The sequence below is a fragment of the Leucopleurus acutus genome (assembly GCF_964270905.1).
Source record: "Leucopleurus acutus genome assembly, chromosome: 1".
In the NCBI taxonomy this organism is placed as follows: domain Eukaryota; kingdom Metazoa; phylum Chordata; class Mammalia; order Artiodactyla; family Delphinidae; genus Leucopleurus; species Leucopleurus acutus.
In genome coordinates this window covers 10,279,747-10,350,478 of record NC_139142.1, presented here as the reverse complement: position 1 = coordinate 10,350,478, position 70,732 = coordinate 10,279,747, and the positions used below count along the sequence as shown (strand labels likewise).

Sequence of the window (70,732 nt, the reverse complement as noted above, 5' to 3'; positions counted from 1 at the left end):
CCTACTGTATGCAGATATACATGGAGGACAACCTTCCTTTCTAGCCTTTTCCTGCCCCACTCCCTGTGGCAACCTCTCCTCTCCATTGCACTAAACTTCTCACTGTCTTCATTCTCCAGCACGCCTAACACCCCAGTCTCAGTTTGGTGAACTCAACTGATGAACTCTGGCCTGGGAAGTGCGAGCACTTGAGTCCTCGGGGAGTCGCTTCCCTTCTCTGGGGCCCTGATCCCTTGATGAAAACCCCAGAGGTTGGGTTACCAGAATGTCAAGCTTCATACCCCTAGCTTTGCATCCTTTGATATCAGACAGGATTCAGGGACACCTAGCCCATCTCTATCCAGGCCCACAGAAGACACCACTAGCCAATCAGGGCATTCAAACTGCTGAGCCCTGCGGGGCCCTCAGAATCTTTCCAGGGGGCACCTGCCAGCCATTACCAATCAAATCCGAGTTGGCAGTTGAGATTAAACAGACTTTCATTCCTGGCTGGTGCCCTGGATGGGGTGAAGAGACACATCAGAAAGGCACCAGATACAGTCAAGGTGACGGGCAAGTGGAGGGTGGCAGGGATCAGTACGGGGCAGTGGCGAGAATGTGGGGGCAGCAGTCCATTGGGGGCACCCAACAGGGGTACTAAGACACTACTTCTGTGTCATTCCTGTCACTTCAGCCCCTTTATGGGTGAGACATGCCCAAGGTGGGCTTCACCTGCCAGGTTTGGACCCAGCTCAGAGGGGAGGAAAAAGTGAGGGAAGGGCATTAACTATGAGCCAGGCACCATGTTAGTCTTTTTCAAAGATGATCTTTCCTATTTCCCATCATCCACCCTGCCTGGGAACTACTGTTAGCTCCATTTAAAGATGAAGGACCTGAGTCTCAGAGCTTCTTGAACATGATGATCAACCATAAAACCATAATAATCTGCTGGGGTTGGACTCCAGCTTCACCTCTTCTGGCTGTGGGGTCTTAGGCAAGTCTCCTAGTCAGCCTGTGCCTCAGTCTCCTCATCTGTAGAGTGGGGATAATAGCAACAGCCAGCTCATTATGAAGGAGTTAATATAGATGACGTTTTGGGAACATCCTCTAGCATAGAGTAAGAGGTCTATTTGCTAGGCTGTTTGCACGGGTGTCTTATTTATTTTGATATCTCCAGCACCTCACAGAATGCCTTGCACATAGTAGGTGCTCATTAAATGCTTTGGAACTGAGCCATTGAGCTCTGACTATCCTTAGAAGAGTCTCGCATAGCTCTCCTTGTCCCCGTTTCACAGAGAGAAAAACTGAAGCTTGGTGTGATAAGGTGACCTGCCCGAAGTCCCAAAGCTAAGAAATGGTGGAGCGAACTTCCACTCCAGGTGTGTGTGATCCCAGAGTGCTTCCCTTGCCCCTGCCTCCCTCAGGGGCTTCACCCTTCACTTTTTCCTTAAAATGTTCCAAAGACTCACCTGCTGTTGAGCCCCTGAATAGAGGATATGTAACCACGTGTCATAGGAGGATGTGAGTGGACAGTGATTCTGACCAGAAGGAATTAATTAACCAATGAAGTCTGAAAGCTAGATCTATAAAGTAACTGAGATATGTGATAAGTGTGTTCCGAGCTAACCTTGATTCGAGGCAGTGGAAGGTGAAGAATGAACATGATATAAAGTGAATTAAGAGAGTTCAAGGTGCCCATAAGCTGGGTAGGGATTGACCATGGGTTTTATCTTATTTGGTGGAGGCTGCTGAAAGGTACAGAGCCACTGCAGGGGTCAGCAGGAAAGGGTGCTGACCTGCTGTGACGTCTGCCCGGGGATGGATGTGAACAGTTGGCATCTGTGAAGGAAATGATAAAAGGCTGGTTCTTTGGCTGGGAACTGGCCCCAGGAATGGTGGCGAAGGGATCCTGAGCCTTTCCCCAATCTCCTGATGCTCACTCAGTGACTCAGGTGTTTTGTGAATGGCCAGCCTCTAGAACAATTGGGAGCATTGACTTCTAGAGAAACTGAGCATGGGCTAAGAGCAGAGCCCTCCTTGGTGAGATGGCCATGTGTCTGTCTCATTCCTCCTAACTTCATCCACAGGTTTCCTTCACTGTACTAAGTGACTTCTAGCCTTGGAATTATAGTGAAGTTTCAGACCTGGACATGTTTCCAGGCTTTGTGAGAACCTACACCTGCCCAATTTATCTGTCCTGGAAGGAGTCTCAGAGAGCATCCAGGCAGTGAACTTCCATCTTGGCTGCACATTAGAATCACCTGGGGGGCTTTTAAAAATACCGGGGCCGGCCTCACCTTCCCCCCCACTGCCCCAGTAAAAAAGATTCTGGATTTGTTGGTCTCAGGAGGAGCCTGGCATTGGGTAGAGAAGCACTGATTTAGGACAACAGTAAAATGATGGCAACGTGTTGAAACTAATAGACTGTAACAGTTATGTATGTACACTGAAATACGTAGAGCAACCACTAATAAAACTATGCAGAGAGATCTATCCAAAGAAACAGAAAACAAATGACCAAATGGCAGACTTAAGCCCTAACGTATCAACAGTTAATGTAACATAAATGGTATACAAATTAAAAGAGCTTGGCAGAGTGGATTAAAAAGTGACCCAATCACATATTGTCTACAAGAGATTCACTTCAAATATAAATATATAGGCAGGTTGAAAGTTAAAAGATGAATAAAGATATATCATGCAAACATTAATTTTTAAAAGCAGGAGTGGCTATATTAATATCAAGTAAGGTAGATTTTAGAGCAAAGAGAATTACCAGGGATAAAGAGAAGCATTACATAATGCTAAAAGCGTCAACCAACCAGGAAAACATAGCAATCTTAAATGTTTGCACATCAAACCATAGAACTGCAGAGTATATGAAGCAAAACCTGATAAAACTGAAAGGAGAAGTAGACAAATCCACAATTATAGTTGAATACTTAGACACCCCTCTCTCGGCAACTGACGGAACTACCAGACAGAAAAGCAGCAAAGATGTAGAAGAACTGAACAGTACCATCAGCCAGCAAGATCTAATTGACATTTATAGAACCCTCAAGCGGACAACAACAGACCATACATTCTTTTCAAGTGCTTGTGGAATATTTGCTAGGATAGACCATACCCTGAGTGATTAAACAAACTTCAACAAATATAAAAGAATTCAAGTTATACTGTGTATGTTCTCTGACCATAATGAAGTCAAAGTAGAAATCAATAGCAGAAACATTACTCCCCAAATCTCTAGGCACCGGAAATTAAACAACATACCGCTCATGCTTCTCAGTAATCAGTGGGTCTGTAATCATCTGTAATTAGTCAGAGTTCTCCAGAGAAACTATATCTATCTATCCGTCTATCTAATCTATACACACACACACACATATATATATATGGGAGAGAGAGATTTATTATGAGGAATTGACTCATGTGATTATGGAGGCTAAGAAGTCCTATGATCTGCCATATGCAAGCTAGAGACCTAGGAAGGCTGGTGGGTGTACTTCCAGTCTGAGTCCAAAGGTCTGAGAACCAAGTGAACTGAATATGTAAATCCCAGTTCAGTTCAAGGGCAGGAGAAGACCGATGTCCCAGCTCAAGCAGGGAGGCAGGGAGAGAAGAAATCTTCCCTTCCTCTGTTTTTTGTTTTATTTAGACCCTCAGCAGATTGGATGATGCCCGCCCACACTGGGAAGGGCAATGCCTTCTTCTCAGTCCACTATTTCAAATGCTTATCTCTTCCAGAAACACCCTCACAGACACACCCAGAACTAATGACTAACCAGACATCTGGGCACCTCATAATCCAGTCAAGTTGACACATAAAATTAACCATCGCAGGGTCAAAGAGGATATATCAAGAGAAATACCAAGGACGCACTGAACCCATGGAAATTTAAGATAAATGATGTCAAAATTTGTGAGATGCAGCTAAAACAGCACTGAGAGGAACTTTTATAGCACTAACTTCTTACATTAGAAAAGAAAATCTCAATTATCTAAGTTCATGAAAGTAGAAAAAGAAAAGTAAAACAAACCCAAAGAAGGGGGAAGAAAAGAAATAATAAAAAGTAGAAATCAATGAAATTGAAAACAGAAAGACAATACAGAAAATCAATAAAATGCTTGTTCTTTGAAAAGATCAATGAAACTGCTAAACCTCTAGCAAGGCTGACCAAAAAAGGAGACACAAATCACCAGTATCAGGCATGAAATGAGATAGCACTACAGATAACATCAGACATCAAGATGATAATAAAGGAATACTATGAACAACTCTGTGCACATAAATTCAACAACTTAGATGAAATGGATCAATTCCTCAAACACTACGAACTACCCCCAGGCCCAGATGTTTTCATGGGAGAATCCTACCAAACATTTGAAGAATTAGCACCAATTTTATACTCTTCTAGGAAAAAAAAATTGGAAACACTGCCAAATTCATTTTCTGAGGCCATTGTTACCATGAAGCCAAAACCAGACAAAAACAGTACAAAAAACAAAACTATAGACTAATACACACAATGAACATAGAGAAGAGAAAAAAAAATCCTCAACAAAATATTAGCAAATTAAATTCAGCAATATATGAAAAGAATTATACACCCTAGCTGAGTGGAGTGTTTTTCCCAGGAATGCAAGGCTGGTTCAATATCTGAAAATCTACCAGTATAATTCACCATATCTACAGGCTAAACAAGAAAAACCACATGATCATATAAATTGATGAAAAAAATCATTTGACAATATTCAACACTGATTCATGATTAAAAAAAACTCTCTGCATATTAGGAATAGAGGAGAACTTTCTCAACCAGATAAAGGGCCTCTACAAAAATCCTATAGCTAACATCATACTTAATGGTAAAAGACTGAATGCTTTCCCCCTAAGACCAAGAACAAGGCACGGATGTCTGTTCTCACCTCATTTAACATAAAATTCTTTCTCTGAACCCTGCCCTTCCTGAGAACCCATGTGATGAATGAAAATTTGAGGCTCTAGCCTCTCTTCCTGGAGAGTTGGGTCCTCAGACTCACCTGCTCATTCATATAACTTTCCAAAAAGCACAAGAGAATGCAAAGGAGTTCACCTAACTTTATTATGCTGAATCTGCTCTAATTTATGTTAGGAAAAAGCACACTTTCTAAGTTTGGAACGTTTGTAACTAACACTGACTTGTGACACACCAGCCCCACACCAATTTCCATGTGTGCAACATGGAGGCTGAGAGCTGCTAATGTAATCCAGCCAGGAAACTGAGGCCCAGAGAGGGTGAGTGACTGGCCCAAGATCACACAGCCAGGTATGGGCGGAGTTCAGAGGTCTTATCTCCAAAGCCAGTCTCCCTTCTGGCTTCATAATAATGCAGTGAAATCACTTCCAATATGGGACTTGATCACACTGACATTTGTCTCTGTCACTGCAGTCGAGCTGTGGCCCAGGACACAGGGACTGTCTGAGCTGGGCTGTGACCTCTCCAGGTCATCGTGAGGTCTCTAGCTGCTCTGAGGGCACAGCCAGACTAATGTTGAGCCTCAGTTGTGAGGCAAGGTCGCCAAGGCCAGAAGCCCTCCGCCCAGCAGCCAAATTTCAACCCGACGCCTCCCATTACAAGGAAACAGGAAGCCCGTCTGCTCTAATTACAGTTGACAGCAAGCCTCAGGCTGGTCTTTCATAGAAATACTCCCATTATGTAAGGAGGTTACATAAATCATCTTGTGATGTCCGCGTCATACATCCACAGAGGTGCTGGCTGGACCACTGTGCCTTTGCCCCCAGTGTAGCCTCTGTACGTTTCCTGAGCGGGGGTTGCTGGACAGTACAGCTGATGTCAGAATGTAATCTACAGGCCCTTATTTCCACATTCCCTGTCATCAAAACAGACTCCTTGCTCTAATCCACTATTTGCAAAATAAGTAGAAAGTATGCATTTGTGTGTGCAAAATCAATCTGTACTCACCACACACTGCTGTCACTGTTTTACATGTTGGACTCCCACGCACTATTTCTTAATGGGCTTCTCTGCATAAAAGCAGTTTGAAAGAGCACTGCCCCAGGTCACCTCCCTAGGTTCCCTCTGGCTGGGCTGGCACAAGGCCTGGCCCACTGCCTCCTTTAGCTTTTCAGTTTCAGGCTGCACCGGTGTCAGCTAATTCTAGAAGAGGACCACGTCAGATGACATCCAGAGATTCTGGATGGGTGGTCCCTAGTAGTTTGTTTGGGAAGCCAAGGAAAGTTAGGGTGTCGTTCGTTTCACCGCTGGATGGACCCGAAGATGGATGCTTAATCATCAAGACAAAGTTGATCTCTCCCCGCCAGTAAGTTGCCTTGGGAACAGAGAAGCAAGCGAAATGCGCCCACCCTTGCACCCTCTGGTCCTGGCACACAGTAGGTACCGAATGGAGTCCCCCGTGATGAATAGCGTGGATAAACTTGAGGCAGGGTTAACACGACTGGGACGTAGGAGATGCATGGCAATGACAGCAGATGGTTGGGACGGGCCCCTCAAGTTCAATTCAGCACAGCTCACTTGCTTTCAACAGAGCTTTCTAGAGCCCCTGCTGTGGCGCAGGAGGATGAAATTGTGAAAAAGAGCTTCCTGCTTTCAAGGCACACACAGTCGAGAAGGAACACACAGTCAAGAAGGAACACACAATTTCTCATCGAGTGCAACCATGGCAGCCACAAGGGTCAGTCATGAAGGCCTGCTCTGTGCCAAGGCTATTCTAGGCACCAGAGATACAGAAATGAACCAGCAGACAGAACTCCAGAACTCCAGAACCTGGAGCTTGCCCAGGCAAGGCTGGGAGGGTAGGGCAAGCAATGAACAATAACACTAGACAGGAAGCAGTTGCTTCCAGTCCGAAGGATACATTCTATTCGGCAGGATGGCCCAAGTATTTAATTCATGAACCACTTAATGAGAAGCTACTCCGTGCTGGGCCCCAGGAGGGGTCAGATTCCAAAGGGCCTTTTGTGTCAAGCCAAGGAGGTTAGACTTCATCTTTGAATCTGTAAATGGAGGGATGGGAGACGGTGTCGCATACAGTGCGGGCAGGTGGAAGTCTTCCTGGTTGTTTGAGCTGGGCCTTGAAGAATGCTGAGGGGACAGGGCTGCCTGAGTTGGGCCCAAGAAGCAGAAGCCTGAGGCTTGTCTTTGGATGTGTCACCAACTGTAAACAGGGAGAACAATTCACTCCCTGCACAGGACCAGGACCGCAATGAGAGAATGACCGTGGAAGGACTCTCTAGAGGGAAGCATGGTTATCATTAGTGATGTTATTCCACCTGTCTATACGGCCCGTTGGAAAATCACGGAGAAGCCTTCCCCCGGCAGGGGTCACCGGCAGCACCAGAGGCCTGGCCTGAGGCCTGGGGTGCGGCCGCGTCCATGTGGGGCCGTGGATCAGGTTCTCAGGCCACAGTTCAAGCCACAGCTGGCCCCGCTCCCCTCGCCTGGTCACCGATAGCCACGGCTCCCATGTTCCTGAGTCGGAAGTTGAAAGTCACATTCCAACGAAAGGACGCAAGAGCTGAACCCAGGACTTGATGTAGAAAATCTGGTCTGCGAGGCCTCCTGACAGCTCAGGGAATCAGCGAGGGCTGGTGGGACTGACACGGGTTTTGTACACAGACAGTCCTGGCTTCAAGTTCAAGTTCTGCCGGTTAGTAGCTGCGGGACCTTGGGAAAGTAACTGCACCTCGTGCTCCTCCTCTGTGACGGCCACACTCACACCCTCGGAGCTGTCTCAGGGCCACGTGAGACGGTCCACGTGCATGCGTCTCAGCGCAAACCAGATGCCCTACAAGTATCGATTGTCTTCACCCCATGTTTTTCTCCCTCCCTCCCTTCCTTCCCTCTTTCCTCAAAAAAGCATTTGGTGGAAGAACAGCCAGTGTTAAGAGCTCTGGAGAGTTTTAAAGATGCAGACTCAACTCCCACGCAGCTCAGGGACCTGTTGGGGACGAGGGTCCATTACTGGCTGAAAAGCAACGGGATGTTGTCACAGGCAGGCAGCATCAGGTGGGTTGGAGTGACCGCAGGTGCCCTGGAGTCTAAAAGGAAGCTGAGATCTGAGCAGAGTGGCCCGAGAGCATCTCGATGCTCTTAGAAGGGAGAAGGCGTTCCAGAGAGAGGGGCAGGCAGGAGCAGACACGGAGTGTGCAGGAGGCCAGGCAGGAATGGGGCCAGTGTCCCAGCAGAGAGTAATGGAGAAGGTGTCTCCTGGGCCGGCGCTGGCTTATGGAGGGCCCGGAACGCACATCAGACTGGCTGACCCAGCCTCCATCGGGCAGCAGGCAGCGGGGAACCGTGATGAGAGCAGTTCCAGAGCCTAACCTGGTGACCTCAGGCATTAGAGTGTTTTCTCCAGCCGTGTGTGTGCAGGGCATTTTGGAGCAGAAAGGATGTTTCTTGCTTCTACCAGTCAGGGTGGGCTGGGTTATGCTGCAGAAACAAGTAACCCCTAAATCTCAGGGGTTTACAGTGACAGCGGTGTAGCCCTCAGCCACACAGATGCTGCTGCAGATACGGGCCAATAAGCCAGGATGCTCCGGTCCAAGATCACCTTCATCTCAGCAGCAGGGGAAGAGGGCACAGAGAACAGGGCACTGGCTCGTAAATGCCTAAACTGAGTTCTCCTCCGAACCCGTCATTCTGCCTGTAGAGACTCTCAGGCCAGAGAGGAGGCGGCTTGGAGCCCAGTGCTGTGGGCAGGCGCCTCGTGCTGGCGGTGGCTGCCTATTGGCCAGCAGGAGGGGGTGGGACCACCACTCCTGGGTGAGTCCTCCTGCCCTGCCAGTGCTCCCAGTCTGGGGGAGTGGGAGCCTTGGAGAGGAGTCCTTGGCATTATAGGTTGTATGTCAAGGTGTGGGTTGGTGTCAGCTGGCTAGGGACAGGAGGAGAAGGTGGCAGAGGAAAGGGGGAAAAGAAAGGAAGAGGAAGGAAAGGAGGAGGGGAGAGAAGAGGCAGAACGTGGGATGGTGGGGGCCCACCCAGCTGGCTGGCATGGAGGCCTCGCCCATCAGCATTTCCCAGGCAGCTTCCCTCCGCCTGCGGCCTCACCTTCCCTCTGGGCCGTCAGTGGGCAGGGCCAGGGGCTGGCTCTAGGCTCCCTTACTTGCTCAGAGCGGCCCTGCTTGCGGGCCCCGCCAGCGTTGGCACGGTGACAGTAGCCAAGTGTGCAAACTTGTGCCATTGTCCCCAGGCCAGGGGGAGCCATGGAGACTGGCTAATATGACACAGGAAAATGTTTGCTGATGGCAATTCTATGGGCTTTGTCCACCTCTTTCTCCATCATGACGACTCGATTTAAGTCCCTAACTGTTTGACTACAAATGCTAGGGGACCGTGCAACGCCAACCTTTTGTCCGGCCGCGCTGAATGGGCAATTCAGGCTTTGTGCAGCTCAATTGAGGAAGCAAACATAAAGACAAGATTCCTGAGAGCTCCAGTTCCCTTCCCATGGATATCCCAGCACCTCGTTAGAGAGTCCTGCCCTGGCTACCTCTCCAACATCAGTGTGCTGCCCGCCCTCGCAGGCCTGCCAGCGCCCGATGCCTTGGGAAGGGGGTGGGGAGAGAGAGAGGACAGAGGAGAGAGGGAAAGAGGGAGACAGAGAGCAGAGAGAGCCACTCAACACTCAGGGACAGCGGGGAAAGCAGCCCGCCCCGGCTCACCCCATCCGATTGTCTGTCTGCACTGGAGCATGGCAGCTGTAGGCCTGGAGTCTGGGGGAGCTTTGCCAGCCCATCTCTTCTGGGCCCAGCCCCTCCTCAATCTTGGACTTTTTAAACGTACGCGCGCGTGCGCGCGCACACACACACACATACATACCCGCGCTTGTGCGCGCACGCGCGCGCGCGCGCACACACACACACACACACACACACACCCCGCCCCCTCGAGAAATCAGGGAACCGAGGTCAAGGGGAGGAGGGGCGTGGGGGCCGAGAAGGAGAGTGGGCTGAAGGGTAGAAATTTACCGGGAAATGATTGCATTTGGGAGCTGTCTTTTTTGTGATGGTCCCCATGGTGACAATTTGTGACGGCAAAGAATGTGGGAACGGGGCGCTGCCGCCTGATTGGGATGCTTTGTATCTGGAGAGGCGCTGCTGATTGGCCTGAGGGGCCCCCCAGCTCCGGGGACTCGTCCTCCATTCAGCCCGCTCGAGGGCTGCACAACTGCCTCCAGCCGGACCACGGAGCTCGCCGGCCGCGCCGGGCCTGGCCCAGGTCTGCGGCGGGGAACCTGCCGGGCCACCTTGGCGGGGCCCAGGGCCCCGCACCCTCGGTCAGTGTGGAGGTCCAGGCGTCTCAGGCCCCACTGGGTGGGGACGTGGGGCAGGCTGGGGCCTGGGGGAGGGGCGAGGTGCTGCGGGTGGTGGCCGAGGAGGCATGAAATTGCTGCAGATGCTTCTACGGGGGAGTCCCTGCTGCCCACAGCCTGAGATCAGCCCGCCAGGCAGGCCTCGGCTTGAGTGCCAGACAGGGGTCCTGCCTGTCCTGCGTGAGAACTGTGGGTGGAGCGTGGGGACTGAGGAGGGGGGTGGATGCTAGCAGGGCTGGGGGCGGGGGTGGGAGGAGGAGGGCACCGTCGGGGAGACAGGGGGCTTGGCCTTGCCTTAAAGTGGAGCGGTTGCCTCGGCTCAGAAAATGAAAACCTTGCTGGCAGGTTGTGGATGCCGGCGGCATGGTATGTGGGGGACACAGTGGGCTCCAGCCCCAGCAATGCCACTTGTGGCTGGGTCGCCTTGGGCAAGTCGCCCGACCTCTCTGAGCCTCGGCTGCGTGTGCAGGGCAACAGACCCAAGAAGACGAAATGTGTTTGTGCGTCACAGTTGCGCTGGGAATGCTTAGAGGCTCGAAGGAGCGTCCCACGACCCAGGACTCTGTCTAGGGCTGAGGGGTGTTGCGGTGAGCACCACTGTCTGCAACCATGTGCCCTCTGGGGACGGCTGAGTGTGGTTGCTCAAAGAGACTCCAACGGCTGCTGTGTCCCTCCAGGTCAGCTCCGTGCCCTTCCCTGGAGCCGCCAGCCGCCTGCAGAGCCGCCCTCTTCATGGAAAGCCCCGTGCAGCGGTCCCCTGGTGATGGCATCCGACAGCGACGTGAAGATGCTGCTGAACTTCGTGAACCTGGCATCCAGTGACATCAAGGCGGCCCTGGACAAGTCTGCACCCTGCCGCCGCTCAGTGGACCACCGCAAGTACCTGCAGAAGCAGCTCAAACGCTTCTCCCAGAAGTATTCCCGGCTCCCGCGGGGCCTCCCTGGCAGAGGGGCCGAGCCTCACCTGAAAAGGGGGTCCGAGGACCGGCCTGGGAGGCTGCCCCTCGATTCTGGCCACAGTTCCAGCCCCGGCGGGGGTGGGTGCTGCAAGGAGAAGGCGTTGGGGAACCCCTACAGGGAGGAATGTCTCTCTAAGGAGCAGACCTTACACGGGCCGGATCCAGAAGCTGCCAGGCCTGGCCAGGTGCCCATGAGGAAAAGACAGCTGCCGGCTTCCTTCTGGGAAGAGCCACGGCCCACCCAAAGCTACCCCGTGGGGTTGGAGGGGGGACTGGGCCCCAGGGAGGGACCTCCTTATGAGGGTAAGAGACACTGCAAGGGCTTGGAGCCCCTGGGGCCCGAGACAGCCCCAGTGCCCGCATCCCCAAGGGCACCCGCTGAAAAGGAGCCACTCAAGATGCCTGGGGTCTCCCTGGTGGGCCGTGTCAATGCCTGGAGCTGCTGCCCCTTCCAGTACCATGGACAGCCCATCTACCCAGGCCCTCCAGGGGCCTTGCCTCAGAGCCCGCTCCCCAGCCTGGGCCTCTGGCGGAAAAGCTCGGCTTCCCCCGGTGAGCTGGCCCACTTCTGCAAGGATGTGGAAGGCCCCGGGCAGAAAGTGTACAGACCCGTGGTTCTGAAGCCTATTCCCACCAAGCCGGCCATGCCCCCGCCCATCTTCAACGTCTTTGGCTACCTCTAGCCGGGCTGGGAGGGCCTTGGTCCCCACCGCTGGCCTGCAGGGGTGTTGGAGGCCCCGGGAGCTCTCCTGGTGCGCAGTGGGCTGGGCAGTGGTGCAGCCTCTTAAGAGCCTTCCCTTTGTGTGTGGGGGGGAGGGGGAGGGCAGGATCGGGGCAGGGGCTTCTCAGGCAGTTGCCCAGCCAGCCCTTGCAGCCTTGGGAGCGGTGGAGCCGGGCTCGGCCGGCCCCTCTCCACCCGGGCCAGAGCCCGACAGATGACCCGCAGGCCTGTGCAGACCTCAGTCGGCGGGGCGTTGCTCTGGCCTGCCAGCCGTTCCAAAAGCCAGAGCTACGCACCTGTGCATCTGCCACCCACTGTGTAAGCCAATCTCAGTTCTGTTCGTCTTGTTCTTTGTAAATATTTAGAAGGCTACAAGAATAAAGACATTTCTTTTGCAGTTTTCACATCTTGGGTCCATGAAGTTGAATGGTCCCCAGGCCTAGGACATGCTAGCTGGCCCAGATGGAGGGCCACCTACAGAGGCTGTGGGGGAAGGCTGGAGTGGCCCAGAGACCTCTGTGATGTCTGGGGATGGGCACTGGGGCCCAACCGCTCAATTCCAAGGAAGGAGGGTGGAGACAGTTCACGGGAAAGGATGCTCTGATTCCCCACGCCAGAGAACAGAGCGGGGAAGGTGTGGCTACCCAGAGGGTTCAAACTGCTCTAGAGAATAGGGAGGCTGGGACCAGGGCAGGGGGACCTGTGCTCCTGGCTCTGCCGTGGGATTTGGGGCTGGAGCCTTCCTCTTGGGGTCTCTCTGCCCCACCTGCAGGATGAGGGGTGGGATGAGAATGGTTCCCTCTGCAGTACCTTCCACTCCAATCACAGCCTCAGGGCAGAGACTGGGCCAAGACCAAGCAGGAGCAGAGCCCCTTGTGGACAAAACAACTGGTTGTTTGACCAAATTGCTCCTTTTTTCAACACAGTCTTTGGTTCTATGTCCATGGGCAAAATCATCATCTTCATCATCATCATGTCTAGCTCATTCAGATTCCTAGGTTACCTGCCAACGGCTCTCTTCCCGGGCCTGATGCAGTCCCTGGCACACCCTAGGTGTCCTGCCAATGGAATGATGAGGGCCTCTGCCTGTGACAATGCACAGAGGGGGGCACTGGTGGCGGGGAGTGGCCCTTGGTTTGGCCCCAATAGTGCCCAAACCAGCAGCCTTGGGAGGTGGGGGGCCGGCAGAGCCAGAGCCCGAGGGATCACCCGCATGGCTGTGCAGACCTCAGTCGGTGGGGCATTGCTCTGGCCCGCACCGCACACTGGCCCAGGATCTGCGCTGCTGTGTGTGGCATGGCTCCGTGGCTGAGAGCGTAGGGGCTGCCATGGGCGCTAAGCGGCTCATTTCATCAAAACACAGTTCTCACGACCGGGACAGGTGCAGGGGACCAGCCTGGTTGGGGACTATGGCTCCCAAATCAAGCATACTGTTGAACAAATTAATGCCCGCTCTGTGCCTCAGTTTCCTCCTCTGTAAAGCAGGGACTAGATCAAAGATAGCAAACAGATGCACCCACCACTTCTGAGTCCAAGGCAAGTACCATCAACTGGTCACACACTCTCTCTGTTGGGGCCCGGATATGGCCTCAGAATCCTTCCTAACACAAGGTCCCAGGATTAGTGATTGCTAAGGACCCTTGCTACCCTGCCTGTTTTTACTCCAGCATTCCCCTGGAGAGGGGCATCCACATGGAGGGGCAGCTTCACTGGGAAGCCGGTGGGTTTCTGGTGGTTTCTGCCTGATGGTCTCAGAGGACTTCAGAGCCCTGAGGCCACATGATGCAGGCAGGGTTGTCCTGAGTTATTAACTGGCTCATGCGGTAGGGAGTCCTCAGCCAGAGCCCTTGCCTCAGGCTGCTCTGGTTTTAAAGAACAGAGAGGGGGCCTGGAGGAGGCATGTCCCCTTCTCTCCCCACCTGCACGTCATTACAAAGGCCCTGCAGGACCCACTGTGATGAGGCTCGGCCCCTCCACATTGTACAGCAGGGTGTTAAAAGCTCTAATCTGGGCCCTGCCACCAGCTAGCTGTGTGACCTTGGGCAAGTTACTTGCCCTCTCTGTGCCAGAACGTCCTCATCCAAAAACTGTGATTGAAAATAGACCTGCCACGTGGGTAGCCATGGGGATGCTGTGAGTGCCGGGCACTCTAGTACTTCACAAAGGATGGAAAGTTGCACCAACCCAGAGTCACCCCTCCTAGTTATCGGACGGTGTCTGTAGGTCCTTCCACACCGACATCTCAGTGTCGTTTATAGAGTGGGCAACCCACGAGAACGGGTGTCCGGGTCATCCAGCCACCCGCACTCCTTCAGAGAAGGAGCCCAGCTCTGGGAGGCATGTTTTCTTGGGGTGCTGCTCGAGTACACCGGGCCTGGGTCCCCACAGCTCCTCTGGGGCTCAACCTTTCCCAGGGGATACCTGGCAGTGCCTTAATTCAAATTCTGAGAGCCTTGTCTGGAAGCAGAAACCTTTACTAAGGTGCCACTCAACAGAAGCACCCGACACCGTGATTTTCCACGTCGAAGCAAGTTGGGGAAAAACACAACTTGGAGAACTTCAGTATTAAAAACAAAGAAACAAAAGACAGCCGCAGTAGCAGGAGCAGCTGCTTCCCTAACCAAGAAGCGAATGGTGTTGTCTCAACATGAAACCCAGGAACTCATCTCCCGCTCACAGGCTCAGATCTCCAGCACTGGGTCAAATGTGCCCCTGCTCACGAAATGAAGACACTTTCAGGGCGTTTACTGTTTGGTGATGCTGTCTAGACACCTCTGTGGCTGAAGTCTTCCCAGGGGCTGGGTAAGCGCAGGAGTGGTGTCTGTACAGTCCTCTTGACAGCAGAGATGGTCAAAACACGGAACCACTGGCACAGTGTGAGCACTGACCACTCAGAACCGACGCCCCAGGGGGAAGCAGGGCATTTATGCTTCAGCTGCTGGGTGATTCGGAGGTGGGGGGCTGGGCAAGGCACTGGAGTGGAGGGGCTCTGACCAGTGGCTGCGACTGACTGGTATGGACGTACATCAATATTCTAAGAACCCAAGGTGACTCCTGTGCCTCCCAAGCCGGGCCCCACATCCTACAAATAAACGGTGCTGACGCTGAATCCCGGGGCTGAGCTCTCCCTTCCCACATCTCCCACCACCTCCTCAAGACTCACCTCCTCCAGGGGAGACCTCCCTCAGACCAGCGTCCCCATCCTGCCCAATGCCTGTGGCCGCTGCCTGTTAGGACCCTCTAGGACATAAGGCGACCTGAGAAGTGCTGTAGGTTTAAGAGTTTTGCCTGATACCCAGCCCCACCCCAAATGCCCCCAAACAACATCTTTCTGCTCTGTCCCATCATTGACTGCCACCCCCTCTGGCTCCCAGGTCAGCAAAGGCATTCTTCAGTCAGGGCTTTCCTCTGGCTATGCACTGAGCCCGCCTTGGCCCCTTCCCCTGGGACCCTGGGGTTGAACATCCCCAGTCTGGGAGGACGCAGGTTTCCTTTGATATTTCCTCAGGATCTCTGAAGCAAGACAGCATGGGATTCTAGCCAAGCACTGATGGGCTGGAATCCCGGGGCTTTGCTGTGTGTACCCAGGCAAGTCCCTTCCCCTCTCTGGACCTGTTTTCCCTCCTGTACCGGGAGGGAGTGGGCAAGATGTGGCCTGGTCCCCTCTGACCCTTGGCTGGGAGATGTCATTTGTCAGACTCATCCTCTTCAGGAAGACACTGGGACTTACTGGTTCCATGGCAAGCCAGCGTGTCAGAGCCAGCAAGGCCACCAGGGGCCACAAGGATGGCAACCTGAGGCCCCAGAGGAGTGAGCCGACAGCAAAGCCAGCCTGGGACCAGTGCTCCCAGAACCTGCCCAGCTGCTTGTTTGCCAAAAGCCAGAAACTCCGTCTGACCTCGCTGAAGCCTCTCCTGGGGCGGGGCCGGAGCAGACTCTGAGGAAGGTCACCTGCTCTGGTGTCACCTGAGTGGCTTTAACCAGTGAGGGAAGGCAGCGCCTATGAGTCACCGGGACTTCCATGGAAACAAGGCAATCTCGGCGGGCCGAGCGGGACTCAGACGGTAGAGCCGGGCCAGACCTCAGCTCTCTCACCTGCACCACCCCAAATGGGCTCGCAGCTCCTGCCGGACTCCTCCCGCACCCACGTGAGGACGGAAGGATGCAATGGGGGGCACGAGGCTTCCTGTCTCTCAAGTGTGGTGCCTTTGCAAGGTCTGACGATGTCCATCGCTCCGGCGTTTGCTCACAGGAGCCGGTATTTGAATGGTTTTTTCCCAGTATCTCAGCTTTTGTAGCAAAACGGGTAAGACGTGAAGACAGCGCCAGGGGACACGTGTATAGGACAAGCCCAGGTGTCAGGAGACTTGTAGGATCTGAGATCCTGTTTGTGATGAAGCTCCAGTTTCCATGACAACTGAACCAGGAGAGAAAAGCCAACCGTGGCTACTCCAACCACAGGGCAGGAAGCTGTCCCCTCTCCTGGGGCTGTCAGGTCTCTTCTGGTGAATGAAGGACACATTCCCTTGGGCCTTTCAGAAGCCCAAACCAAAGTGACACTATCAGGGGTCCATGTGCCCTGTCCCAGCACCTGCTCCTCCCCCACTCCTGCCAGGAGCTGGGCTAAGGACCTGAGGCCCCGGAGGGGTCTGGCGAAAGGGACTTCACCGGGCAGGGCACCATCTGTGCAACATTTATTGTACCTAAGGAAGCCCTCTGGGACCGAGGTCTCCCCACCCCACTCCCCTGGGCCACACCTTTGGGGAGAGAGCTCGGAGTCAAGTGGAGAGTTTCCCAGAGCAAAGGGGGAGGGGCACAGGGACACACTGCAGCAAGGCTGTCTGGGAAAGACAGACTCACCCCCAAAAGTTCTCCAGCCACAGCCCAGAGGTGGCGCCAGGGCTTCCCTGCTGGCCCCTGCCTTCCCCAGACCACCCCAAGTTCTGCCCTGGTCCCATCTCCTGGCCCCAGGAATGGAGCCTTCTGCCATCCCTGATGGCAGAGAAGGTCGGGGATCTCCTTGTCCATTTGAAAACAAACATGGTTCTACTTGACACATTCTGTCCTCTGCTCTGGGCAAAGCTCTGGCCCAGAGACCGGTGAGATCACGGCGCTACCCCAGCTGAGACGGAGGCAGCCCACAGCCTCATCTGTCACCAGGTCCTCTTGGATTTGGGGCCACTGCTGTCCTGACACTCAGTGAAACAGTCTGAGGAACCACTCCTTCTCCACGTGCCCCGGTTACTGGGTGTTCTCATATTTCAGGTATCTAATCAGCCTGCCTGGGAGTGGCAACGTGTCCAAGAGTTTTATACGGTATTTCCCAATGGCTTTTCGAACTTGCAGCCGGCAAAGGTGAGCCAGGGGTCTTGGAGGTTCTGGAAAAAGGAGAGAGAGATGCTGATTCGCCGCTTGCAACTGGCAGAGGGTTTTTATCTATGACCCCTGGCTTGTGGGAAGTTGCCAACCCACGTAGCTGGCTAAGAGAGCGGGTGCCTGGACTACCCCCACGCTCCATAACCCCGGCCCCTGCCAACTGAAAAGACGTCACCCCTCATTCGTCTGCACAGCCCAGGGAAGTAGTAGGGCAGGTACCAAACCCATTTTACAGGTGAGGGCTTAGTGGGGGTCACACCTGGGACTAGAACTGGCATTTCCTTTGTCCTGTGCCCCCTCCTCTACACACCAGCCCAGAGCCCGCCCTTCCCCACAGCCTTAGCAAGTATGACCTCTTAAGTGCCCCCATGCATGGAATTCAGCTCTGGGCTCTGGGGGGTGCAGAGAAGTCAGGGTCAAGGGGCAGGGACTGGGCAGCTTCCAGCAGGTCCCAGAATCCTACCGGGCTGCCTCCTCCAGGAGGCCCCCGGGATACCTCATTCAGTGGAGTTTTCTCAGCTGGGGGGCGGGGGGAGGGGGAGAGAGAGGTAAGAGCAGGGCCTGATGCATCTAGTGATTCATTTCAGCCCTGGGAACAGGGTAGGTATTTGCTGAATCAAAGAATGCCATTCATTCATTCAACAAACACATGCTGACGCCTTCACTGTGGCTGGCCCCGTGCTCGGGCCAGAGATGCAGGGGTACCCACTCAGGAACTTTGGGGAAAGGCTTCCACACCAGATGGCGCATCTGAGCAGGGTCCCCATGGGTGGGTAGGAATCTGCCGGGGGAGGGAGGAAGGGAGGCAGGGCATTCCAGGCAGGGGAAGTAGCAGTGCCAAGCCAAAGAGGCCACCGCCACTCAGGGAAGATCAGGGTGCAGTAGGAATGTGGGGGGAGGGGGGAGCCCAGCCAGCTGCGGGCTGTCTCACTAGCTGCCCCATCACGGCCCTGCCGACACTTCCGCTGCCCTCTGGGATGCTCAGCCCCGCTCTCTGCTGAGTGAAGTCTGAGCTTGTGGGAAGGCAAAAGGCCACTGCGTAGGCAAAGGACACAGGGCCACAGGGCTGGTATCCTGGCTGGCTTTGGAGTCTCTGATGTCAACGTCACAGCATTAAATGAAAACGGACGTGGGAAAGTGTTTCGCAGATGGAGGGCGGGCTTTAAAGTAACCAGAAGAGGTATTGGTTAAGAACTATTTGTTCTTCCTGTTAATAAATGTTTGTAGCACACTAAAGGGTTCAGCATATTTTTTTCCATGGACACAGTTTAGTCGGAAATTACCCTTCCCAGGCAGGGCTTGAGGAGGGGACAGTGAGAGGTGGGTCGACATCTAAGCAAGGACCGCTCTATTCTCTAGTGGCCTCTAGTGGCCAGTCACGGTGATGGCAACCAATTATTCATTAATTCAAGGAACGTTTGTTTATTGAGCATCTAGAGTTCCCAGTGAGTGGTCAAGTCCATCCCACCCTCCCCCGTCCTCCGCCCCCTCCTCCTCCCCACTATCGCCAGCCCAGTAATTTTATTAAGGGCCTCAATTCAAGAGTTCCCAGGCATTTGTGCAAATGGAAAATCCTACGGCAAGTGTGGGTTCAAAGGGGCACAGGGATCAAGGAGAACCTGGCAAGTCAGAGTTGGGGCACTGGGCTGTGGGACAACTGGACAGGTAATGAGGCAGCGTCTTCACCTGGGGACAGCAGCAGCAATGGTGGGATAATAATAACTTTCTGTGGGTCAGCCTCTGTGCTACGTGATTGACAAGCACTTGGGTCAGAGACAGGACTGTGCCCCCTAGCGCCAGAGAAAACCCTGGGGCAGCTGGATTGCCTCGGGGCAGGCATCTCCTCAGTATCGGCTGCAGCACCCAGTTCAACTGGTTCTGACGCCTCACCTGCCCATAATTTCTTACAGGAATTCTTGGCCTGACTCAGCTAGGCTGCCCCATCTACACTGCACACAGCTGCTGGACCGCGGCCAAAGCCCCCTCACTGTGCCAGGTACACACCCGGCCCTGCAAACACCCCAAGCTCACAGAGCTGGGTGGGGCTGGACACTGAGCCTGCCAACCTGCTCTGTTCAGACAGGGATACTGAGGTCCAGAGGGGAGTCCTGCCCACGGTCGCCCAGCAAGCCCCTGGTTCCAGAGCTCCGGGGGCCTGGCCCCTAGACCAGTGACCTGACAGCACCGGCACCACCCGGGAGCATGTTGAAATGCAGACTTTTAGGCCCCACCCCAGACCTGCTGAGTCAGACTCTGCATTTTTAAACAAGATGCTCAGGTGCTTCGTGTGCACTTTGCAGTTCGAGATGCCCTAGCCCATAACTCCCTCCTCCACCCCACCACACTGCTTCCCAGCGGCCCATAATCCTGGGCGACTTACTCTAAAGGTCCTGATACCCCGCGGGGAGCCGGAGTTTTTGTTTAAAGCATCCTAGAGAGATTTAGTGGCGGGATGTTGGGGTCGATCAAACCTGGGTTTGAAGCCTAGCTCTGCCACTAACTAGTGGTGAGACGCTCGCCAAGTGACAGTCTGAGGGTCAGGCTCCTCACTTACAAAACGAGGAGTCACGGAGCCACTGGATGTGACACGCAGCACAGAGCCTGGCACGAGAAGGTGCTCATCAAACGTCAGTAACAGTCACAGGCCCCGAGTCCCGGCCTGAGTCAGGCAGGGTGAGCTGCCAGCCGCAGCAGTGACAGCCCCTACCTGCTTTCTCCTTGATGACAGCCCAGTCCTCGAAGCTGTCAATGTGCTCCTTCAGCCGGGAGCAGAGCTGCACGTTGCCCACGTAGTCCAGGAGGACGTCGATGATGGGCCCTGCCCAGCGGCTCACCTCCGGGGCAGACAGGATCTCGCAGAACTGAAAGGGAGCACACACCAGTGCTGGGACACCCAGGACCAAGGGCACTGCCTCGACAAGCTCATCCTACAGGTGGGAACCTGCGGCCAGTGAGGGCAGGGGACACGTCTGAGGACAGACACTGGGCATGCCCAGGGTAGAATCCAGTTCTCCACATCCACACCCCTCTCTCATCAACACAGGCCTACTGCTGCCAAAAGCGGGAGGGGGGCAACTTGGGCAAGTCACGGCACCTCCCTAGACCCTGCCCTGCCTCAACGTCCTTGTCTAGAAAATGGGTATATGACACCAACTTCAAGGTTTTTTTTTTTTTAATGAGAATTAAGGTAATATAAACATAAACTTCTCTGCACACAGAGGATAGCCCATAAGTGATGGCCATTAGCCATTGTTAATATCTCCAAGAGGAGGGTGTTTCTAATTTCCTTTTCATTTTACATTCTGGCTTATTTAAGTCATCACCATGGACAGGTCTTGCCGCTGGGGTCACTGACTTTCTGCACCTCACCTGACCTTGTACCAGCCTGCTCTCACCTCCACCCGGATCCTGGTCAATCAATCTCATATTCCAGGTGTAGGTTTGCTGGGGGTGATGAACCCCTCAGTTTTGCAGAGTTCCTCACCAATCCCCTGCTCCACTGTTCCTTCCCCCAAAACAGCAGACCAAAGAAAGGACTTAATCGCTCACGTGAACCACTAAGTTCTGCTGCCTCTAAAGCATGCTAACACCGGGTTCTGCTGCCTCCGAAGAGCGCTAAATACTAGCTTACGCTCCCTCCAAAGTGCACTGACCATGAGTCCACACTGCCTCCAAATCCTGCTAACCATCATCTTCTGCTGCCTCCCTAGTGTATTCCACCCCGCCTCCGGTGCACACAGCCTCGGGAGGGAGTGAACCACTAGTTCCCCCAGCCTCCGGAGCGCACTGGCCCTGGCCGCACTCCCCCAGACGCGCCTTCCTACCTGGACGACGCCTGGCGCCTTGTTCGAGCCGGGCGCGTTGTTGAACCTGTTGGAGGACGACGGGGCGGGCGGGTGCGGGCCGTTGCCGTACAGGCACGAGAAGCAGGGCTCGCCGTTGCAGCCGAGGTCCATGAGGAACTTGAGCAGCGACAGGCACTTCATGGAGAACATGATGGTGGCGGGGAAGGCGGTGGGGTGCGTGGCGATGTAGGCGTCGATGTTGGCGCCGTGGTCCAGCAGCAGCTGCATGGTGCGCAGGCAGCCGTGGCGGATGGCCACCAGCAGGGGGTTGATGACGTCGCGGTTGGGGTCGGCGCCGGCGAGCAGCAGCAGCTCGGTGGCGTACACGTTGTTGTTGACCACCGCGAAGTACAGCGCCGAGCTGCGCCGGTCCTCGTAGAGGCGCGCGCGCTCGGGCGCCAGAGGCGCGTTCACGTCGAAGCGCGCGCTCAGCAGAGCCTCGAGCACCTCGTCGTTGTTGCGCTCGGCGGCCAGGTGCAGCGGGCTGATGCCGCTACGGCGCACGCGCGTGCGGCTGGTCACCGGCAGCAACATCTGCACGATCCTGCGGGCGGGGCGGGCACGCGCGGGTCACGGGGCGGCCCGCACCTCTGGGCCGGACCCGCGCCCGGGTGAAGCGGAGGGGCCAGGCTCGGCCGCTCGCAACCACTGAGTGAGGAGGCACGGACCCACCAGCAGGTGTCGCCGCGGAGACAGTCGTTCTCACAATTACCACTTGGGGGAGAATGGGTCTGCTTTACAGATAAGGAAACTTGAGGCTCAGAGAGCTCCCACCACCTTATCAAAATCACAGAGCCAGTAATGAGTGGAGCTGGGCTTCAGACTCACAACCCTTAGCCTCCAAAGTCTGAGTCCTTAAAAACTCAGCCAGACTGGCCCGTGGTTTCAAGAATCTCTTGCCGACTTATTTCAGGCTAAGGAGTGTTGCCCATTCCCAGCTCAGTTATCTGAAGGAATCGATTAGAAGGCCCCAAACCTAATGACTGTCTGGGCTACTATCTTCAGGAGGCAGTAGAGCCACATCGTGAAGCATGGAGCTAGACCCTGCCCTGCCTGGGTAGGCTGGGGGTGCGGGTAGGCGTGGGCGGGCAGGGACAGCCGTATCCAAGGGCTCACCATGTGCCAGGAGACATCCAAAAGCTTTACAAACACTATTCGGTTTAATCTTTACAACACCCCAGAAAGTATGTCTCGTCATTCCCTTTTATCCAGATGAGAAAACTCAATGGTCAGAGTGGTTAGGGGGCTTGCCCAGGCCATACATCGGGAGACACAAACCAGGATTTGTACCCTCCTCTGGCTCCAGGGCTGAGCTGTCCTGCATCTCTGTCTTGCTGCCCTGAGGCCTTGGTGGATCCACCAGGTCCTGGGGGACAGGAGGGGACAAATCTGTCTGGCCCCAGCCACTCCTGCCCCAGACCCCAGTTAGCCCTCAGTGACCGTGAGGTCGCCTCCCCGGCCCTGGGAGTCTCAAAGCCTCTTCCCCTGAAGGCTGACTCTAGCCTCTCCCAGGCCCTCTGCCCTGCCTGTGGCTCCGAGAGGGTTGATCAGCTGCGGCTGAGGCTGGAGATTGCAGCCAGCCCTGACTCTGCTCTCTTCTGATGAATCAGGCACTATTCTCAGCCCTTAACCTACGCTAATCTGTTATATCCTCCCAACAGCCCTATGAGATGTGTACTAGCATTAACCTCATTTACAGATGAGGAAAGAGAAGCCCAGGGACACACAGCCAGTAGGTGGTGGAGCCAGGATTGGAACCCAGCTAGTCTGATTCCCCCTGGAGTGAGAAGCACACACTTAACCACTCCTCTGCTTCTTGTGTGGCAGTCAGGAGGCAGCTGCTATGTCACAGGGTTTTACATTCTTCACAACACATTACTTTCCTGCCCCATTTTATCTTCACTGCAGGCTGTGGAGGTAGCCAGAGTGGGTCTGTGGCCTTTGTAACAGGCGGGGCTCAGAGGGATGAAGTGACTGATCGAGGGCCATAAAGCAGTTCTGGGGCTTGACCCCAGGAATCCTGACCCCTTGTATTTGCTGTCTTCCCCTAGACCCCTGCCACCTGCCAAGCTCTTGCCACTGACGTGATTACAGACCCTAACCCACACATTCCCGGCTGACAGGTGACCTTGTGTGGGCTCCAAGGAAGTGGCCATGGCAGGGCAAGCAGGCGCCACCAGGCCCATTCCCACACCTTTTTGCCTCCTGGCACTTGGGCTCCTGGGGCTTCTGGCTTCTTAGAAATGTGATGCCAGGGACCTCCCCTTAGGATCTCAGTGGAAAGTATTATTATGGTTAGTGACGCTGTGTTTGCTTAAAATCTGCCTCTCAAACCTCAAAAGGAAATTCACACACCCAGGGGGGCTAATTGCCTCCTAATTTCTATTTGTGCAGGCTCAGGAGGCCTGACCTCGCTCTGTTGAGGTGCTGGTCAAAGGCGGGGGCCGGGGCCTCAGCCTGGACCACAGCCATTGCCAACAAATGCTCCCTAACAGCCGTAACATGCCCAAGCACGGGAAAAACAGCGAAAGGGGCTGCCTGGGGCCACTGGCCAGATGGGCTGGTATCTCTGGCAGGTCACAGCTGGTCTCCACTGGTCCTTTGCCGAACCAAGGGAAAATGGCAGAAATGTGGGAACGTGACTGGACGTTGCCTAGAGTCCCAGAAAATAACACAGTGAAATTATCTAATTGTTGTACGCTTCTGGAGGACTTGGCCAAGCTGAGAGTAATTGTAATGCTGGGCGGGGTCTGGAGATCAGTGTGTCCAGCCTCCCATTTTACGGAGGGTGAAACTGAGGCCTGGGTGTGGGGTGGGAGGTGGAGGTTGGACTGGAGGTGGATGGCAAAGCCAGGGCAGAATGCAGGCGTCAGAATGCCCAAGACCAGGCCTTTCCATGATGCCCCAGTCCCCCTAGGCCTGGGGAGTGTTGGTCGCCCCACTGCATGTCATCACTTCTCTCCCACAGACCAGTTGGTGGGAGGAGGGCAGGAGGACGATGGGGAGACCCCACAAGACAGACTGGGACATTCCCATTTCTCCCATGGGCAGGTCCTGGGACCACAGGTGCTCAAAATGCACCTTAAGAAGAGAACAAACGTACTCATTGCCTGGCAGAAACTTTGGTGTCGGAGGCCTAGTTCCCTGTCCCTCTCTTCTCCTTTCCCCAGCATGGAAGCCGCACCCACCAGCTGAGCCTCCTGGGTCACCGGGTCACGGTGGTGTGACCTCTGCCAGCATTCAGTATAAATTTGACCATGGACTTGACTTTCACAAGGGAACCAGCTGCCCACAAATGGCTCTGCTCCCAATACCACTGGTAGCACTGTGTCAACCTGGCAGTGTGTGTGTGCGTGCGTGTGTGTGTGTGTGTGTGTGTGTGTGTGTGTGTGTGTGTGTGTGTTGAGGGAGGATTACCTCTTTTCTGAGCCCTTACAGAGCCAGCAAAGGCTCCACCAGTGAAGAATCTGCCTGAGGGTGTTCCCGAGGGCACAGTGGGATTCCTGCCCACGAGGGATCCCTCTGGGGGAAAGTCTGCAGCTCTTCCCCTGGGAGCTGGAGCGGAGGAGCAGGTCCTCCACGAAGGAGGAAAAACAGGCCCACTGCCACTCTGTGCCACCTGCTGGATGAACAAGCAAGCCTAGGGGTCTCTGGGTCCCCGGAGAGACAGTGGAGCCTGCTGAGGATACAAACTGCGTGCTCTCAATCCCTGTGCAACTCAGAATCCCTGAGGGAATGCCGAAAATGCAGATTCCTGGGCCCTGACATTCAGGGCCCAATTCAGCAGGTCTGGGGAGGGGCCCCGGAATCTGAGGTGGGTGATCTATGCATCACGCCTTGAGAAACTTTGCTGCAAACCTCCATTTTCCTCCAGAAGGTACAAGCAGTAAACCAGTTTCCTGGAGTGGATGGGGTTAGAGAAAAGGGCCTGTCCTCTTATTTTCTGGGAGGCCTTGAGCTCTGAGCCTCAGTTTCCCTTTTAATTAACGGGCATGCTAACTTGCTTATGAATGTGTTGAAAAATGCATTTTAATTTAATGTATTAAACATTCTCTATTCTGCCTTTCCCAGAAAGAGTTTTAAGTGGCTTGCAAAGGTAATATAAATTAGAAGTAAAAGGAAAGGATATTTAAAAGTTAGGGAAGGCCCAAAATACAAGTCAGTATTATATGTCAGCCACAAACTACACATTGCTTCTCCCCTGGGATGCCTGGCAAAATCAGCTGAGGGCCTTTAGAAATCCTGCAGCCCTAGCCCCAACCCAGATTGCTTACAGCGATATCTCTAAGGGCGGCGCCCAAGCCTCAGGGGTTTAAGAGTTCCCCAGGGTTCCAGTGTGTAGCCAAGGCTGAGAACCAGTGGTTTCAGTGCTATTCTAAATTCAGTTTAAAGGGATCCTGCACCATCTGCTCTTGTCTAATACTACTTCTTAATAAGTCTATCTTTGGTGCTGAGTTTTAATCTCATAAGGTGTCTTTGCTAAACTGGAAATGAAAAATAAGAAAAAGTGTGTCTTGGGGCTTCCCTGGTGGCGCAGTGGTTAAGAATCTGCCTGCCAATGCAGGGGACACAGGTTCGAGTCCTGGCCCGGGAAGATCGCACATGCGGCGGAGCAGCTAAGCCCGTGCGCCACAACTACTGAGCCTGTGTGCCACAACTACTGACCCCGTGCGCCTCGAGCCCGTGCTCCGCAACAAGAGAAGCCACCGCAACAAAGAGTAGCCCCCGCTCGCCACAACTAGAGAAAGCCCATGTGCAGCAATGAAGACCCAACGCAGCCAAAAATAAACAAAGATGAATAAATTTATAAAAAAAAGAAAGAAAGAAAGAAGAAGTGTGTCTTGGAGGTGCCTAAGACTTTGGGGTCTTGGGGGCTCCTTTCTCAGCCACGCCCAAATGTCACGCCCTCCAGTTAAAAGTGCTGAAGGCACCATCTGGTGAGCACTGAGCCCAGATGCTGGAACCACCTTCCATGCTACGGACAGGCGGGTCATCCTGGCAGGTGGTGAGTGCGGAAGGCCTAGGGAAATTCACATCAAATCCCCAAGCAGCCAAGGGACGACAGCGCGGAGAGGACCACATGCCACATGCCCAGGGAGTGAGTGCAGCACTGGGGGCTTGCCTGGCCGCGGGCCCTGCCAGGTGGCAGGAGCTGCTGGGAATCGGCTTTACCCCTCTGTAGGGCAGCCGTCAAAAGGTGGCCTGGCCCCCTCAGTCTTGGGGTCGAGAGGGAACTGAGGTCTGAGAATGGAGGGTGAATAACCAGGGACATGGCTTTGGGAGTCAGCACGAGTCCAAAGCAGGAGACTCTGGGAGAGCATAAGCCATTCACGTTGGTGGTTCCAGAGAGGCCCAGCCTTTCTCCCTGGCCATCCTTAGCCACACCCAGTGCCCTTTCAAACTCCCCACCAGCTGGGGCCAGACCGCTGACATCTAGTTCCACCTGAAGCCATTGGGCGTGACTGGAGGATGCCAAGTGACAGTCCCAGCTCGGCCACTCTCTGGCAAACCACTTCCCATCTCTGTCCTCGGGTCTCTCCTCTGCAAAATCAGGCTTGGATTAATTCAATGGTTCCCCCCAGAGGTCTGGCTGGGCTGTATCTGGTTGACCCAGAGCTTTTCAGTGATAGAGACTTGGGCTCCCTCTCTCCTGGAGATTCTGGTTCCGTGTGTCTGGGATGTGCCATTTAAAAAATAGCCCAGAGGGCTTCCCTGGTGGCGCAGTGGTTGGGAGTCTGCCTGCTGATGCAGGGGACACGGGTTCGTGCCCCAGTCCGGGAAGATCCCACATGCCACGGAGCGGCTGGGCCCGCGAGCCGTGGCCGCTGAGCCTGCGCGTCCGGAGCCTGTGCTCCGCAACGGGAGAGGCCACAACAGTGAGAGGCCCGCGTACCGTAAAAAAAAAAAAAAAAATAGCCCAGAGTGACTGTGCTGTACAGGCAAGTATGGGGAGCCAGCGTACCGGGAGGTTTCAAGGGTCAGCCCTTCTGTCTCCTTCCCTCGGGATCTCTCTGGAGTCAGGTTAAGAGAATCCATGTTTGTTGACTGATGCTGGATCTTTCTGGAGCTGAAGAGCAAGATGCTATCTTGCCCACCACCTCTGCCTGACTTAAGTTGCTTTCATCCCTTCATTGGTTTCACTGAAAAATTATGGAATGTACCCTCCCTACATAAGAGAGAATGCAGACCCAGTGAGCACCTACTGTGTGCCAGGTGCTCTGCTGAGGGCTTTATTTCCATTCTATAGCCGCGTATGTCCATTTCACTAGTCCCCGCAACAGCCCCTGAGGCAGTGCAACCTACCTCCCGTTTTACACAAGAGGGAATTGAGGCTCAGGAAGGTTAAGCAAGCTCCCCAGGGCCTCAGGAGGCATTCAAACCCCGATATGTCTGCCTCACGGCCAGCTACTTGGTCCAGAGAAGGCGGGGTCTCCTCTGTGCATGTATGGGGCATGGAGCGGGGAAGGCACCCTTGGTTGGTCATTTGTGCGGGTACCTACAGAGCAGGGCCTGGGGCCCCTGAGAGTCAGCTCTGTCTCCTGTGTCTCCACTCCATTCTCCACCCCCATTTCCCTCTGCCTTAGCGGACACCACCCACACCCTCCAGCACACACGATCTTCTCCCTGCTGAGGACAGGGCTGCATTTCCCAAAGTGTGTCGTCTGGGGTACACGAGATGGGATTTTAGGTGAGACGGTTTTTTTATTAATTGTAACTTGATAATTTTAACAATTTAATAGTGTGATAAACGTTCCCTTTTGAAAATAAATTCATTGAAAATAATAACGTCTTGAAAGGAAAATACTAAGAAGTGAGGGTGCAGATATCTAAAATCAGGAAGAATGTCTGTGAATGCTCAAAGTCTGGGGAACACTGGTCGAATGGAAATTTCTGGGCCCTGTGCATCCTCCACGGGCACCTCCTAGGCGAGTCTTCCCTGACCCTCCAGCTAGTGGTGGTGCAGGTGGAGGTTTAACAACTTGCTCTCTGGGGGGAGGAGGGGCCTCTGATTTCTAACAATCATTAATTTCCATGGTGTAGATACTCTCATCATGGCCATTTTCAGGCTACCAATGTGACCAATCAGCTCACAGGAGCTGTACAAGCCAGCTCTAGCACTCCTCTGCTTCCAGCCCATGCTAGTCTCTAGGACCACCACGGACCTCAGCTCTTCGTGCTCTTTCATTCGTCATGAATTTGTGTGTGTGTGTGTGTGTGTGTGTGTGTGTGTGTGTGTGTGTGTGTGTGCGCGCGCATCTTCTGTCCCACCAGATTGCTCCCTGAAAACTTAAGCTTCTCTCACCTCACTCAAAGTACCTAGCACACAGTAAGTGCTTAAGAAAAACTAGCTAGTATCAATGGTACTATTGGTATTATTGTAGGTATCCTCTGTATGCCTGCTAACTGCCTAAGAGGTTATCTTTGCATCCCCAACAGAAATGTCCACTAGTCCAGAATCATATCTGGCTTTCTGTGTGGAATCCAGTAGATGTGACGTTTGGAACAGGTGAGTTCCTGTCATTTGCAAGCTGAGTGACCTTGGGCAAGTTGCTCAACCTCTCTGTCTTAGCTTCCTCATTTGAGAAAAAATGAAGATAATCGTATCTACCTCAATGGATCTGTTAAAAGAATTATGAAAAGTACAGTTGTTAAAAGGATTAAACACATTTCTAATGTAAAGTGCTGGAAAGTGCCACATAGGTGTTGGCTATTATTATTGTTCCTGGTGTTGTAAGCATTCGCTCTAGCTTGCTGACTGCTGAGGGGTCTTCCTCTTTTCCACCTAAAACGTGGCCTGGGCTCTGACCTCTCCTGGGCCTCCCTACCCCCATGGGCGGGGCATTCAGAGGAATGGGCGGGGCAGGGGAGGAGCCTCAGGGGCAGGGGCGGGGCCTGGGCTGACCTGTAGTTGCCCTTCTTGGAAGCGATGTGCAGCGGGAGTATGCCATCCTTGTTGGCCTTGTTGGCGTCGGCACCCTGCGACAGCAGGAACTCCACCACCTTCTCGTGCTCGTTCTTGCAGGCCTCGTAGAGGGCAGATGCGTGGTCGCTGGCCTGTGTGTTGATCTCAGCACCTGGCAAAGGAGAGGCGGATGGGTGAGTGATCAGGGTGGTCACTGTCCTTGATGTAACGCCCACCTCGGGCTGGCCGCTGCTGCCCTAACCACTGTGATACACTGGATCACCCGGAGGACCTCCAGCTCCTTTCTGCTACATTGAGACCCGCTGTCTGCCATCCTGAGCTGCCACGACGATGCTGGGATTTACTGAGCACTTGCTCTGTGCCAGACGCTGTGCCTTACCTATGCGACCTCTTTGAGTCCGCAGCATACTGTAACCCCATGCAATCGGTAACAACTTTATCTCCACGTCACAGACAAGGACGACGAAGCACAGAGAACCTCTGCAACTGGCCCCAGAACCCCCAGCCCATAAGGGAAGAGCCCAAACTTGAACCCCGATGATCCGATGGCAGAAGCCCTGACAGATGGTCAGATGGCAGAGACCATGCTCTCAACACGCATTCCACCTGAAGGATCCAGATCCTGCCCTGAGGAAGGCCCTCACAGCTCTAGGAGGGCACAGCGCCTCCTCGCACAGAAAACCCTAATAATTCCATTCATTGGGACTTGCCCTTCCCTGCCTTCCATTTCAAGGAATAAGGGAGGAATTACTTCTTGTCTCCTCTGAAGGAAACACTACACCGTGCTGCAGGAGGGAGGAATCCAGCCTGGTGACAGTCTCCCGTGAGCCCAGTCCCCTACGCCTTCTCCGTCTCCTGGTGGTGATGGAGAGAATGCAGGGGTTTCTCTGCAAAGGGCGGTGCAGCCTGTTCCCAGTCCCTCCCTATTCCGGAAGGAAATAGAACTGAGACGGCAGTGAAATGTCAGTCAGGGCTGAAATCAAGAGCATCTGTTAACCACAGATCCCCTCTCTCTGGGCATCCAGCTTATCACAAGCTTTCTTGTCATTTAAAATTTTTGATGACTGATTTCTGGTCTAGCGGAAAGAGCACAGGCTTTCATGCCAGACAAGAACCAGTTGAAGTTTCTGTTTCATGCTTTACAAGCTCTGTGGCCTTGGGCAGCCTTTAGGAGTCTCAGTTTTCTCATCTGTTGACCGGGAATAATAGTACCTACTCAACTGCAAGGAGTAAATAAGGCAATGTAAGCAAATATCCGCTATAGACTGAAACACTCATGTCCCCTGAAAACTCTTATGAAACGTAATCCCCAGTGTGATGCTGTTAGAAGGGGGAGCCTTTGGGGGGTGATTAGGTTATGAGGGTGGAGCCCTCATGAATGGGATTAGTGCCGTCATAAAAGAGACCACAGAGAACTCCCTCACCCCTCCACCATGGGAGGACACAGAGAGAAGTTGGCTGCCTAGGAAGTTGGGACAGGCTCTCATGGGACACTGAATCCACCGGCACCTTGATCTTGGACTTCCCAGACTCCAAAACTGTGAGAAATAAACCTTGGTTGTCCGTAAACCACCCGGTCTGTGGTATTCTGTGAACTAAGACAACCTCCCCACCAGGTGGCTGGCACAGAGGGGCTGCTCAGCAAATGCGAGTTCTCCAGGATGCAGGGGCCGGGGCGCAGAGGCTGCTTCTGCCTCCACCCCGAGGGAGACTTGGCCAGCGGCTCTGACACTGCCAAGCTCTCAGAGTCAGGCTCCCTGGAAGCCTGGAGCCCGCCGGCCTCAGGCAGAGCCGCCTGCTCACACAAGAAAAATATTTGCGTTTGCAAGTGGACTCAGCCCACAACGGGAACAGACCCTGACTCAGGGCTTCAGCGGGAGAGCTGGGCAGATGTCTAGCGTTAGCCAGTTCCCCTCGCCTGTCCGCTGAGCACCCCGCCCTTTGCCCAGCCTCATTTCCTGGCTCCCAGGACCCTCCCTGTGCCCCTCTGTCCTCAGGCTGGTCAGCCCAGATATGTCCCCAGCGGCAAGGAACTGCCCTGGGTCTGTTTTCCCAACTGCTCGGGCACGTGCTGAGTAGGTGGATGCTATCCAGGCCAAGCCCCAGGATGGAAATTCTCGAGGCCTGGGGCGGGTGGCGGGGTGTGAAGAGCATGCAGTTTGGAGTCAGATGGACGCAGTCGGAGTCCAGGCTCTGACTGCGACCAATCATTTAACCTCTGCGAGCCTCGGTCTCCTCATCTACAAAATGGCATGAGGACACTCCCTGCCTCTTAGGGCTGTGGAGGAAACCCCACTGGCTTCTTGTGCTCATGCCTAGTGCAGTGCCTGGCACACAGTGGGTCCTCAACAAATTATTCCAACTCAGCCCCAGCGTCTGGCTTACCTCTGGGTTCTCTGTTGCTCAAGTGGAAGGGTCACTTCCCATGGAGAGAGAAAGGAAATCAAAAGTGTTCTTGGGGTAGATTAGAATATAATACTCTTTAACCAGAAGAGTGTCTGCCAAAGTCTTGGAGTCTTCTGTTACTGGGACATGATAGTTCAGGCAATATTATTTTATTTTGTCCCATTAAGTGAACAAAGATTTTTCAGAAGCAAGGAGTGCAAAGACCAGGGTTCAAATCCCAGTTCTAATTTTCCGTGAGACCTTGGACAAGTCATTTTCCTATTCTAGTCCTTGGTTTCATCACCTATAAAGTGAGGAGGTGACCTAAATGTTGTCTGAAGTTCCTTCTGGCCGTGATAGAAGAGAAGCGGTTAGGGTGTCGGGAGACTAAGATTCTGGCTAGTTCTATCACTAATTTGCTACGTGATTATAGATAGACAAGTCCCTTCCTCTTTCTGGGCCTCAGATTCTTCATTTGTAAAATGAGGTTGCTGAGCTAGGTTAGAGATGGCTAATACACAGCACGTGTGCCACCCCACTCCAAGTTTGTGCCTAATTGCGGGGATCACTTGTGGAGCTCAACACATTTCCGGCTGAGCCTAGACACAGCCTCAGAATCCTTCTCAACACAGTACTTCCGGAAGATAGCATCACTCAGTCAGAGTATATCCATAGAGGACCCCTAAACTTGCCTTCCCTTAGAGTTGGTCTCTGAGGTCCTTCCCAGCTGTGCCCCTTGGGAACTCCATGACCCGGGGACCCTAGCACTCACCGTGTTTGGTCAGGAACCTCAGTGCCTCCAGCTGCCCACTCTGGGCGGCCACGAACAAGGGGGTGATGCCATAGGCATTCTTGGCTTCCACCTTAGCACCTCTGCTCACCAGGATCTCCATGACCTCCAGGTCATTGCGAGCAACAGACTCGTGCAGAGCCGTCCAGCCTCGGTTACAGCGGTGGTTCGTGTCCGCGTTGTACTGCACCAGAATCCTCACCGCCTCCACATTCTTGCGCTCACAGGCTGTGCCCAGGGAGAAGCAAGATGGTCAGCAGGGCCCCGGCAGGAGCTGGCCAGCCAAGACTTCATTCATTCGTTTGTCCATCTACCCATTCACTCATCAGCCGTAAATGGATTCACTCAACAAATATCTACTGGATCTGCACTAAGTTTCAGTCTCTGCATAAACCTAGATATACAACTAAAAGTAATAGTAATACGAATGAGAATTAATATTTGCTGGTATGTCTCTGGCACTGGTTATGTGCCAGGCACTCTATTCTAAGCACTTTGCATAATTAACTAATTTAGTTCTCCCAACCACCCTTAAAGGATGTAGTGTTATTCCCTTTCACAGATGAGAGAAGTGAGGCACAGAGAAGTTAAGTGACTTGCCCAAGGTCACACAGATAGTAAGTGGCAGAACTGGGATTCAAATCCAGGTAGTCCGTTCTGGAGTCTCTGTCCCCTGGAAGGTTCTGGAATGCCCCTACCTCATCTCCCTTTCCAGTGTTACCTGCTTCGGTCCTCCACGAGCCAGAAGGGGAGGAGGAGGGCAGTGCCATCGTCCTGATCAAAACACTTCCTCAAAAGCTACTCACTTAATTTGGGCTAAAATCTATCTTCTGAGTCTGCTCAAACGTCCCTTATAAGCCGCATCTTGCAGTGGGCCCTAAACGCAGCCTTAGCGCTGGCAGAGCGTCTACCAGGGAGGCTGGGCACTTGTCCAAATTAACCATTCCTAGAAGCTTCTCTGAGTCAGTCAGAGGGGGTGGTGAGAAGGAAGGGGGGCTGACTGGGTAGTGTTTCAAACAGGACCCCAGGCTTGGTTTCCTCACCTGTAAAGCACAGATAATGGAACCTTCCCGAGAGGATGCCGTGGGAGGGTGGAGTGAGGTAGCACATGAAGGCTCTAGGGTGGAGCTTGGCACATCGTGGAGCTCATGCAGGACCAGGGCCCAGGCTTCAGCTGTGAGTCACCCAGCATATTGGGCGCTCTCTCTGGGTCAGCTGAGGCTCCAGGTGATGGCTCCAGTGCCCAGGGGACATGAGTTCTAGGGAAGACACTTCCACCACAGGTCTGCAGTGGACCTGGCTCCTGCTGCCTATGGAATGTTCCAGGTGCTGGATACCAGACACAGGGAAAGTTGGAGATTTCTGTAGTTTTTCAACGTTTAAAGGTCCTATCATTTTTGCAAGCCCCAAAGCTGATTGCTTAAGCGTATAGGCATGAACTAAACACTTGATCGTGGAGTAGTTCAGAGTGTGGTGCTGGCATCCAGCTCGCGGAGTTTAGATCCCAGATCTGCCCTTGCTGGCTGTGTGATCCTGGCTGCCTCATGTCAGTTCTCTGTGCCTTAGGGCTTCATCTGTAAAATGGGATACTAGCATCGCCTCCCTCGTACGTGGATGGATACGAGGGTTAGAAAAAAGAACAGAGCCTCGTACTTAGTAAGCACTCAATAAATACCAACTGTCATGAGTATTCGGATTTTGACCCTGGGTACTGCCAGGGCAGCCAGTGAATGTCCTTGGATGATGTATTGGGTAAGCCAGGAGTGTTTCCTTTTCTCGAACATCCTGGAGGTACAAATTCCCTCTCACGCCTCTTTGCTTTTGCCTATGCTGTTCCCCTTGCTTGTCCAGCTGGTAAATCCCTCCCATTCAGGCTCAGCTCTGGGACCCCCTCCTGCGGATGCCCTCTTCCACATCAGGGCCCCTCCCCAATGTTCCCAGGTGCCTTGTGCCAAGCTCTTCAATGCCAGTGGCTGACAATTACATCATCTGCGAATCGACGCCCACCAGACGGGGAGAGCACATGGACACGGACCGTATCTTTTCATCTCAGGGCTCTCAGCATGCCTGGCCCATGGGAGGACTTGGGAAATGTTGACTGAATATGTACATGAATGAATGGTTCAACTATGGAAGTTATACATCTAAACGAGGTTGCATCATCAAAGTAGACCCCCTTGGGGAGTTGTACAATTTGCAAGCAATCCTCCCCATTGCCCACCTAGTTTCTGGACCCTCCCTCGGGGAAGCCCACCCCAGTGGGCTCACCTTTGTAGAGTGGTGTCTCTCGGGCCTTGTTGGAGATGTCGGGCTCAGCTCCAGCCTGGAGCAGGGATTGGAGGCAGTCCAGGTGTCCCCTGCATGTCGCCAGGTAAAGGGCCGTTTCCTCCTGCAGGGTGCGCTGGTCAATGATTGCCGGGTATGCTGGGGAGGATAGACCAGGAAATTCAAAAGGAGGAAGATACCCACCTCCCCCTCCAACACAGGGGTGGTCCCAATTTCCTCCCAGTTCCAGGGACAGATGTGAGTGGCCTCCACCTGAATTTACCATCCACACTGCCACACTGCCCTGCCCTTGGATTCAGTCACTTTCACAGGGCTGTTTCAGCTTCCCGGTCATATTAATCCAGCTCAGATGCCACCTCCTCTGGGAGGCCTCCCCTGGTTGAACCCCCTCCTTCTCCGAATGGCCCTGTCCTTCCCTTACACTCCCACCAGCCACTGCCGGAAGTCCGTCTCATGTAGTCGCTCCTGCCCTGGAGTGTGGTGGGCTGCCTGGGGTCCATGCTTCTTGAGAGCAGAGGTAACTCCTGCCTGCAGGTGTTCCCCATCCACATCTGGCCTGGGGGAGAGCCGAGGCTCAGAGTGTCACAGCTGCTGGAGATGGCCTTGGCAGGGCACAGGCACAGCTGTGGTATTTTCCACACCAAATCAGCCCCTGGAACATTCTCGAACAAACTGGCAGTGGCTCTCCCACAAGTCAGCCTTCCCTCATTCCTTTTCTAGGAATTAGGCCCTCCTGTCCTGGGAGGCCTGGAGAGGTGGTGGGATGGGCGGGGCAGCGCTGGCGGGATGGCTTGCTTCCCCAAGCACTTCCTTGCTTCCCACTTGATGACTTTAACTCTGCGAGCGGGGTGGTAACTTTGCCTCGCCCCTTTCACCATGGTGGTGGTGAGGCAAAGCTCCGCAAGGAGCGTGCCCTTGCCCGCGCGTCCGTCCCCACCTGTGGCTGCGCGCAGAGCCCAGCGCCTCACCTTGGTGCAGTGCCTTCAGGCAGCTCAGCTGGCCGTAGTAGGCCGCCTCATGCAGCGGCAGCCAGCCCTCCTTGTTGGGCTCTGCGAGGTTCTTCCCCGCCTTGATCATCGCCTTCAAGGCCTCTTCATCGCCTTCCTTGATGGCCTTTAGCACAGGGTCCACGGGCCTGTGAGAGCAAGGGGCAGGTCATTCCTCCGGACTGGGGCAGGCAGAGGCAGGACCAGGTGGCCTTTCTCCCAGAAGGAAAGCAGGGCGTGCTGGTGACCAGGAGTGGGGCTGGCTGTGGGATCGCACAGTCCTGCTTGGCCCTGCTGCTCTGGGACAGGTGCTCAGCCCCTGCAGCCGTGTCCTCTCAATAAGGAGAATAATTTTTCCTAACCCACATGGGCGTGCCCTGGAAACTCTGCCCTGACCTCGGCCCTGACCTTGGCCACTCTGACTCTCAGCCCCGTCACGGCTTCCTCAGCCTGCCTGTGACTGGGTCAGCCTCTCCCTGCCTCCGGTCCTAAGCCCTCAGCTAACCACTGGCTTTTACATGTCTTTGATTGTTTGCCCACTGTCTGTCTCCCCCACTGGACTCTGAGCTCCAAGACCACAGGGCCCATGTCTTTCTTTTATCCCTTATGATTTGGTTCCCACGGCACAGCTCAGTGGCTGGTCCATAATAGCTACTTAATAAATACTTGCGGCTTGAAAGAAAGAGAGAGAGAGAAAATATGAAAGGAAGGGAGGGAGAGAGGAAGGATTCAGAATTTAAGAACCCTGACAATTATTTCACTCCTTCATCCCTTCTATTTCCAAAAAGACAGCCTCTTCCCTGTTAGAGTTTTGCTTGTGTCTTTGGGGATTGTATTTGTATCTCTTTCAACACAGTCTTTGCAATGGCCTCCTCTGAGCGTTTGGAGGACGCACTGGCCTAAGAAGATAAAGGTGAGGGCTCTGGATCGGGCTTTGCCAGTGTTCCGTCCCCCTGTGAGCATCCCTGGGCCTGGAGTATTCCCATGCCTTTATCTCCAAGTTGGGTACCACATCGGGAAACTCCACTAGAAACATGGCCGGCTCATTCACTTCCACAGATGGAAACCAAGGATCTCTTTTAAACAGAGCTCCTTGGTGGCCAGAAGAGAATCAGGGGACCCCTCTGTCCCTGCAGCTTTCAGTGGCTGCATCTGCTATACCAAGACCATTTCTACCAGGAGGATTCGGGCTTCCAGTGTCGGCCCCCCAAAGGGATGGATAACTGACCCCACTGGAGGTTTTAGTGATAATTAAACTCCTTCCCTGAGCATAGCACTCCAGAGTTTACCAAGCACCTCCACCTTCGGGGCCTGTTTGCACTGAGACAAAGGCGCAGACCCTTCAGAGGGGGAGTCCGTACAGTGAGCACCTCTCTGGGGTCTTCCCAACCCCTTTCCTTTCTCCGGACCCTTCTCCTCACCTCTAGAACTTTCAGCTGCTGAAAGATTTAAGTATCTGAAGGATTAATACGTTTGACACCTTCACAATTTAAAACTTCTGAATATCAAAAAGATTTCAGGGCTAATATGAAAGATAACTTCTTAGCTTGGCTCATCCAAGCCACTTCGTTTGTTCGTTTGTTCATTCATTCGTTCATTCATTCATTCATGCACTGAGCTGGCTTCCCCCATCCTTGGAGAGTCAGTGAGGACAACAGACTGCTGTGGGTCCACTCTTGGGGAAAGAGCTGCGTAAGTGGTCCCCTTTCCCTGATGGAGGAGGTGAGACCGGAGGCAGGCCTTGTCCCAAGGCCGTCATCCCTGTCGGTGGCCACGATAGGCCCAGAGTGTCTCCAGGGCCAGCCCCTTTACCCTCCCAGCTGCTCCCCCCTCCAGCATGAGCAGCACTTCCTCCTGACTCTCAGCCTCTCTGGTTATTAATAGCTTCAGAGCACAGATGCCGGTTAAGGACAGACCCAGCAAGGACGATGGGTAACTGGACCAGATAAGCCCTGAAGTCCCCATCAACGCCATCACTGCCACCTTGATGAGTTCCGCTCACGAGCGGCCCAGAGCAGCCCCGGTTGGTGTCAGGAAAAGCCCCAGTGGGGTAGGTGTCCTGTCTCTCCCGGAAGGTCTCCTGTGGGACCCGGCTGAAGTGGAAGGGAGGAGGGCTGGCTGTTCTTGTGGCTTTGGCGGGTGTGCGGTGTCATGAGAACATTCTTAGGACGCACCGCTCAGCTTGGGCCTCGTCCAGCTGTGGTGCAAGGACCCTGGATCGCTCAGACACACACACCGCCAGCTTCTGTATGAGCTCAGCCAAAGTGCCCGCCCCAGGGCTGGGGGGAACTGCTGCGGGTATCAGACCATCAGAGACCGAGGACCTGGACAGGACCCTGGAGGCCACTCTGTCCTCTCCAACCTTCTCTACGGAGAACGGAGACTAAGTGAGGGTCAGCGACTCACAGGTAGTCTCACAGGAAGTGGCAACAGCGCTGAGACCAGAACCTGGTTTCGCTTTTCCAGACTGTCAAAATCCTACCTGCAGCGCCAAGGAAGAGAGGGGTGGCAGGGCTTGAAAAGGGCTGGGAAGAAGAAACAAAACATAGGCCAATTGTCTCCTCCCCACAATGTAACCGATCAAGGAAATAGGGGCTCCAGCGATGGGACCGCTTTTTTGTTTTTAGCTGCTTCTGGGGTCGAGCAGAGAAGGAAACAGCACAGAGCTATTTTCTAAGGACTCACCTAGCCCAGCACCCTGGTGCCAGGCAAACAGAGCCTTTCCTGCAGCTCGGATTATCTTTTGGTTTTAGCACCTGGCACTTAATAAATAAAGGCAACAAAGCAAACCAAAACTTGTGGGTGTGGGCGTCGTGGGTGTGCTCAGATAGACCCATGGTGATGGCATGCGGGAAAGTGAGGCAGAATGGGGGGCTGACTCATCGGCCTCAGCTCTGAGCCCCTGGAGTACTAGAGCCGTCTCCCCAGTCCCCATCTCGCTGGGTCCCCAGGTTCAGAGCCCTACGGGGCTACTCCACACGCAGGGCCCATTCTGGGGGAACTGAGGGGTTAATCACAAACTCAGCCTGGCTGGCAGTTCCTAGAGGATGGAGCCTGCGACCACCAAGCCCAGCTCGGCAGGAGCTGCTGGGTCTCAGGGGGACACACCTGGGAGGGTTGTTCCTTGGAGTCCCTCCAGAGTACCCCTCTTCCTGGGGGCTGTGGGACTGCTTCCCATCCCTGAACCCCAACCCCAGTTTAGAGGAGAATGAGCTTGGATGGTCTGGGGGCCGCGGGGGGGGGACACTTACGCCAGCTGGAAGGACTTGCTGCGGTTGTATTTCTGCATAACCTCCTGGAACAGGCCCTTGGGGGCTGCGGTTGTGGCGCTCTCAGGAGACACAGCGGACCTGGAGGGTGCAGGGCAGGAGTGAAAGAGGGAAAAATACTCTGCATATGAGAAGCGGGTCATGGCCGGAGGCAGGAACGAGGATGGAGGGAGAGCGAGGGGGAGAGACTGACAGACAGACACAGGGCTCTGAACCAAAGCAGATGGCCGGGTCCTCCCTGTGCGCTGGACACAGCTGCTGTGTCTCCAGATTATTTTTGGCCCTTGGAGGAAGCCCTGGGAGATTTAAATGACCATATAAGACAACAATGAGGTTAACCTCACCCCACCCCCGAAGGTCCCCCTCCCCAGCCAGCCACGCAGGAGGCAGATATGAAGCAAGGTGACATTCTTCACCCAGGAGGATGTGAGGAGTAGTCAGCAGCAGGTCCCAGGATGAAAGGGGCTCGGTCCCAGGGCGGGCCAGTCTGGGTCCCCACAGGGATGGACAAGAGATTCACCGGGGTGGGGGGCAAGGAGAGCACAGCTGGGGCGCCAAGCCAGGTCTGTGCTCCCACCCTCACCTCACTGGCTCCTCGTTAGAGGGTCCTGCTGTCCCAGGGTCGGGAACAAGCAGTACAAAGGGTAGAGCAAAAGGATGTGCGAAGAAGTTCATCGGAGTCAGGGCTTGGAGTCAGAGTGACACGGGTTCAAATCCAGGCTCTGGCACTCCCTGGCTGTGTGACCTCGAACAGGTGCATCTTCTCTGGGACTTAGTCTGGTGAGGCCTGAATCCGTGAATGGTGTAAAGTGCTTACCAGAGGGCCAGGCACAGGGCTCCACACGTGTCCACCATTCATTGCATCATTATTTCATCTCTCTGAGTCTCAGTTTTCCCACCCCACTGGGCTGTTGTGAGGACAGGAGGGGTGAAAGGAGGGGAGGTGGTCACTGCACAGATCTGGATTGGTTGGAGCTGGAATGGGAACAGGGCATGCTGGCCCATCTTCCAGCGGGTTGGGGACCCTGGTGCAACAGACACCCCAGCGGACCCGGCCTGGTCTCCTGCGCCCCTCTGCGGAGTCCCCTGCGGGATTGGGAAGGGTGTTGCTACAGGTGACCAGCATCCCGTGGGCCACGGAGGTGCTGGAACTGTGACCCGGAGGCCCTGCAGATTTTGTGGACACCCTCAGCCAGGCCGGGGCACAGGGAAAGGGAGGGAGCAGAGAGAGACGGGAAGGATGCCAGCCCCCTTCACCTGTTGCACCACGGTCATCACCTCCCACCTTCCTTCTCCCCCACCTGCTCCTGAGCAGCGAGGCCGAGTGTGATGCCATGAATGCTAGAGCGGGTGCCAATGCCACTGCCTTTCCTAGACTCAGAGACTGAGGCTCCTAGAGGCAGGAAACGGCCCCAGGGTCACACGCAGCTGCAGAGTCGACTCCTGTCTGCCGCGGAGCTCGGACACATGCTCCCTCCTCCAGAGGCTTGGTGTCTCCCGCCCCTTTGTCCCTTCTTTGGCTGATAGGCCCTGAAACTGGGAACAAGCCCACATCCCTCTCTGTGCCTCGGTTTCCTCCTTTGCAAAATGAGGAAGCAGGACCTGACCAGGGGTTTCCTCGCTGCTGTTGTTGCTGTGGAGCCTTCACTGCAATGAGCTCACATGGAAACTCAGGATGCCATACAGATCTCACACCACATCCTGGGGACAGGGGTGCAGAGACTGGCCCTGCCAGGGCCCCTTTTCCCCAGCCCTGAGAGCTGCTGTTTCAGTGTCATTATCTGCACTTGCTCCCGGCCCTGAAAAGCGGAGGATGCTGGGCAAGACAGAAGCAGCCTGAGGCCAGGCCCACCTGAGCAGTCCCCAGCCCTGTGGTCATGACAAAGCCCTGGGCTTCTAGCTCTACATGGCCCTGGGGACCCGGTCACTCTCATCATTGATCCATGTGTGGCCTCCCATCACTTTTTGTTGTTAGAATGCTTTTAGCCAGGTAAAACTCATTGATGAAAACCTACCCACCACCCTAAAATTAGGACATATCTCTGACGGTATAAAAATAACAGCAACAATGGAACGGTGAGGCTGGTGGGGATGGCAGCGAGATGGCGACGGTGACATTCCCTCACGATGGGGCATGGCTTCGCCTCCTTTCTATGCTTGCACAGCCTGTGCTAGGGCCTGGGGGTGCAGATCGATGGCATGTTTCTTTTTGTTGATCCTCAGGTGTTCAGAGGCTCACGGGGTCGGGCGGGGGTGGTGGTGAGGACACACACCACCACAGAGCCGCAAGGGAGGGGCTGGGAGAGAGGCAGGAGGACCCGCTCTGGGCGCTCTGAAACTGAGCGTGTTAACTAGGCTTCAGGGGCAGGCAGCATGAGTGCTCAGAGCCGGAAGGGGAGCCAGGCCGCTGACCGGGTTCCGTGCTCTTTCTGATCAAGGCGACAGGCCCCATTTCACCTCGGGTCCAGAGCAGGGAAATTCCCAGCAGAGAAAACCACTAGGGCCGAGTCATCAGAAGTGAGAGGAACATGGCAGGATGTGGGCAAAGGTCATGTCCTGGAAGGGGCCCAGGTAGGGCCCCACGTCCTTTGTGTGGGCGGGCAGGTCGGGGTCGGTAGTATGTCACCATCACCAGCTCCCAACAGCCCTGTCCTGGAGTCCAGCTGGTCCCGGCTTCAGACATAGGTCAGGCTCGGTGAGAGTGGGGACCAGGGCTGTGATGACAAGGCCCCCTGACTTCTCAGTGGGCCCTGTCGGAGTTAATGAGAAGCCCAGGTCAGCCCCAGGAAGGGTGTTACATTGGCCTGGACCTGGCTGAATGCGGGTGGCAAGCAGGCGTCTTAATAGCAGAGGGAGCTGACAAATACAAGAGTCTTCCCATGCCTGCCACCGAGCAGCATCCCATACCTGTCCTCCCATCTGGTCCTCACACGAACACAGGTGTCATGAGTACAGGGCCTGGCACCACAGGCGCTTGATAAATTTAAATGAATGAAACAAAACAAGCAAACAAAAGCCTTTGTAGGGATAGTGTCCCGTATGGTAATCTTGGTGCTGTGTGGTTGTATGCCAAGACCTCAAATTCCTGGAGAACCAGCCCCCTGCCCTGTTGGCTGGAGAGAGGAAGAGCTCACACGGGATTGCCCCCTCCATGTCCATTCCCCCCGTGAGAGTTCTGTTTCCCCCACACCCACTGGCCAATGCATCCTTTCTGGGCTGGCCAGAGAGGACTCACATGTAGAGAACATGGATTCCAAGCTGCAGCAACTTCTGCCTTCCCATCCACGGCTAAGATTCATTGAGAGCTTGCTTTGTACCAAGTCTTATGATAGGCACATGGCACAAGTCATCTTATTTCATCCTCTAGTCCACTTTGTGAAGGAGATGAAATTGGCTCCCTTTTGCAGACGAGGAAACTGAGGCTCAAACAAGTTTGCTTCCTCTAGCCTGTTTGGCAAACTCCTATTAATCCTGCAAAGCCCACCTCCTTGACTAAGGAGTAGATCAACCCTTCCTGTGTCCCTCTGACACCGAAGCAAGCCTCTTTGCTGCATCCATCCTCTTGGATGATTATGTACCTCTGGGCCTTTGCCCTCATTAGACTGAAAGCTTAGGGAGAACAGGAACCAGGCCTGATATACATCCAGGTGCAGGGAAGTCACCTGGCACATCGTAAGTGTACGGTAAGTCTAGGTGGCTTATTTGAATTGTTTGCAGCTGTGCACACGTCAGCCCGAGCAAGTTCCTGCTTCAGGCTTTCTTCCTTCTTCTTCTTAGAAATTTAACCTTAAATAAAATGCAGAAGTTTAAAGACTGGAAGACTCAGCTTCCTGGAGCCACTCGGACTGCTATTTTCGTACCCTTGGGCTCCCTGTTCCATGAGTGCATGAACCCTACTTCTCCACTGGATGGGACGTTGGTCTGCCTTTCAGGGGGGCCTCAGCGGGCCAAGGCTTGATCCTCATACACGTTCAAACTTCACCCCTTACCTCGTGGTGGGAGAGGAACTAATTGGAAGATGACTTTGAAAGGGAATATGATATTTTCTCTGGGATGCTGAGCTGACTTTCATTTCTAGGATCCCAAAGACCTGCTTGACCTTTACGTCCACGTTTGCCATTTTGGTCACAAGCTGATGACAATAAATTATATTTCTAGAGAATTTTATTGGATTCAAAATGCAGGGACTTCCCTGGTGGTCCAGCAGTTAAGACTCCACGCTCCCAACGCAGGGGGCCCGGGTTCGATCCCTGGTCAGGGAACTAGATCCCGCATGCCGCAACTAAGACCCGGCACAGCCAAATAAATACATATTTTTAAAAAATGCATTGATTTGCCTAAAAACATTCATTGGGCATCTACAATGATCCAGGCTCTTTGCCAGGTACTGAGGATACAAAAGTGAGTCATATCTCTTCCCTGTCCCCAAGGAGGTCACACAGTGTCCCTGGGGACACTCTCAGGAGGCTGGGCAATGCCTTCCTAGGGTGACACAAAATCTTGTCCATGCTACAGAGGCAGCCTTGAGATGGGCACTCAGGGTCCTCAGGGAGGAAGTGGAGCGAAGTTGTTCAGGCTGCAGGATGTGGGACAGCACCCACCTCATCTGATTAGCTTTTCATAAGAATACTGCACAGTAGGCCTGGGCAAGTTTTTGTTATTGCCATTTTAGGCATAAGGCTGCTGGGGCTCAGAAAAGTCAAGTAACTTGCCTAAGGACACACAGCCAGTAGGTGACAGAAGAAGGAGCCGAACCTCCCAACCCACTCCTGTTTCCACTCTAGTCTGCCACCTCCTCACTCATTCACCCATTCATCCGTTCACCAAGAGCTTTGAGGTGTTGCCACGGGTCAGGCCCTGTGTGCTAGACACGAGGCCTCACCAGAAGGAAGACGGCTGCCTTCAAGGAGTTCACAGGTTAATGGCAGAAAGAAATACATAGAGACTGTTGTAGTCAGGGCAGTGAAAGAAACAGTCAGGAAAGTAAGAGAGCAACTTGCCTGACCTGGGAGGCTGGTCAAAAATGAGGCGGAGCTGGCCAAGTGGAGCCTCTGGGGACATATGTGATGTCCGCTTTCTAAACCTGCTGGGGGTCTACTTAGATGAACACTATGATATTTGGGGGAAAAAGTGGACAAGGACCCTATTGGGCCCCATACTTACTGTGACACCATGTCTGAGTGTGAGCACAAATCTGTGTGTCTCTTGTTTGGGGGACCCTGAATCTCTGTGGGGAGAAGTCTCTTCAAGGTGGAGGAGGGACAGGAAATAGAGAGAGGCTTTTGCAGAATCCACGGAGCTGGGCAAGTGTCTGAACTTCAGGGTGGGACAGACCTTGGTTCAGTTCCTGGCCCTGCCGGGCGCGTGTTTTGTCATACGTAAAATGGGCACAGAAACGTCCACCTTGCGTGGCTTTTGTCGGGATCAAGTGAACGCCTGTGGGCTGGGCATGTGGAGGAAGAGAATGTGATTAACAATCCCGTGAAAGGGATTTGCTTCCCTAGCAGGGCCCAACCCAGCCTCCTTTCGGAGATGAAAGGGCAGAACAGAGCCCAGGAGGTTTCAGGTCACATCAAGAGTGAGGAGATGCAGGCTGAATCCTGCCCTGCCTGACTGTGCCTGGATCTTGGGTGAGGGCCGCATGGCCTTGGATAAGTCCTTTCCCTGCTGCGTGAGAGCGTTCTTTCTCAGGATAAATGTTTACACCCCACGTGGGTCCGCCACTTCCTTACCACTAGAGGAAGGAGGAGGTCAGGGCCCAGTTCGAACGTTTTCAAGTGTCTACAGCACTCCTGGAGGGGGTTCCCACGCTGGGGAGAAGGCTGCAGAGGCCCCAGGACGTATGGCTTGTGCTGCAGGCCGGGTTGGAGGGAACTTGATCTTCTCTCTCTCTGATCCCTCTGAGAAAGAGGAACCTGTGGTCTGACTTGGGCTGAACTGGCCAAAACAGGAACCAGGGTCTCTAGAGCATCAGCCACCATGAGTCCTTGGCCCTGGGCTTCTGTTTTTCGATTGGGTCTCAGGATGGGATGTCCTTGTGGTCAGCTCAGTAACCTGGAGCCTTCATATTCCTTCCAGCTGCCCAAGGAGGTTGCCTGCCTTCCCCTTTAGGGAGGGGTCTCCTGAATGATGGGCATCCCAGGCCTTTGCCCAGCCTTCCTGGCAGAACTGGTCCAGCATTGGAAGGGCCAGAGTCACTTGGGGGACACCCTGGTAGGTTTCATCAGGGCACAGGGCCAAGATGTACCGTCACCCACCTTCATCCATGTCGACTGGCTCTGGACATCGGAAAAAGTCTGTTTATTGTTGCTGCTGTTATTACCATTGTTGTTTGAGGTTCAGAGAGGTTAAATGACTTGCCCAAGGTCACACAATTCAAAATTGCATCTGTGGAACTGCAGTCGTGGCCCGTGTCATATTTCTACTGGTGTGACATGGAACTGCTATAGATGGTCCTGCTAATGGAGGATGAGGTCATGCTGAGATGCGGAGCCGGAACAGGAGGCAGGATGGTTTTGCTGGGCAGATGTCATTGCTTCTCAGACGTGTTTTTCCAGGGTAATGGCATAGAAAGGGTTGGAAGCCCTGGCCAGATTCAGAACATCAGTTCCTTTGCATCCAGACATAAAGCCAGTGGTACAAGGTCGAGCCATGGGCTCTGGAATCAGATAGCTCCAATCTCTGCACCACTGTCTGCTAGCTGTGTGACCCTGGGCTAGTTACTCAGCCCTGAGCTTCAGTTTCCTCATCTGTAAAATGGGAATATCGCATAGAGCCTCCTAGAAGGTCCTTAAGAGGATAAAATGAGGCGAGGTGTGTGCAGCACTCAAGGTGGCGCTTGGCACCTCCAGAGCTCAGTAAGTTTAGGTAACAAATGAAAGTCATTACAGTGTGAAAACGCATCTTAGAGACCAGGATAACTTGGTCTTGGTTTAACAGTGTTTGGGATCTGTGCCTGATGGACGCCCCATCTGGCCTCCCCTCGCTCACCTGGTCCACGGGTAGAAATGCGCAGGTTCGCGGTTGACACGTGTGGACACAGCGGCCTCCGTGGCGGCTGGGCCCCGAGTCTTGTCAGCCAGGCTCTGCTCAATGGCCATCTGGACCAGCTCATCCTCGCTCAGGCTTCTGTACAGGTTGTACTCCTCTTGCCCAATGGCACGCTGTCTGCCCTGAGCACTGATCTCCGTGGCCATCCTCTTCCACCTCTCACCTTGGCCTCCAGAAGACACTCAGTGGGCAGGGGCAAGCATCAGATCAGAAAAGTCTGTGAGGAGATCAAAGCCACCCTGGTCACTAAGAGCTACGCAAGGTAGCTGTGTTTACACACAGGGAAGGCTGTGCTTTCTTGTGGCAATCACACAATCATTTTTCATCCATTCATTTTGTCCTATGATCCACCCAACCACCCATTCATCTACACATCCATCCACCCACTCATCTATTCATCACTCCACCAGCCTATCTAACCATCTGTCCAACCAGCCACCCATCTATCCAATTATTCATCGTCCCACGCATCCAGCCGTCCACCCACCCACTCATTTATCCACTCGCCCTCCCATCTGTTCACTTAGCCATCCATCTGTCCAACCATTTAATCATCCATCCAACATCTGTGCTCCTATCCACCCACTCATCTGTCTAGCCAATCATCCAACAATCCACCTATCTTTCCATTATAACCCTCAGATGTATCTGTCTATCCACCACCCATCCATTTATCCATCCATCCATCTATACAGCTATATATTCAACCAACCATCCACTCATCCACCATTCATTTTTCCATTCCGGACAGCCTATCTCTGCACACGTGTGCATGCATCGTTAACTGAGGGATTATTTACTGAGCACCTCTTCTACGTCTGACACTCTTCTAAGCACTGGTGATACAGCAACACGATCCCAAGAGACAGAATCCCTGCCCTCAAGGAGATTACACAACCGTGCCCACATTCCTTCCTTCCAATCATCCAACAACACCCTATCCACGCATTTCTCTGCCTTGTGCTAGAGGTGAGATTATTAGAGATGAATCACATGATCTAGTTAAAACCGATGGTTAAAATCCTTTGCCGTGTAATTCCAGGGACTGTCTTCTTAAAAAAAATTGCCTTAAGGAGAAATGGACTTTGGTTGAGTCAACTGCTCTTAGGAAATGAAGTCAAACCAGCTTAGCCTGATTTTCATTGTGACCGGCTCACATGCAGTGTGGCTGTAGGTCAGTGATTCCGAGCCCTGACTGAAGATTAGAGTCACATGAGATCTTTTCAAAAAATATCCCAAACACCAGTGCTGTAATTCGGCAAATATTCACCCTCCCCTTTCCCCTGGAGGCAGAATGTTGCCCCTTCCTTCCCCACTGAGCTTGGGCTTGGCCGTGTAACTTGCTCTGGCCAATGAATGCTAGTGGACATGATAAAGCAGCCACTTGACATGCGCGTGTGCAGTGGCACTCGCTCTTCTGCCATCGCCAGGACTCCCCCTTGGAGCCATTGCCCTTTAGCTGGGCCCCAGAGTGAACCCACCTGGGGCTGCCACAGCCCAACCTGCACAGAGGAGCTCTGTCCAGTGGGCCTGCAGCCTGAAGCTGAGGAGCCCAAGCTGAGTGACCCAGCCTGGCCTGGCCTAGATCGGCCTATCGACCCGCAGCGCCAGAGCGCGAGACTAAATGCTTGTGGCGGGTGCTTTGTCATGTAGAATTCTTGTGGCTCTAGTTAACCAACACCCAAAAGACTAGGCCGGGCACTTCACAGAGAGGACATCTAAAGGGCCAACCACCAAACGCAAGGGTGCTTAACTTCCTAAGTATTTGGGAAGACCTCAGATTAAGACCCCAATGCAATACCACTGTACACCCACCAGAATGGCTCAAGTGAAAACGATGGGAAATGGCAAGCGTTGGAGAGGAAGTGGAGCAACCGGAATGCTCCCCACTCGTGGCAGAAGTGTCAAAATGGGATGGCATTTGCTAATGCTGGGCATATACATGTCATGTGACCCCCAAATCCCACTCCAGTCTCTATGTCCAAGATAGGTGCACATATGTTCACCAGAAGACAACTTTGAGAATAATTCATAGCAGCGTTATTCAAAATAAACCCCAATGGGGCTTCCCTGGTGGCGCAGTGGTTGAGAGTCTGCCTGCCGATGCAGGGAACGCGGGTTCGTGCCCCGGTCCGGGAAGATCCCACATGCCGTGGAGCGGCTGGGCCCGTGAGCCATGGCTGCTGAGCCTGCGCGTCCGGAGCCTGTGCTCCGCAACGGGAGTGGCCACAACAGTGAGAGGCCCGCGTACCGCAAAAAAAAAGTAATAATAATAAAAGTAAACCCCAATGGAAACGCCCCAAATGTCTATCAGCGTTTGAATGGATTAGCGCACTGTGGTGTATTCAGGTGATGCGTAGCGTATGCACCATTGAAATAGTCAAACTGCCGCTACGCACAGTAACAGGATGCATCTCACAAACCCGAGTGAGCAAAAGAAGTCAGACAATAAAGAACATACGTACACGATTCGATCTGTAGAAAGTTCAAGAACAGGCAAAACTAACTTATGGTGACAGAAGTCGGGAGAGTGGTTACCTTTGGGGGTTACTAAGTGGGAGGGAACATGAGGGGGGCCAGTCACGCTGTATTTCTTGATCTAAGTGATTACATGGTTGGTTGGTTCCCTTCGTAAGAATCCCTGGAGCCGTTCGGGTATGATCTGTACATTTCTGTACATGATACCACAGTAACACGTCTACTTAAAAGGATATAAAACTGGTTCTAGAAAGGATTGGTGTTTGGGGCCCGTCTCAGACCCATTAAGTCAGAATCTCTGGGAGTGTGGCCTGAGCATCCCACTTCTTCGAAGGGCTCCACGGGTGACTGGGAACCACCACTTGGCAGGAGGACCAGCCATAAAGCACAAGCGGGGGGGGGGGTCACCCATCTGGGGTGGGAGCGGGGCGAGGGGTGGGATCTGACATGGGCTGAACCCTTGGTAGATATTCTTCCATCTACTTCCTGTCACAGCCCTAAGAGTAACACCTACCGCGCTGTAAGACACTAGCAAATGAGAGTTGTTATTACCACACAAATGTGGGTTTTCCAAACACAGCTAGACGAGGCTGCAGCTCCGAAGGCAGCACACAAGGGCACCTGGGGACGGCGGTCCTGTGCCCTGCCTCAGCCTTCCTGGGGTCATTCCCCTCCACCCGCTTCTCCCCACCAATCCTGCCTGGTTCAGTCCTTGATTTCCTCCTGCTTGGCCTCAGCAGTGGCCTTCATGGTGGTCTCCCAGCCCCACACCCCAGACCTCACCAAGTCCTTCCTCTGCCTAACAGAATAAAGCCTGCACGCCTGGCCTTGGCCTTCCACCTCTTCAAAATCCAGTTCCCATTCTCCCTTCACCCTCTTCCTCTGCATCCCTGACTTTCCAAGTAAGGCGAGGGCACGCCTCTCCCCCAACCCAGCCGTGGTTCCTACCCCAGTGCCCTTGCTTGAGCTGTGCTGGACACATCTCCCTCCTTCCTGCATTTTAAGAACTCCTTCTCATTCCTCAAGGTCCAGAGCAAGTGCCTCCTCTTCCAGGAAGCCTACCCAGTTTCTTCCAAGGAGCATTCTGCTGCTAGAACTTCTCCCTCCGGGCTGTGGTCAGTAGTTCATGTGTGGACTTGACCCAGGGTGGTCTTCCCAAGGCCAATGCCTTACAAGGGGAGAATGCCTGGTTCAAGTTTACTGTGCAGGTGGCTGTATGTCTCCACTATCGTAGGGTACAGCAGACCCTCTTGATTGCCCACCCAACAGCCATTTCCCCCAATTTCTCTGATAGCAGAACCTGGCTTTGTTCAGGCAGCAGTGTGCCCTCTTCCATGGATGAAGCATGACTGTTCCAAGACAATTAGGACAATCTCACCCCCTTGGCCAGTGACTAATTTAGGGGTAGGCACGTAGCCTGGTTTTGTCCAAAGAGACATAAAGGAAATTCTGCCGGGGTCTCCCAGGAAGGACTTTCCTTTTCCTAATAAAAAAGAAAGCAGTGAAGAAAATGACTCCTCGCCCACACCCCTGCTTTGTGTTGGAGGACTTGCTGCTTGGAGTGGTGGCAGCTATCTTGTAACCATGAGAGGGACAGTGTCGCAACAGTGAGTTTGACGGAGTGAGTGACAGGTCTTCTGAGTCCTTCATTATATTGTTGAGCCGCTGAACCAGTGCTGGGTCTGCCCATCCTGGCCTGCTTATTAGGTAAAGACTGAAGATCCTTATGGTTTAAGCCAATGTTAGGTGGATTTTTTGTTATATGCAGTCAAAAATCATCTTAAAACATGGTTCTTAGGCCTGACCGAGAGTTTTGAAAACACGCCAAGGCTCTAGTCCCACCCGAGACCATGAGCTCAAAGCCTCCAGGGCTGGCGGCCAAGCATTGCAATGTTCAAGGCTTCCTTGATAATTTTAGTAGGTAGCCAGTGCTGAGAACCACAGCTCCACATCAAGTGTCAGGTAGCTGCTCTGTGCTCCACCCTAGGGGAGGGAAAAGGGGCATTCTGACCTCAAAATCACTTTGTGCCTAATGTTTGGGGTACTATTATTATTATTATTACCATCATTATTATTTTGCAGCACCGACAACCTCAGTTTTGTTTATTGTGTAAAGAGACCGGCAATCAAGAGACTTGGGGGTTTACGTCCCAGCTCAGCCATGAGCGTCTCTCTTTCTCTCTCAGGCGCTCAGTTTTTCCATCTGTTAAATGGTGGGATGGACTAGAACCTGCCCTCCATCCCTTCCATCCTGGAAGGGGGCACTGTGCAGCCAGGTGGTCCCCACCCCCAGCTGACCCAGGCCCTGCTTCCCACCCCTTCTTTGCTTCCCTGTGCTTGAGGTCCCTGCCTTGGCTTTTCCAGAGCTGGAGTTTGGCTCTACCCCCACCTGGCACAAGGCAGAGGCTCAGTTCATGTGGTGCTATCCTGACCGGAAGTGCCGATGCCCAGTGCCTGCCCAGCGTCGTGGTGCCCTCGCCTGAGGTCATCTGCTCCAGACCAGGGGCGAGGGGGAAGAGCACGGGACTAAGAGTCAGGGACCTGGGTTATAGTCACCAAGTTGATGCTAAAGCGCTGTGTGACCTCAGCCACATCCCTGTCCCTCTCTGGGCCTCAGTTTTCTCATTGCAAAAAGAGGATTTTGGCTAGAAGGTTTCCAAGGGTTCTTCCAGTTCTAAAGCTTCTACAACTCATTGAGATGCTTGGTTAGCTCCGTGCTAGTGAACACCAAACTCTCTGTCCCTGGGAGTCCCTTATGGTCACTTCAACAGGTCCACCGTATGTATAGGGCTTAGCATCGGTCATGGGGGAATAGCGAACCAAGCAGGAATGGAAGGATCTCAGATCTGAGTGTCAGGAACCCTAGGTCTAGTTTCAATTCTGCAACTTACTAGCTATGTGACCTTGGTCAAGTCACTTCCCCTTCTGGGTCTCCGTTCCTTTATCAGTAAAAATGGGAATGAGACAACCCACTTCACCATGTTGAAGGGGCCATATACATGTGCTGGTCGAGTGCAGGCAGCTGGGAGGGGGCCCCTCCAGCCCCTCACGCTAAGGCAGCATTGGCCCTGCAGCCTGGTGTGGGTAGCTCAGAGGTACCCGGACAGCACCCGGCTCCAGCAAGCACCCCTTCCTTGACCAGATTCCTAGGGAGGTAAGGACAGCCAGGTGATGGTTACCTGGAACTGCCATGTCCCGCAGCTAATTCCAGACTCCCAGGCCCTCCCCCGTGGATCACACAGTGGCCAGAGACTTTCCCTTTTGTCACTTATTCCATGGCATTGCCCCAACAACTGCCCTAGAAAGTAAGAACGTTTTTTGTTGAATTAACTTATTCATTCTTATGCATCCTCTCTCCCATTTGATAGACGAGGCAATTAAGGTTCCGAAAGGGGAAGGGAAGGGTTTGCATGAGGACAGGCAGCTGGAAAGTACGATTTGGAGCTCAAGCTTCCTACCTCAAGTCCAATGCTCCTTCTGGGAATTCCAGGGACACCAATCCAAGTAAGTGGCACTCACAAGGGTTCTGAGTAGACAGGGGTAATATAGCCATCCTCACCCAACCCAGCACCTGCGCGGTGGGGACCGTGGTGGGTTCCCACAGATGGGGGTTGACCTTGAAGGGACCTTGAGGGAGAAGAACTTCCCTACCCTCACTGTGGGGTCAGATATCTCTTGATTTTCCCACTGAGACCCTTAGCCTTTGGGGGGCTTTGAGTAAGTCCCCATCTTTAGAATCCTCCTGTTCAAAACGGAGACCCTGGTAAGTACTGTGGTTAAGGAGGTGGCGGTAGAATTAAGAGGTTCGAGCATGGACGGGCCTCGCGCTGGGCCTGGCCGCTGGTAAGGAAGTGTGTGGTACCAGGCTACTTCCCCATCATTGCGCCTGTGCAGTTACAGGCTAGCGCTGCTGCCAGGGACACTGGCAGGTGGCACTGCTCAGTCTTAGCGTGAGGGGGCGATTAGGAAGCAGCCTGTGGGGGACTTCCCTGGTGGTCCAGTGGTTGAGACTCCACGTGTCCACTGCAGGGGGCACAGGTTTGACCCCTGGTCGGGGAACTAAGTTCCCGCGGGCCATGCTGCATGGCCAAAAAATGAAAAAAAGAAAAAAGAAAAGAAGCAGCAGATGGGGTCAGCTTGGCCGGGTTTAAATCACAGCTTTGCTGGTTGTTAGCTCTGTGACCTCTTAGAAGCTCAATTTCTCCACCTGTAAAATGTACCTAAAAGAGTACCTATGTCATGGCAGAGTGAGGGCAGGGGTGAGGAGGTGAGATCCTGGGTGATGCCCTGCCCCTCTCTTGCCCTCAGTTTCTCATCATCTTCGTGCTGTCCAGCTTGATTTCTGAGGCCTCAGCCTGGGGGCTAGGCTACCTTCTGGGCCTGAGTCCTGGAGAGAGGCCAGCGGTCTCAAGGGACCCTCTGGGAGGCTGATTGGGGTTAAAAAATAGCCCTTTCCTAGGGAAAGCGAGAGTGTAGTGGGCCCTGCCAGTCGAGCCAGGGGCCTGCAGAGGGAGCGGTGGTCGAGAGTAGCTGATCCAAGGCCCGCTTGGAACAGGAGAGACTGGAGCCACCCCTGAAGCTTCCAGGGGCTCCTCTTTTGCCTCCTTTGTGGGGCCCCAAATTCTGGCTCCAGGGGAGCCCCCACCTCTCCCAGGGCTGCTATAAAATGGGCATAACAGTGGCTGTGACGGGGCTCCTCGAGTTAACACAGTAAAGCACTCAGAACAGTGCCTGGTCCATCCACAGCCAGTGCTCTTCTAAGATGGGCCTCAGTTTTTACATCTGTGAAATGGGCATAGAAACACGGACGCTTGCAGGACTGGAGTGAGGACTAAATAATAGCACTTGAAAAGTGGTCCTTCTTCCCCCCAGTTCCTTCCCCTCTCCGCAAGTCCAGGCTCTCTGACAGCCAGGGTCTCTCTGGGAGCTGCGGTGGGGTCTCTGTAGCCGTTTGGGGGCCTGCGGCGGGAAGAGTGGCTTCCTGGATGTTTTATCAGAAACTGGGGGTGCGAGGTGTGGCTGGAAGGGTTGGGGGCAGAAAAGGGACTGGCAGTCATCCTCCAGGGCATCAAGTTCCCCCTCATCCGGGGACTTGAGTCAGGAGTGAGAGCCCAGACAAGAGGCTTCCTGTCCTCTGCTCATCTGCCTTCCCTTCCCTCCCCTCCTGGCCTCATCCCCTGGCTAGTCACCCTTCCAGACGCAGTTCACGCAGCTCCTCCACCAGGAAGCCTCCCTGATCTGATGGCTGAGGCGTCCAGAGCTGCCTCCAAGGGCACCCCTGACGTTCTAGTGCTCTGACTGCCCACTGTGCGCCTGGCTCCCTAGAGAGTCTGGAACTTCCACAGAGCAAGCCTGTATCACATTTGTGCCATAACCCCAGGACATACCCAAGGCCAGGTACACAGTAGGTACTTAATAAATGTTGGATGGGCAGGCGAATGAATGATTAGGTCAAACCTTGAAAGCACAGCTATTATGAGAAGACACTGTGCGTGGTAGAGGGCGTGACCACAGGTGTCTGACCGCCTGAGTTCAAAGCCCGCTCTGCCACCAGCTGGCCGTGTGATGGGGAGCAGCTTACTCCACTCCCTCTGCCTCGTTTTGCCCCTCTGTAAAATGGAGATAATGATAGCATCCGGCCTACAGAGGTGCTGTCAGACAAAGCGGGGCAACATATAGAAATGTGGGACAGGGCGCTCGGCATGGGGCCCAGGAAAATCCGCTAACATTAGTCCCTGGCTCCCAGGATGCTGCGGTTCCCTGCTCTGACCCATTCCTGCTGAGGTGCTGTCACCTGGAACTCGTTCCCAGTTGGCAGTTTCCATGCAAACTGTTTTCCCCTGACAGTGGTGGTCAGGAGGGTCGGCTGTGGCTGTCGGCCCCCGGGCTGTCCCGGGTAGCCCTGAGGGATGCTGCAGAGACCCGCTGGGTGGGTCCAGGGGTCAGTAATGGGGTCAGAGCTTGGGAAGGAGGGAGATCTCCACGCTTTCCCTAAACCCAGCCTGGGTGCAGGATGGCTTCTCCCCACCACTTCCAAATCCACTGCTCCCCAGGGCCCCTCCCTCTGCCACCTCCCTTCCTGCTGGCACGACCCTCTGTCCTAGGAACTTCAGAAGGACCCACAGCCCAACCCACTCCTCTTCATCCTGGGTTTGAAGTCATGTATGAGGTGACCACCTACAAATGACAATAGTGGGTTTCTGGTGAGCACTTAGTTCTTGGATCAGGGCCGCACGTAGTAAGGGCGGGATGAGTATATCAGGCAGGGTCCACCTGGGTGTTTTAGGTGTGAGTGTGGACTGTGCAATTCAGCTCTTATGCAAAGCACTATGGTTCAGACACTGCAACAAGCACTGGGAGAACCACAGCCTTAACGCCTCCCTTTGCAGTTAATTTACACTCTTACGTATGTTGTTAGCTTGAGCTGTGTGATAGATTTGTGATGAGGGTACGGATCCCATAGATTTGTGATGAGGGTATGGTTCCCATTCTACAGATGAGGAAACCGAGGCTCAGCAGGAAGAAACTGATGAGGAAGAGACCAGAGGCTACATCTTCTGACTTCACACCTAGCCCTCATCCTATGTAACCCACAGCCTCCAGTTCTTTTTTAAGTTTTGAGTAAAGGCCTGGATTAAACTAAATTAATTATCTATTTATCTACCTATCTATCTATCCATTCCAGGGCCTCACATCACATGACCTTAGCCCAAGGCAGTCCTAAATACCTGCGGCTTGGCGAGCATGGGCGTATGAGGAAGTGAGGAATTGACCTGGGCTCTTCCTTGGCCCCCAGGGTCCTCAACCTCCTCTCCTTGCAATGCCCAGTATGTTTATGTCAAAGCTTATCTTTCTGATCTGCTGTTCCCCCAGGATCCAGAGGGGTCCTAGGAAATCTGAGGAAACACTTCCAGCTGGAGGGCTCCTGAGTGTAAAACATTAAAGCATTCTCTCCCCCTCCTGGGTCCTATGGCTTTAAAACCTAAACCGTAAAGAACGCTGGTGCTCACACTACTATATAAAATAGATAAACAACAAGGATCTTCTGTATAGTACGGGGAACCATATTCAATATCTTGTAATAACCTATAATGGAAAAGAATTTGAAAAAGAATATATATGACTGAATCACTTTGCTGTACACCTGAAAAAAATAGCCCTTTCCCGGGGAAAGCGAGAGTGTAGTGTGCCCTACCAGTCAAGCCAGGGGCCTGTGGAGGGAGCGGTGGTCGAGATCCAAGGCCCGCTTGGAACAGGGGAGACTGGCGCCACCCCTGAGGCTTCCAGGAGTTCCTCTTTTGCCTCCTTTGCGGGGCCCCAAACGCTGGCTCCGGTATATCAACTATACTTCAATAAAATTTTGAAAATAAAAATAAAAAGGTTGGTGCTGTGGGTCCCTGCAATGTTTCCTGGCCAATTTCATGTATTACACCATTTGACTTCTCAACACCTCCAGAGTCAGGGGAGGATTCTTCCCATTGCCCAGATGAGGAGACTGAGGCCCAGATTGTAAGTGGCAGAGAGCCTGCCTGCCCCTCTTTTCATCAGACCTTCTGACACCGAATATTTAGGGCAGTGGCCAGGGGTTTTAGTTACTCTGGAAGTCTCTACTCTGGCTAAGGGGCGAACCGGCCTTGCGGGGGAGGGAGAGTGGAATCCAGGCCACCTTCATTGGCCCCCAGAGGGGCCCAGGTCAAAGCCCCAGGGTGGGCCTTTGTAACAGGCAGTGCTGACACGCCTTTGGCTGCCGGCGTCCAGGGCCTGGCAGCTAATGGGATTGGAGCCTTTTGTCCAGACTCTAAAGCTCAAAAGCCCCTCCCAGCTCTGCTAATCCCAGAAACTTTGATGCTGGTTACACACTCCTGGCTTCTCTCGGGAGTTAGGACTTTAGGTTTCTGAAGCTGGGCCAGGGTTGCTGGAGGTTACCGAGGGGATCTTATCACAGCTGACCCCATAGCCCGGGAGGGAAAGCTGAGCCCCAGGGATGGGTCATGACAGGCCCAAATGACCCAGGTAGGAGGTGACGGCCAGGGATTTGAACCTGTCCAAAGCTGCTTCCGCTCCCACGCCACCACACCGCCAGACCCTCTGTGCCCACTGTATGTTTGGGAGACCAAAACTCCATCTGAAATGGGCTGAGCACCCCTTGCTAACCTGAATCAGGGCGAATCACTCACAAGTGGTCTAGGACCCTGATGACAAGTTTTAGAAGATTATTTACTTATTGTTGTACATTGAGGAAGCTACCCCAAAACAGAGGGTGAGAGGGAGAGAGGGAAGAAGAAAGAACAAGGGGAAAAAACCTCTTTCCTGCTTTTGGTGGAAAATATTCCATTTTCCGAGGAGAAGCATAAATTCCACACAGGCCCAAAGGCCCACAATCTGAGGTGGCACCATGAGCACCAGCTAAGAAAAGCATCGTGAACGCCAAGTGGGTTTTGTTGTTGTTTTTTTGGGTTCACGGGCCTCTCACTGCCGTGGCCTCTCCCTTTGCAGAGCACAGGCTCCGGACGCGCAGGCTCAGCGGCCATGGCTCACGGGCCTAGCCGCTCCACGGCATGTGGGATCCTCCCGGACCGGGTCACAAACCCGCGTCCCCTGCATCGGCAGGCGGACCCTCAACCACTGCGCCACCAGGGAAGCCCGTGAATGCCAAGTTTTATCTCTTTGGGCCCCATGCTATTGAGTCCCCGGGCTTGTGGGTTACCTTCAGCTCAGCCTCCCAAGTGGAGGACACGTCTCTCACCCCCTGGCCCTGCAGTGGCTGGAGGTGAGCCCTAGCTATGCTGACCCTGGCACAGCTAGGCACCTTCCCAAGGTCCCCCTTGTCCATCTCCCTGTCTTTTCCTGTTGCAGTCAGCCTGGCTCGCTTGGCACATACAGTCTGGACGCAGGACTCCAGGCCCCTGCCCCAGCCTCTGTCCAGGGCTCAGCGAATGCCTTGCTTTGCCATCTGTGCCAGCACCCCACACGGTGTGGGGCTGAGCCTCTGACAGCCACTGCTCCGCCCCTCTGCAGCCCAAGTATGGCCTTGCCTAGCCCTATCCTGGGTACCTGGAGCACAGGGACTCTCCCTCATCTTGGCCCCTGGGTGGCAGAAGGCTCTGGAAGCTCTAACTCCAGGCTTCAGAGGGGGAAGTCTCAGGCGGGGCAGGGGTGTCCTCCCAGAGCCCCCTCCTCACCCAGCCGAACCACGCGCAGGACTGACTGGAAATTGTTTTCTTCGAGATCACACCAAGATCAGCTAGGGTTGTTCTCCTTTCTGTTGGCTTTCTGCTCTCCTGCCTGATTTACATATTTTCCTTCTCTCTCTCTACTTCTCTCTTTTCCCACCCCTCTCTTCTGTGCGCTTTTCTTTAAAAACTTCAGGCAGGTTAGGAATCACCTGACTTTTACCTTACCACCATCTCCCCGAAACGTTTCCCTCAACCGCAAAGCTCTTAATGACTTCATTGATACCCCCAGGCATTAATGAGTCCAGAAGAAAGTGCTGAGGATGGGAAGTAAAGATATAAACAAGTCCTGTGACAGCCGCCCACTCCGGGCCGCCTGACCCTCTACAGCTCAGCAGTGGAAGGACAGTGGGTGGGTCCAGAGATATTTTTGTGCCTCCTTTGGGAGGACTCTCTTGGATCCAGCCTGTCCACAATATACAGCACCTTATGATGCTTCGAAGGTGCCAGGACGTGTCTGTTTACCTCAGTGCCACTCCCCTGGGAGGCTGCAGAGACCACGGCTTAGAGGCCAAGAGGCCAAGAGGCCAGGATTTGAGTTCCAGCTCCAACTCCTCCTAGCTGTCTGGCTTTAGGCGAGACCCTTAACCTCTCGGGACTTCAGTTTCCACATCCGGGAAATGGGAGTAACCATCACCTTTAACTTATGCCCATGAGAAGAGTCATTGGGAACAACCACCGCAAGCCCTGGACTCAGTGCCTGGCTCACGGTAAATGCTCAGTGAACACTCACAGATACTGATTACTCGTATTAATTGTAAGGTCACCAGGGGTGGGTCATACTGGGTCCCCACCCCAAGGAGGAGGAAGAGGGCATCATGGGCTGGCCTGTTTGTGCAAGAGTGGATGATGCAAACTAGAAGGGTGCCAGTGGAGGCGGCTGCCAGCCCCTGGAGGAGGTTGTGTTGTAAACAGACCTGCCACCAGCTGTCGGGACCCGTCCAACTGTTCCAGAAGTGACTGGAGCATCTGCCCCTGGCTGCCTCACTGCGCTCTGCCCCAGGCTCCGACAGCACAGATCAGGGCCTATGGCTTGTGGGCTGGCCCCTCAGGATCTGTCTGGGCCCCTGTAAACTCCCTCAGTCCCTATCTCACACATAAGCTCTTCCATCCTGGGCAGGGGGCTTGGCCTCTGCCCCGACTCAGGTCTTCATCACTTACCTAAGGGTCACTGCCTCCCTGCCTCTTCATTCTGGGCCATGCCCCTGGCTTCCTGGGGAGCTGCCTGAAGTCACATTCCACCCACACCTCCTCTGCTCAGAAATGATCAGAAAATGTTCCATCTTCCTGCCTCACCTGGTGGGACCTGCATCCCCCATCCCCACCCCCCGCTTCCCCTCCCAGCATCACCCCCGCTTCTCACCTCCTGACCCTTTGCTATAGCCACACTGCACTTCCCACCATCAGCCCAGACCCACCCCGGCTTGTCTGCCTTTGCGCGAGCCGCCCCTCCACCTGGAGGTCCCTCTCCCACCCACCCTCCACCCGCCTGAAGACATCCACCCATCCTTTCAAAGGCCATCACCTCCTTGAATAAGTCCTTATATTTACACACACACAACGCTTCTCATTCTTTACGTGGTGTCATCGTTTTTGTTTGCAGATCCTATTCCCTCTCCTAAACCCCACGTCATTGCAGGTACAGCCCTTGGCATCCAATGCTGCTATCACCTGCCCCCCCCCCCGCACAATACTGCACACACATAGATGTTCCATAAATGGCACATGAAATTGACGCCCCCATGCATGAAAATATCTTTCATTCAACCTAAAAGCATTTCTGAAATTCATTTGTCTGACATAGACATTGACCAAGGCCTATGGAACCAACAATAGCATCATTGATAACTCCTTTTGCATTTCCATTTTTAGAAGTGCACAGCAGAGTGATATTCTGAGCCAGAAACCTCCAGAAGATCCGACAAGTACGTGCAAACAGCCGATTCTTGTCCCCCAAATCCAAAATGAAAATCACCAGCTTGCTTTGTAACTCGAGAGAATAAGAGAAAGAGGGAGACGCAAGAACATACTTTGACTTTAAGAGGTTACAGATAGGCACCGCAGCGGTAAGCCCCAGCCAGACAAGCAATCTTGCTGTATAAGAAAGTTGAAAGCATGCATTACCTGTTAGGCTCTGAAACAAGGGTACAATTCAGGGGTAATAAAAAAGATTTTCTTGAGAGTGTCTTAATTCAGAACATGCTCCCTGAGTTTGCCTTCTGCCCTGGCCCTGGGCTCCTGGCTGCTGTGCCAGGCAGTTCTGAAACACTCTCCTTTGAACCAGGGAGTTTATTTTGGGCCCACCGCATGACCAATGATGGCGAGCCAAGCTATAAGATGTTATGAATCTCAGATTTCCTGTTTAAAGATTGCACTGGGGAAGCCGCGATCCTGGTTCCTCCAGGGCGCGTCAATTACGGACTTCACTTCGGAGAGCATCTCGGAGCTTTGGCCCTCCCGTGATGTCATCACTTGTGATCCCTGACATGGAGGCCATATATGGATATGTTTCTGGAACTCCCCAGGAGGGAGCGAGAGAGGAGAGAGATGCAGAGGGTAAGAGACACGGAGCTGGGAGAAAAAGACACAAGAGCAAGGAAGGAAGTGTAGGAGCGATGAGAAGGGAAGAGAATGGGGAGAAAAGAAGAAAAGTGGGAAGAGAGGATGGAGAGAAGAGAAGTAAAAGGAAGGAGAGGAGACAGGGAGGCTGGGAAAGAGGAGAGGAAGGAGGGAGATGGAGAGCAGGCCGGAAGGCAGGGAGGAGGATGGGCTGAATGAGAGGGAAGGGAAGATGAGAGCGTTCAGCGTCAGGGCCTTTGCAGAAATCACTGCGTGCGTAGCAGGTGGCCCAGCCTGATATTTGGAGGTACCAGGATCCAGCTGCTGGAGGCCATGGGGTGGGGCTGGAGCTACAAAGGGCAAATAAGCATGTGAGCAAGCCTTGGGCGGAGGCACACAGCAGAAGGGAGCCCTTCCTCCAGGGCCAGGGAAGAATACCCCGTTTCTGGAATCGATGGAGTGCCGCAAAATGTCAGCCTCGGGTGGTAAAAATCAACACACGTAGAGGCACACGCACTGGGCACACGGGATGCCAGGCCCCCATATGCCTGCATCTGTGTTCAGATCTCAGGTGTCAGAGTCAGGGGGCTGGAAGTGTCACTTGGTCATTTCCTCTAAGTAGAAAATAATTTCAATTTCAAAGACCCCTTCCCCCTTTCCAGAGAGTGGATTTATGACCCGCTGGCGTGGCTCACTTTGCGTAGTTCATGTGGAAATAAATCTCAGTGAGTTCAGGGTGCCCTGTAGTCGGGTCAGTGTTCTGAAGGGCTGACCCGGGGCTGAGGACGGGGAGACATGATTAGTCTCAGGCTGTCTCCCAGGTACTTACATCACTCCCGCTGGGACAGTCCCCCCGGGCCACTGTGGCTGGCGACCCTTCAAGGACAGCTCACACTCAGCCCCTCCCAGACTGTGTGCCATGGTGGCAGGGTGCAGGAGAAGGTGGCGGCTGTCTAGGGCTCTTTAATGTCTGGGAATTTTTCTCAGTAGGAAGGAGTTCTAGTGGACTCCGTGGAATGCATCCCTGGGGTTCTGCTCCTTCCTTGGCATCCCTGCCAGACATGGGGCAGAGATTCCTCTCCTGTCGATGTGTCACAGACCTCAGATTTGGCCTGGGAGGGCTGGACCATGGGCAGACACAGGGCCCCTTCTCAGGTGACCCTCTGCCTTGCCTCTCCCTGCCAGTAGAGACAAACCACTTATAGTCAAGAAACCTGGGGAAACTCAGCCTCCAAATCCTGTCACCTGTGCCTGCACTCATCTTTTGAAAATTAAGAGCCCAAACGGTAGGTGAAGTATCACGGGGAACAGAAAGTACATTGGGGGTGGACAGCAGGGGGAGGGGACTGGCCAGATACACTTTGACTTGTATATGATAACGTCTTCTGGCTGTACTCACACAACCTTTCCAGCAAGTGCTACTGTCGCCCCATTTCACTGATGAGAAAACTGAGGCTCGGAGAGGCTGGGGAGTTTGTCCATAATCCCAGAATCTATAAGTGACGGTTTAGCAGTTTGAACCACATCTGCCTGATGCAAAAGCCAGTGCTTTTAGTCAATGCAGGTCTATCCCCCAGGTAATGGGAATCCAAATGTTGGGGCAGAACAAGGAGCCCTGCAAGCCTACGACTATAAATTGGTGAATATTTGCTGTTCCCCTGGCCCTTCACTCATCCCACTTGGGAGGCTTGATGCTGCAGATAAAGGTCCACAGACCCTGAGATAAACACCCGTTGGCCTGTCTGTTGACATCACAGGTCACTCAACTCCAAAATGAACAGGTTGGGCTAACCTGGTGATTCCCCACCTTAGCTGTATGTTAGAATCCTATTAAACTTAGCCACACCTGCCTCTACCCCAGAGATTCTGATTTCATTCATCCGAGGCAAGGCCTGAACAGCACCAATCTTTAAAAACTTTTCATTAAATAATAATATACCCACAGAAAAGCACACCTATCATAAGCATACAGGTCAATCGACTCCCAGACACCCCAGCATCTACGTCAAAGAGAGAATATTACCAGCACCCCAGAAGACCCCTTTTGCTCCCTGCACCCATCTCAATACCACCACCCACCACCTCCTGCCAAGGGTGACCACTCTCCTAACAGCTAGTGGTTCAAGTTGTTTGAACTTCATATGAATGGAGTCACGCCTGTGTCTTCCTCCACTGAACTGCATAGTGTGAAGTCTGTCTATATTGTTTCATGTAGTTATGGACTGTTCCTCCTTGTTGCTGGGTAGCTTGCCATGCTATGAATATATCACAGTTAATTCACTCTACTGCCGATGGACCTTTGGGTGGTACCTAGTTTTCGGCTCTCATGAACGGCATAGCTGTGAACTTTCTAGACTATCTTTTGGTGAATACCCATACCCTTTTCCGTCGGGTCAACACCTAAAACAGGAATCGCTGGATCAGAAAATCAGCATAGGCTCAGTTTCAGGAACACTGCCAGTTTTCCAAAGTCGTTGTACCAACTTACTGTCCCATCTGCCGTGTGTGAGAGTTCCAGTTCCTCCACAGCCTCCCCAACACTGGGCAGTCTCCACCTTTTCTCTCATTATCCATTCTGATGGGCAATAGTGGTAGCTCACTGCAGTTTTAATTTATGTGTCCCTGATAACAAATTACACAAGCGTCTGAGAAGTCCTGGCCCCAGTGATCTTTGGAGCCTTTGTGCAAGGCCCCAGAGGTAGTCTTGTGGAACAGTCCTCCAGGGAAGGTTTTTATGGGGACAGAAAGGGCTAAATGGGGCAGAGATGCAGAGGCAGAAACCAAACAACTGGTCAACCTGCAGGGCAGCAGAAAGAAGGCTGGGCTGCCAAGAGAAAGCCCCCAGGGCTCATGCACGACACCAGGAGGGTTCTACTCTCCCGATCCTACACAGAGCCTCCCCTCCCTCCCTCTCTATCTCCTTACCCTGCTTCATTTTTCTCCATAGCACTTATCACCCCCTCCCTTAACTATTATATATTTATTTGTCACTTGTTTATTGCCTGTCTGTGCCATCTGGAATAGTCTTTCTGTTCACTGCTGAGTATCAGTACCTACAACCGTTCCTGGCACATAGTAGGTGCTCATTAAATGGCTGTTGCTATATGTGCTGACACGCAAGCCACACAGCTCCTGGATCTAAACTGGGAAGGGCTGTGGCACGTCCACCAGACTCATCCTGGTTCTTGGCGGCACATACTCTCACACATAGACGCACACACACACAGACACACAGACACACAGACACACACACACAGACACACACACACAGAGACACACAGACACACAGACACACACAGACACACAGACACACACACAGACACACACACAGACACAGACACACACACACACACACACACACACACACACACCAGACCTCTCCCTTTCAGGCTTCCCTCCATGTTTATTTTAATCTGAATTCAATGAGTAAAGTTTTGGGGAGGGAGGCAGTTCATAGAGCCCCAAACCTAGTAGGCACCAGAGAGGGAGCCAAGCCCAGCATGTTTTCCATATGACAGCGATACCTCTTTCAGGAAGGAGAGAAAGAGAGAGAGGGGAGAGGAAGAGCCGGAGAAGGAGAAAAAGGGGGCGGGAGCTGGGATGTGGTTCAGTGCCGAGTCCTGGGACAGTTCTGACCCAGTGACGGAATATCACCTGCTAAAATAAGCACCCCTGCAACCTTGGCGTCCTGGCCCCCAGCCCTGGCTGCCTCTTAATATCAGTTTATTTTGGTTTCAAGAGATGAAGAGGGACAGGAAAGAGTCAGATCCACACCCTGGGCAGAGTTCTGGGAGGGAGAGCACAGAGGGCAGCCTGCAAGGGTGGGGAGGACAGACGAAGGCCCCAAGTCCTGGGAGGGAGGGAGGTGCATCGTGGAAAGGTAGGAGGGGGTGAGGAGAAGGCAGAGGGAAGTCCCCCACCCCTCTTCCTTTCTTTACAATGAACGCTGTACCCTCTGGGGTGCGGCCAACTGATGGTATATTTCCTCTGGAGCAGTCTGGACCCCCATCAAGCTCCCAGCTCTGGGTGCCAAGGAGAACTCCTGGGAGAGAAGACATTCTGCCCATTCATAGAAAGCAGAGGGAGGGTGTAACCCCGCCCCTCAGATGGGAGAGAAGGGCAGGTCAGCCTCACACCCCATCGACACCCTAGACGTGCAGGTGACACCCCAAGGATGAGGGGGCCCCTGAGGACTGGCGAGGGGCAGCCTGACCCCGGCCCTGCTCCCTCCAGCAGCCTCCATGCATGTCAAGGGAGGAACAATGGCGTCACAGTTAGTGGATTTGAGGCACAGATCCACTGTGGGACACGAGCTCTTTGCAGCTGTCTGGGGCCTTCCTGAGCCATGACCATCCACGACTGACCCTTCAGACGAGAGCGGCCAGGACAGAGCAGCAGGACAGAAAGGAATGGCAGAGCCACGGCCGCAGCCAGCCTCACAGTTCCCTGCTCTACACCTCATCCCCCGTCACGCAGATCACCAGCCATCCTCGGCTGGCAGCGCCGAGTTATCCCTGCCCGGAGACGCAGAGTAAGGCCGTCTACCTCGCCTCCTGGGCTTCAGCCCTCGGGTATGGGACATCTGCAGCAGAAGCACTGTAGCCCCAGCACCAACTGTCTGTAAGCTCTTTCTCCGAGGAGTGTCTTGCCCTTGGAGGAGGTCCCAGTAGGGGGTGGTCCTGGGCCTGGTGGGGACACGCGTGGTCAGCCCTGTGCAGACAACATCTTCCTTTTGCGGAGACACCACCCACATGCAATCCCAGTTAGCACCGCCCTGTCCTGTTTCCAGCATGGGCATTGGTGCCGGCTAATCCCAGCCCAACCCTCGCTTGCTGTGGGACCTGGCTACAGCCCTGCACCCCTCTGAATCTCAGTTTCATCGTCTGAGAATAGGAGAGTGATGAGTCTTCTCTCCCATGGCTGTTAAGGGGTTAAATGAGGTCCCAGGGCTCAAACAGCCCACCCAGGGCCCAGCACTGAGGAGATGCTCATCGATGGTACTTCTTCCTTCCCACCTGCCACCTGCAGGGGGAAGGTGTGTGCAGGAGGGGAGGGCATCTCCCATGGGTCAGGCAGGCTCAGGTGACCAGTGAGTGGGCCTTGGACTGAGCCATCCTGGAGGCTGCTGACCCTGTGGGCCAACCTGAGTCACCATGCCTAAGTCACTGTTGGGAACTCGAGTTAGCTCTGTTAGCTGCTGGGAACAGATTATCCATGAACATAAACATGTTTCAAGCAGGTCTGGGAACTCTCTATTGCCCTTTGGCAAGAGGGAAAGGCATCTCATCTCCCAAACAAGACTAGCATGGAGCAGGCCCTCCCTCCTGCCCCGGGATGGGCCAGGCTGTGTCAGACGCTACATTTCCTGCTGGATCCAGCAGCTCCTTGCCGGCCCAGCGCCATCCCTCCATAACTGCAGTGGAGCGGTGAGGGCAGGAGCCTTTCGTCTTCAGCCCTGGCCAGCCGCTCTGGAGGCAGAGCTTGCGGGGAGCAAAGTGACAACTCCAGAAATGCAGCTCTCACCCGTCTGGCATCTCTGCAGGGCAGCCAGCTGAAAGGCAGCTGACTGCTTCACCTTGGCCTTACTCCTCGGGGAATCCAAAGTGGCCACGTGACACTGCAGAGACGTCAGCCAGATCTGGCGCTCCTGGGCTTGCTGCAACAAGGAGGGCCTGTGTTCTGGGTGGGAGGCAGGGCTGAGGAAGAGGCAGACAGTGGACCAGGCGCCCCGACATCCTGGGGGTGGGAAGAGATGCAGATGCCCCCATTTAGCAGCCCCTGCAGGGGTCCAGGCACCTGCATGGCCATCCCGGGAGGTAAGTGTTATCATCCTGGTGGAGGAACCAAGGCCCTCCTGGGACTCGCCTGCACTTGGTAATGGTGACACCTCTGTCCACATAGCCTCGGTCCCACAGAGAACTGAAAGATCAGAAGATGAAGAAATGTCAGAACCAGAAGGTCCTGGGGCTCGTCTGCTCCATTGTCCTTCTTCTGAGAAAAGGGAATTTGAGGCTGGAGGGTGAGAGGGGCTCACCAAGGCAGAAGCCGCAGCTTCCAGAAATCCATTCTGCTTTCCACAGCTCCCTCCCAAGCTTACGGTGTGATCATAGTGGTTGATAATCACATCATGCCCTGGACCCTAAAACCCCAGTTGCTGGGCGAATTGGCAGGAATCCCACCATGTCAGAGGGGGATGGGCCCAGAAAGTAGGCCAGACATCCTCATGGACACATTTACGATGCCTCTTACCCCCTGGAGACTCCCAGAGATGCTTCGAGGCAGGGAGGTTGTGGTTTGCAATAGACCACAAGCCCCAGTGACCAGCTGGAGGCTTAAGCACAGGCAATTTGAGTGTCAATGTCATCGTGCTTCCTTGTTCCCACTCCAGGGGGTCAGGCAGGGGCCACTCCCAGCACAGAATTGCTTGTAAGTTGACTGCCCCAGATCTCCCTTGCAGAGCCAAGTGGCTAAGAACCAAGACTCGAGTCATCTACCAGCTCCACTACTTGTTAGCTGTGTGACCTTGGACAACTTACTTAACCTCTCTGAGCTTTGGCTTTCTGATCTATAAAGTGGGGAAAAAATGATAGTACCTATGCCTCATAGGAAGGTTGCAAGGATTAAATTTTATATATAGTAGTCGCCCCCACCTTACCCTCGGTTTCACTTTCCAGGGTTTCAGTTACCCTCGGTCAACCGCAGTCTGAAAATATTAAATGGAAAATTCCAGAAATAAACAATTCATACGTTTTAAATTGCAGGCGGTTCTGAGTAGCATGACAAAATCTCACACCATCCTGCTCCATCCTGCCTGGGACATGAATCATCCCTCTGTCCAGCGTATCCCGGCATTAGTAACTTAGTGGCCCTCTCAGTTATCAGATCGACCGCTGCGGTACCACAGTGCTTGTGCTCAAGTAACCATTTCACTTAATAATGGGTCTAAAGCACAAGAGCACTGATGCTGAGAATTCGGATGTGCCGAAGGGAAGCCGTGAAGTGCTTCTTTTAAGTGAAAAGGTGGGAGCTCACAAATTAATAAGAAAAGGAAAAAATCGTATGCTGAGGTTGATAAGATCTAGGGTGAGGATAAATCTTCTATCTGTGAAATTGTGAAGAAGGAAAGAAATTTGTGCCAGTTTTGCTGTTGAACTTTAAACTGCAAAAGCTACAGGCACAGCGTGTGATGAGCACTTAGTTAAGATGGAAAAGGCATTGAATTTGTACAATAGATATTTTGAGAGAGAAAGAGAGAGGGATCACACTCATATATCTTTTATAATTGTTCAGTTTTATTATTAGTTATTGTTGGGAATCTCTTACTGTTCCTAATTTATAAATTAAACTTTATCATAGGTATGTATGTATAGGAAAAAACAGTATATATAGGGTTTGGCGCTATCCATCATTTCAGGCATCCACTGAGGGCCTTGGAACGTATCCTCCATGGATAAGGGAGAACTACTGTATATATACATTTCTTAGAATAAAAACTTACGTCAATAAATGTTAGATGTTGTTATTAGTTTAAACTTCCTGATAGAGACAGAGGGGATGGTGGTTGGTTGAAAACAGTGGCTCTTAGCTGGGGACAGTTTCCCCCCAGGGGACATTGGACAATTCCTGGAAACATTTTTGGTAGCCACAACAGAGGGAGGTGGGTTTCCTACTAGGTGCTACTGCATCTAGTGGGTAGAGGTCAGGGACGCTGCTAGGCATCCTACAGTGCACAGGACAGTTTCCCCAACATGGAATTAATGGTCAAAATGTGCACGGTGAGGTGGTGCAGTGGGAAGAGGGCGTGCGAAGGGAGGAAGAGGTCTTCTAGGAGGGAGAGAGGCTCCCCAAGGATGGCTTTGGTTTTCAGGAATAGCTGCCTTCAGGAGGGCCAGGTGTTTGGATTTCAAATACCTTGTGATTGGTATAGGGATGGCTCACTGAAAGGGGCTCATAAACAGCCCTGAAGGTCACCAGCAGAGGGAAATGCAGCCGTAGTTCAAGCAAAGCAGAACCAATAGCTTCAGGGATCACCATGAAGCTTGGGGTTCTCCATTAAGCAGGAAAGGGGGGGACTCAGCCCTGCTGGTGCCGGGCGTCCCCGCTGGTAGCTGGTGCAGACAGACAGACAGACACACAGAACAGACACAGGCACACACACACACACACACACATACACACACACACGTGCTGTTGATGCTTAGATCACACACACACTACACACACAGCTTACCTTCTTTCAGTGAAGAAAAGAGGTGAATTTAATCTACCAGTTGGCAGGGCAGTTAGCAAATGAACTCTAGTCTTATAAATATATTAAGTAACTGTTGATGTCTCTTGTTTCCTAAAAATATAGATCTGGGGCTTCCCTGGTGGCGCAGTGGTTGAGAGTCCGCCTGCCGATGCAGGGGACGCGGGTTTGTGCCCCGGTCCGGGAAGATTCCACATGCCGTGGAGCGGCTGGGCCCGTGAGCCATGGCCGCTGAGCCTGCGTGTCCGGAGCCTGTGCTCCGCAATGGGAGAGGCCGCAGCAGTGAGAGGCCCGCATACCACACACACACAAAATATATATATATATATATATAGATAGATAGATAGATAGATAGATCTGTCTTTCTTGGTGCATGTGTGTGGTAAGAGGCACCTGGCACCTTGGGAAGAGCTCAGGCCTGGCCTCTAGGATGCTGGTCTTGGCCCTTCTGGAAAGTTCTGTGTGACCCTATGCAAGTCTTTCCCCTCTCTGGAGCCCTGAGAAAAGAAGGAAAGCATGGCCCTGAGAGCTGTTAAGAACACCGGCTCCTCCAGACTCTGAGCGCCTCTGAAACCAGAGTGAGCAGCTGTAAGTTGGGGTACCCACATCTCTTTGCTCTCTGAGAATAAAAATTCTAATTTTAAGTCAGCTGAATTCAAATCAAGCCTATGCAATTATTTCAAAATCAGAAATTAAAAATGGGACAACAGTGGCTTTGGACGAGTCTCTGAATCCTGGGATTCAACCTCCCATTACACATAACTGCAAAGTAACTAGCTGTTGGGCAGAATTCAGTCAATACATGTGTTTGCACAGGTCACTCTCTCCCACACCCATGCACACACGGGCTTGTACACGCCCCAGAGAGGCTGACCCTCCAGGAGGCCCTGGGGTGAGCAGACACTGGGATGCGGTGGCCGAGAGCTTGAAAAGCATGGGCACTTGTGGTCAGCCTCGCGCTGTCCTGAGGCGCGGATATGGCAGTCCCCATTTCACAGGTAAGGAGATGGAGGCTTTAAGATACATTTCCAAGTTCACTCGGTCAACACAGGGGCTGGATTTAAAATTCTCTGTCTCTCTCTGTTCTTTCCCTTCCTCTCTTACTTCCCAATTTTCCTGGTGCCACTGAAGCCAGCCAGCATCGCCTCCAAACTGCACTGTCATCGCTCCTGGCCTGGCCGCCGAGAAGCGTGTGACCTGGGTGCACACCGGTGCTGCCAGCAGTCAGGGCTGTGCTGTGGGGGATGACTGCCAGCCCCTGGGCTCCTCTTCTTGTTGATGCAGGGCCTATGGGTGGCCCCAGATGGCCAGCTGGCCCCTCAGTCTTATCCTTCTCTCCAGGCCTCTAGGTCTCTATTTAGCCTGACCAAACGGGATCAGGTGTCTGCTGTGCCACATGTCCTGGGATAAGGACCATTGGGGCCTGAAGATAATCTCCAGGCTGCGGTGCCCAGTGGCCTCTGGTTTCTGACCCACGCAGTCTGGTGCCCGTCGGGGTGAGGGCTGCTGCATCCCCAGAGGGCACGTGGATGCTGAGAGAATCAAAACAGGCTGCATCTGACACATGCTGCCCAGGCGGTCTTGATGGGATCTCCGAGGCCTCTGCGGTCATCCCCCCAGAGATCATCCCCGCCTTCTGCAGCCTTGTTCCCTCAGTGCCCCCAACCTTGCTCCATCGTCTGCACGTGGCTGCACTGGACCCTCTTGGAGCGGCAATGCCCTCTCCCTCCACCCTTTGGGCAGGTTCTGCACAGTGGCTGCTGCAGGACTAGAGTAGATGCGGCTTGGGTGGTCTGCTGAATGTCCCCTCTCCCTCTGCTGGACGGCTTACTCAGCCTTCTCGGGGCCCCAGGTTCTCCCCTGTAAGTCAGGAGCCATAACTAGCACCTTCCTCCTGGGGCCGATGCAGGGTTTCAATGGGAAGGTCTAGGGCAGTGGCTGCTTGAGGCTCAGTAACTGTAACTATCACTATTTTTATCCTCGAGGCACAAATGAAATGCCACGAGCCCTACTAAGAGCCAGAAGCAGTGTCGGCTGCTGGGATGTAGAAACCCTACATCCCAGCCCCAGGGAGGCACAGCCTGGGGGGCAGGGAGCAGGGGCCAGGAAGGGGGGGGGAGGGGTTAGTGCGTGGGGCGGGGAGTGTGGGGCCGGGAGACCTTCCAACAAAGGAGGAACAGGCCACCCTGAGTCTCAGCAGGTGAAGGTTGTCTCGATGCACAGGTGGGCGCAGGGCATCGCAGGCAGAGGGCGTAGCATAAGCCAAGGTCCGTGGCCTTGGAGCCCGCGGCCAGCTGGGCAACCACAGG

General features: G+C 53.6%; 2 protein-coding genes across 2 annotated transcripts; one reads left to right on the top strand and one right to left on the bottom strand.

Annotated features, from left to right (window-relative positions):
* Positions 1-10,994: 10,994 nt before the first annotated feature.
* On the top strand, positions 10,995-11,956 carry FAM181A (family with sequence similarity 181 member A; the record flags this gene model as incomplete). Its single annotated transcript, XM_082833683.1, has 1 exon — positions 10,995-11,956. Exon 1 carries the CDS (start codon positions 11,078-11,080, stop codon positions 11,954-11,956), a length of 879 nt encoding a protein of 292 aa, XP_082689809.1. The 5' UTR covers positions 10,995-11,077.
* Positions 11,957-17,235: 5,279 nt separating this feature from the next.
* On the bottom strand, positions 17,236-46,051 carry ASB2 (ankyrin repeat and SOCS box containing 2; the record flags this gene model as incomplete). Its single annotated transcript, XM_082856862.1, has 9 exons — positions 17,236-17,372; positions 20,078-20,231; positions 21,195-21,759; positions 29,119-29,290; positions 32,297-32,542; positions 34,583-34,738; positions 35,569-35,735; positions 38,838-38,936; positions 45,846-46,051. The coding sequence occupies 9 exons, from the start codon at positions 46,049-46,051 to the stop codon at positions 17,236-17,238; spliced, it is 1,902 nt and encodes a 633-aa protein (XP_082712988.1).
* Between the last annotated feature and the right edge of the window lie 24,681 nt (positions 46,052-70,732).